At 34.9% G+C, this 72,089-nt stretch overlaps 3 protein-coding genes, 1 long non-coding RNA gene and 1 pseudogene across 22 annotated transcripts; 4 read left to right on the plus strand and 1 right to left on the minus strand.

Annotated features, from left to right (window-relative positions):
* Nucleotides 1-770, plus strand: part of LOC111889363 (8-hydroxygeraniol dehydrogenase-like) — a 1,437-nt pseudogene extending 667 nt beyond the window's left edge.
* Nucleotides 771-33,207: 32,437 nt separating this feature from the next.
* Nucleotides 33,208-45,248, plus strand: LOC111889338 (uncharacterized). Of its 18 annotated transcripts, none has more exons than XR_008225645.1 (11): nt 33,208-34,172; nt 34,705-34,769; nt 34,974-35,034; nt 35,589-35,666; nt 35,809-36,325; nt 42,284-42,336; nt 42,641-42,836; nt 43,434-43,634; nt 43,932-44,063; nt 44,708-44,758; nt 44,873-45,070. It is a non-coding gene; the product is annotated as an uncharacterized LOC111889338 (long non-coding RNA). The 18 variants fall into 18 exon arrangements; XR_006185919.2 differs by lacking the exons at nt 44,708-44,758; nt 44,873-45,070 and adding exons at nt 34,481-34,540; nt 45,077-45,248 and having other exon boundaries at nt 33,213-34,172; XR_006185922.2 differs by lacking the exons at nt 44,708-44,758; nt 44,873-45,070 and adding exons at nt 34,481-34,540; nt 45,077-45,248 and having other exon boundaries at nt 33,215-34,172; nt 34,974-35,020.
* On the minus strand, nt 36,575-39,358 carry LOC111889337 (G-type lectin S-receptor-like serine/threonine-protein kinase SD2-5). The gene has a single exon (XM_023885471.2). The coding sequence runs from the start codon at nt 39,233-39,235 to the stop codon at nt 36,815-36,817; it is 2,421 nt and encodes an 806-aa protein (XP_023741239.1). The 5' UTR covers nt 39,236-39,358; the 3' UTR covers nt 36,575-36,814.
* Nucleotides 45,249-59,777: 14,529 nt separating the features above from the next.
* On the plus strand, nt 59,778-62,427 carry LOC111889336 (uncharacterized). Of its 2 annotated transcripts, none has more exons than XM_042897394.2 (5): nt 59,778-59,931; nt 60,333-60,833; nt 60,911-61,054; nt 61,128-61,618; nt 61,723-62,427. In XM_042897394.2, exons 1-5 carry the CDS (start codon nt 59,850-59,852, stop codon nt 61,756-61,758), a joined length of 1,254 nt encoding a protein of 417 aa, XP_042753328.1. In that variant the 5' UTR covers nt 59,778-59,849; the 3' UTR covers nt 61,759-62,427. The 2 variants fall into 2 exon arrangements, with proteins under 2 accessions (XP_042753328.1, XP_042753329.1); XM_042897395.2 differs by having other exon boundaries at nt 61,137-61,618.
* On the plus strand, nt 61,805-62,296 carry LOC111889362 (uncharacterized). Its single transcript, XM_023885507.2, has one exon. The coding sequence runs from the start codon at nt 61,805-61,807 to the stop codon at nt 62,294-62,296; it is 492 nt and encodes a 163-aa protein (XP_023741275.2).
* Nucleotides 62,428-72,089: the final 9,662 nt, after the last annotated feature.

Here is a 72,089-nt window from a genome sequence, read left to right on the forward strand (position 1 = left end):
AGCTTAAAAAAACTCTACATAGAGCCGCCCTGCTCCAGGGTAGAAGTTCTATCATTCTTTTTCATTTACAGTGTTAGAACTTAGAACTACAATTTGAATTTCAAATTAAGGCATAAGATTGTGGGTGTCATCACAGACGTAGGAAGCAAAGTAGAGACATTCAAAGTTGGAGAAACAGTCGGTGTTGGATGCTTGGTGGGATCATGTAGATCATGTCAAAGTTGTTCTAACAATCTTGAACAATACCGCCCTAAGATGACCTTCACCTATGCTTTTCCTTATTCCGATGGCATAATCACATACGGTGGCTACTCTGGTCACATGGTTGCTGATGAGCACTTTGTGTTGCATTAGCCAGACAATTTGCCACTTGATTCCGGTGCTCCATTGCTATGTGTTGGGATCACAACTTACAACCCCCTCAAACACTATGGACTAGACAAGCCTGATATGAAGATCAGCATAGTTGGTCTTGGTGGACTCGGTCATGTTGCAGTGAAGATAGCCAAGGCTTTTGGGGCAGAAGTTATGGTTTTTAGTACGACCCAGAGAAGAAGGAGGAAGCACTTGACAGACTTAAAGCTAACCATTTCATTGTTAGCAAAGACTTGGACCAAATGCAGGTCAACAACACCCCTTCTACTCGGAACAAATTATTTGTTTTCTTTGGATTAATGGTTAATGTTTTGAATGTCCTCCAATGTGGATTGGGACCATTTATGAGCACTTTGCTCTCATACAATCACACAGGCCTATACTCGGAGTCTTAGCCAAGCCGAACCACGAAACCTTCAATCGCTTTGAATGTCGGCAACCACCAGACCAAAAACTCACTGATGTGCTTCCCTTTATGGCCCCTTCTATTCTCCACTTTCACTGTTCTTGATGCAGACGAAATCGCTTGCACCGACATGTTTAGCCTGAAATCTCTTTATTTATAAAAATGATATCTTCTTCTTTACTATTTATAAAAATGAACAATTCAAAGGGCAAACACAACCTCTACTTTCACTGGAAAAGGTTTTGTCCTAAACAAACAAATCTGCTTTTCACCAAACAACCTTAGAATATTGTACAAGCTTGGTTTATTATAACAATAACTAAAAATTGTTTGTTAGAATGCATTACTAACTACATTTTCTTTATAGGGATTCCTGTGTTCTGGTGCAAGGTGCAATTAAGAGGCTGTTGGAGGTAAAATATTTATTGAAGGCATCAAATAAGTTGGGATATGGATCACAGATTCTTCATTCTTTTCGTTAATTGTTACCTGCAATCTTATGGATCAGGAATATTTCATTCACAGTAATTGATGAAAACGTCTTCCCAAGATAACATATAACACATATTATCTTTTTTCTATTTTGCACTCATGTTTCTAAAGATACACTTCGACTTGCTGACCTCACACTTTTTCTTCTTATTAGTGTCTCAATTTACTTTCATTTATGCGGCTTGATTGCCAACTATGTTCAACTGCTATTATTATTATTATTATTATTATTATTATTATTATTATTATTAGGGCAAAGGAGAATTAGATATGGACACTCACTACAAGAATAGAGTCCTATGCAGACGACACTTATCCAGACGACATATGTCGTCGGCAAAAGTCAACCTATACCGATGACATGTCGTCGGTACAACGTTTTCAAACATTGACCATATGTCTTTGACCAGAAGAACTATGCTGACGACAAGTCGTCGGTATAGACTCGACGGGAAACATTAAAATATTGGCAGTATATCGAATATCTTTACAGACGACATGTCGTCTGGAAAAGGAACTAAAAAAATATTTTCGATTTATTTTAATTCGTTGTCGTAGAAAATCAAGACACCGTCGTTTTTGTCATTCTAGGCCGATGACATGTTGTTGGTATAGGGTGATTAAAAATTAATTTCATTTTATTTTTTTATTCGTGTTGTAGAAATTGAAAACGATGTTGTTTTGCTAGGCTATGCCGACGACATGTCGTCTGGAAAAGGTAGGACCGATCCGCGTGAAATCCTTTTTTTATTTTATTTTATTTTTTAATGACATGAAGTAAAACGACGCCGTTTTCATTTACCTATAACGACAACATGTCGTCGGTATAGGTTTCCCTGTAACAAAACACCCTTTCAACGTTCATTTTGCAGTCGGGCCAACACCATTTCTCTCTCAAGTTCGTCGGCGATTGCAAGGCTTTTCCGGCAATCGAGTTCATCGGCGAGCTAAAGGTAAGGGTTTTGGTCCTTGATTGCTTCTTAATTTGTAATAGCTTGGTCCTTGATTTCTTCCGGTTTTGGAGCCCTAAATCACAACCCCTTATCACTGTTGGCCGGCAAGAAGGTTCACCACCGCCATAGAAAAGGACTTACGGCGATTGACTTATCTTCAATACTGATTTTGAGGTTAGTTTATTGAGTTTTTTTTTCTGCTTAAGCGACCGACGATCCAGTTTATGATTTTTTTTTGTTCTTTTCAATACACCATGATATGTATATGTATTTGTTTATGCACCATGATATTGACCTTTCTCAAATTTTTTTGGTTGATTGCTTATATATATATATATATATATATATATATATATATATATATATATATATATATATATATATATATATATATAGTGAGGTATGAAAGTGTGTTTTCGCATGAAAAATAAAAATGAAGTTAGGCATGATTTGTTTATGCTCATTGTGGTGTATTGGCAAGAAAATGAAATTAAGAATGATGTTTCATTTTGTATTTAGATTTATACATTTGTATGAAATTGGAATTGGATGATTGTATGAAATTGGATGAAAATTGGAATTGTATGTTTGATTTTGATTTTGTATGATGTTTGATTTTGTATTTAGATATATACATTTGTATTGTATGTCTAAAATAAAATGAAAATTGGAATTGAATGTGTTGTGTACATGTATGCTTATGTGATATTTAGGTTTAATAGTTTAAGATGAAATGATAAAGTTCTTAATTGATAAGTTATAGTTTTTGTATTTGGATGCTATTGTTTGTATTGTAAAGTGCTTAACATGGGTTCAAAGTGCTTAATTTTGTTAGTGACTTAATGTCGGTCATTACGACTTTAGCTTAATTAGGTTATTAATAGCAATGTACTTTTAATAATTTTAAAATAATTATAAAGTAAAGGTGAATTAATTTAAAAAAAAATCAATAAAAATAAAATATTAAATTAATTGTAAAATCAAATTAAATTAGTTTTAAAATCAAATTAATAATAATTTTAAAATAAAATCATATTAATTATAAAATCAAATTAAATTAGTTTTAAAATCAAATTAATATTAATATTAAAATAAAATAAAATTAATTATAAAATCAAATTAAACAGTATATTTTTTAAACCAAAATATTATGTAATATAATATTAAAAGTACGATGCTATAATAGAAAATAAACAAAAGTATGATGTTATAATTAACAAAATTATGATACTTTTGTTAATTGATAAGTTATAGTTTTTGTATTTAGATGCTATTGTTTGTATTGTAAAGTGTTTAATATGGTTTCAAAGTGCTTAATTTTGTTAGTGGCTTAATGTTGGTCATTACGACTTTAGCTTAATTAGGTTATTAATAGCAACGTACTTTTAATAATTTTAGATTAATTATAAATTAAAGTTGAATTAATATTTTAAAAAATCAATAAAAATAAAATATTAAATTAATTTTAAAATCAAATTAAATTAGTTTTAAAATCAAATTAATATTAATTTTAAAATAAAATCAAATTAATTATAAAATCAAATTAAACTAGTTTTAAAATCAAATTAATATTAATATTAAAATAAAATAAAATTAATTATAAAATCAAATTAATATGATTTTCTTATTAAAACACGTTGAATCGTTGATTTTTAGTTTAAGTTTCTTCTTTATAACCATTGTGAATACTCAATCCAATCCGTTTAATCTTTACTTCTCGAGTATATATATTTTATATAATTGTGAATACTCTATCCATTCTCGGGTATATATTTATTTATATAGCCCAAATACAATCTAACTTTCGATAACTATATATAATATAATTTTTAATTATGAAACAACAAGATCGATAAGAGTTAGATTAGAGAGAACCGAATGTCTTCAAAATACTTGGAAGGTCTTAAAAACTTTACGAAGATTGATGAGAAACATGTCAACTCTAAAGGCAAAGTGCGTTGCCCATGCAAAACATGTGTGAATTCGTATCGACAAGTTTTGCCTATGGTTTATGCCCACTTACATGACATTGGGATTCTAGAAACATATACTACGTGGATTCATCACGGTGAGAAACATGTCAATTCTTTGGATTTAAGCTACAATTCGACTCCAAGAATAAACATGCCCACAAGTAATGAGATGTTTGATGTAATTGATGATGTTATGGCGGAACAAAATACAAATGAAGAAAATATAGATGAGGAGGGGCGAGGTATAAACCCGAAATTTGATGATTTGTTTGAGGAGCTCAATACTAAGTTATACCCTGAATGTAGCGATATGTCTGTCTTAAACTTTTTGGCAAAGTTATTGCATATTAAAGCGATCAATAGATGGACAAATAATTCGTTTGACCAACTTATAGAGTTACTAAGAGCTGTTTTCCCGAAGAGCAAGATTCCAACTTCACACTATGAAGCTAAAAAGAAGTTGAGAAAGATAGGGTTAGGATACCAATTGATCCACGCTTGCAAAAATGATTGTGCTTTGTTTTGGAAGGAGAATAAGGAGAGTAGATGGGTGGACATAACTACAAAGGGGAAGAAAATACCACAAAAAGTGTTGCGGTACTTTCCTTTGACTCCAAGACTTCAACGAATGTATAGCTCCAGATTCACAGCTAAAGATATCAGTTGGCATAATACTGGACGCTCAATGGATGGTATGATGTATCATCCGGTTTGTACTAAACAACTGTGATGAGGATGAGCTGAAAGGCTACATATCGTAAGTTTTGTGATCTATTAACTACTTTTTCAATAGTGTTATCATATCTTCAAACTATTCTAATTGTTTTGTCTCACATCCAGCGAATTCAAATCAGAATCACCAAAGTGATTTGAAAACAGAATTTCCTCATGGTTTAAAAGAAAGGTAAATACCTTATATTCTAATTTATAATATAAAAATAATTTATATTATTACTTAAATGTACAATATTATATTTCCTTATAGATTTATCGCCTCGAAAGAGAATCGCCTTCGGACTATACTAACGAATTAAAGGCGTTGGCACATGGTCCGTTAGATGCCACTTCTTACACTGCCTGCATAGTAGATGGTGTTCGATTTGTTGTGCTTAACCGTGATCTCCAACGTACTATTCAAAATAGTGGCATTCTTACATTAGGAGTAGACGGTACACCATCTTTATTTCTTCCTCTTGCCAATCATGACAAGCTTCTTCCAGGTATTTTTTTTTTTTGTTATGTACTTATGTTACCTTAAAGCATCGGTGACTTTTGAATCTTTTGACATAAATAGTGTGCTAGAATCCAAATTTGCAACAGAAAAAAAAAAAAGAAAAAAAAAACTGTAACATCAACTCAACTTATATTTAGATAATAAAGCTATTATTTTAATGCTATAATAAAATCTAATAAATTTGTAAATGTATATAAATGCTTTTACATTATTGAATTGTCTGTAACTAAAAGTTATGTAGTATAATACAACATTGATCATTTAGTCCCCTAATAATTAAGAAAATATCATTAATACGAATGAAATGAAACTTTCAAGCATTTTACATAATTCATGTCACATATTGCTATTATTTGTAGAGATAGTAAGTACAATGCTACTATTGATAAAAAAGACTTAAGTACGTTTTTTTTATTCTTTTTTTTTTTTTGTGATTTGCCTGGTTGTCAATATTTTGTAAAACCTTTATTAAGATTTTCTTATTTTGTGTTTTGACAGATTGTGCAAAAGGGGAGAGCTTCTAAATCGGATATTATCCAGGTTAAGTAATTGAACGAATTAATTCTTAATTTGCACATGCGTTCTAACTTTTACACATTTATTGTTGTAGAGGTAGAAGATATATAGAACAGGATGCTAAATCAATTGTTATGCAAATACTAAATGCAACTTAATCTATTCATCTACAAGGAGTTGTACACCATGATTTAAAGTCAGAGGTATCCGTTGTATATACAATTACTTCTTTTTAATTTAATCTCATTTGGAACAATTAAATGATGGTTTTTAGTTTCATTTTAACACGAATGATGCTTGGGTAGAACTTTCTTTTTAGTACAAAAGACCGAAGATTCTCCAATGAAGGTTATAGATTTCGGTTTAGCCGATTTTGTTAGACCAAGTAAGTTACCTTTTTAATAAACTTCCTTTTTTTTAGATTATATTTATATATAACAAAAACATAAAAATATTTTTCCACTTTCCATGTGGCATTCTCTTATTGGTCATTTTATATGAATCATATAGTGGTGTGAATGCGAAAACAAATGCAGGTGAAGGAGGTTGCAAAGATTGTAACAGATTGTAGATATAGGAGTTATTCGAGCAAACCTATAAAGGAGGCCACTTGTATTCAGGTGGATGTGCAACTTTTGATCTTCCATTACATGTTTCCAAGGACATCCTTGGTGCTTTTGTTCACTCAGGTATACGTGTCATCATTTATGCAAAATTGAAGTATTGTGTTTATCAAACAAATAGATGTTTTTTTTCTTTATATTATGGATGTAGGGATATGTACAGATATATGTGTATTGGATTTTGTTTGTTCTACACTCTCTACTAGAAATCGTACTCATCTTACAACCGTAAAGAATGTGATTGTGTAGTCTAGTGGATGTCTATGCATTTTTTAGATTAAGTGTTATTCAATTTGACTTTTGTATATGATCTTGTGTATGCAAACTGTATGTTGCTAGGTGTTTGCTGTAATGTATGTCTGTTTGTAATCATCTATGTATGTGACTATGTTTGATCGGTTTTATCTATATGATTGTCTGATTCAAATCCGACCCTCGAAAAGTAGTGATACTTCACTAGTTATAGGGGGTGTTTGGATAGGAAAAAAAATAGGCTGCTTATTGCTTATTGCTTAATTCCACCGCAATATGCAAATTTAAATGTTTGGATAAAAGTCTTTAAAAATCAGGTTATTGCGGTAAAAATAAGCTAAATAAGCTGATTTTAATAAGCAAATGAGGGATGTTTATTGCTTATTGATCATTTTACTCATATAAGCTGTTTTATAAACACTTCAAATGTTTATTGCTTATTGCTTATTCTCACCATAATAAGCTAATCCAAACACATTTTAAAAAAGTGTTTATTCCGACTACAATAAGCTAATAAGCTAAAAACTATTTATCCAAACACCCTCATAATTACAATTATGATGGCAATAAAAATAGTTATTATATATATATATATATATATATATATATATATATATATATATATATATATATATATATATATATATATATATATATATATATATATACCCGTCTAAAAGGTTAATTTATATATACATTATGTATAAAAATGCTTTTTAATCTTAATGAATATGTTTTTATATTTAAATACGTATTAAAACGTTTGTTAAATGCATATAATAGTAATATTAATAATATTATTTATAAAAAAAATAATAATAGTAACAATAATAAAAGATTTCTGAAATGTTATATTATATATCTACTTTTACCATTGTTGTCATAAAAGCTTATATACCTCAGTGGAAAAGTTGCCTTTCTTTTTTCTTGTAGACCAAGGTTCGAGTCTTGCTAGATACATTTTCCCTCTATACTCGATATCAATTTTTTCTCTTAAATAAAGAGGCTTGCGCTTATGTCGCTTGCCACGTCATATGCACGTCATCGAGATGAGCTACTCGGTGCCATATAAGCTTAGGGAGGGTGACCGGTTAAATGGCAAAAATAACAAGAAATGTGTAAATGTTTGGCATAAATTAACCAAAAATCGTCATAGATATAAAACCGAAAATAAATACAAAACTTAAGGACTTTTATATATCTGACAATTTGATACGCGACACGATTAACACAACACGAACACGATACGAGTTTTCCATGTACGCGTTTTCTAAATTCGTATTTCGTGTCAAACACGAATTTACCTGTTTAGACACGTATAAGACACGATACAAATTCGTGTTGACACGTGACACGTATATATACATATATACTTTAGGGTTAAATTTTATATTTATAATATATTAGGGACCAATTTCGTAAAAATCAATAATTAATTTATAGCACTAGCTTAAAAAAAGCCATTAGAAACGTATTTATTCGTGTTTTCGTGTAACACGGATAAAAAACGTGTCTATTCGTGTCGTCTCATGTGTCACACAAATTTTTTTACGTGTCGTGTTCGTGTTTGATATCCCAAACACGTTTTATAATTCGTGTCGTATTCGTGTTTAACAAATTCGTGTCGTGTAAATTCGTGTATGACACAAATACACGACACGCAACACGGATTGCCAGGTCTAGACTTTTATATCAAAAGGCCTTTGTAACTATATTGACTTCATACCTTCTTCTAAAAAATTTAGAGTAAATTACAAATTTGGTCCATGTAGAATACCCTTTACTATGGATTTTATGTATTGCTATTTTGGTACTTGTGGTTTAATTTTCTGTTGAATTTCGCTTTTAAAACCATTTAAAAAAGGCAATTTTAAGGCTCCTCTGATATCTTTATGTTTTGTGTATTATTAATGGGCTCCACCGCCCTACTACCAATAGTTCACACAATCAATATATTGTTACCGGTGTAAATGGAAATGTTGTTGATCTTGTGTTAGACGATGAAATCGTGATGGAAGAGAACAATGGCGGAGCCAATAGGGGCTGTCGGATGCTCTGCCCCTAACCTCTTTTAAACCTTTAGTCATATTATAAATAAAAATGTGTCCGTAAGTAACTTTTATCCCAAATCATTTAGATAATACTATTGAGCCCTAAATTGCAAAAATGGTCCTGTGGTTTGTCGATTTCTATGGGTAAGGTCCAAAAAAAAAAGTTTGCTAGCAAAAAACGTCCTTATTTGATGTTTGAGCTGTGGATTTGGTCTCTTCCTTTAACTGTCGTTAGAGACATTCCGTTTTCTTCCCCACGTGTCATGCACACGAGGGTATTTTTGTCTTTTCATTTATGCACACGTGCCATGCTCATCTATTACTGTACATTTAACGATGCCCAAAAACATCATACACTCCAGCTTCTTCCTCGTTCAATTTCTATTGAAGTTCGAACCCTAAGTCAACGATTTCGAACGTCAATAGAAATTGAACGAGGAAGAAGCTGGAGTGTCTGATGTTTTTGGGCATCATTAAATGCATAGGAATAGATGAGCATTCCCCCCCATAAATGAAAAGACAAAAATACCCTCGTGTGCATGGCACGTGGGGAAGAAAACGGAATACCTCTAACGACAGTTAGATGCAGGGACCAAATCTGCAGCTTAAACATCAAATAAGGACATTTTTTCTAGCAAACTTTTTTTTGGATCTTATCCACAGAAATCGGCAAACCACAGAGACCATTTTTTTCAAATTTATCCCCTTCCAACTTCCATGTAGTTCAAGTAAAACAATTATTAGACAAAATTGCAAAAATGGGCCCTATGATATGCATTTTTTGGGGATTTTAGTCCAAACCTCAACTTTTTTGGATTGCGGTCCTTATGAGCTGGTTTGCTTATAGTTTTGGTCCCTCGAAAAACTCAAAAGACTAAAATACCCTTGAGGTATTTCTTTTTCATTTTTCCTTCATTTTTTTTATCTATTTTATAATTAAAAAAATTAGACAAAATTGCAAGAATGGTCCTTGTGGTATGTCAAAACTAGCAACTTTGGTCCAAAATGGGTTTGGCTCACAAGGATGGTCCAATAGTTTCATTTTGTTGCGAGTTTAGTCCAAATATTATAAAACTTCTTATAATGACGGATTTGCCCTTGGTATTTTCCCTTTTTTTAATTTTTTATTACAAAAATAAAAAAAAAGAAAAAAAAAAGAAAATCTCTTTCTCTCTCTCTCTCTCTCTCTCTCTCTCTCTCTCTCTCTCTCGCTCTCACTCACTCACTCTCTCTCTCTCTCTCTCACTCACTCTCTCTCTCTCTCTCTCTCTCTCTCTCTCTCTCTCTCTCTCTCTCTCTCTCTCTCTCTCTCTACAAAAAACACATCTTATTCATTCTGAGAAGAGGGTTTCGGTAAAGAGGGCGAATGAGGCTTCTCGTGAACATGGTATTTTTAGCATTAAAAAAATATAACCATGAGGACCATTTTTGCAATTTTATCAAAAAAATATAACCGGCTAATCTATGGTTGCCTACAATACCGATAACATGGTATTTTTAGCATTAAAAAAAATAAAAATGGTCTTTTTTTTTAATATTTTTGAAACTTTGTTACTTTTTAGATCATTTCCCAAATATAAATTTTTAGAAATATCATATTATTTTGAAAAAATTAATTTTGAAGTCCTAAATTTATTTATTTTAATAGACAAGCCCAGACAAATTTTTTCATTTTAGTTATTTTTAATATTTTCTGCAGGTCATACACCAAACCTTTAATTTCCCCACAATAATGAGATTTTTATAGAAATTTCTTCAAAACAATTATATAATGTCTAAACGTATTTTTATGTATTTTTTTAAGTACTTTTATATAGTTTTTGTATGTTTATGTAATTTTTTTTTAGTTTTTTTAGTTTTTTATATAATTTTTTTATGTATTTTAAATATATAAACGTATTTTTTTACATATTTATATAAAATTTTAAGCATTTTTATGTACTTTTATGTATTTTGGTATATTTTTTTTTATGTAGTTACTTATATTTTTAATCTTTTTATAAAGTGTTTTACATATTTTTATGTATATTAAATGTATACATGTATTTTTTTACATATTTATATGTATTCTTGTAAGTATTTTTATATATTTTGGTATTTTTTATGTATTTATGTATTTTTTTTTTTACTCGAAGTTTCATTGTAAGCGCTAGCTGTTAGACATTGTAAATTAAAAAAAAAAAAAAAAAAAAAAAAAAAAAGAAGCAAACTTCAATACAAACATTAACAATCAACCACATTTTTGCATGTAAATCTAACCCAACAGTATCCGGCTTTGTCATCATTCCTTGAGGTTGAGGATTCAAATCTCGTCGTAGACATAAATAGATTTAAGGAGTAGTTTAGGAGTATGTTAAATATGCTTTAAATTTTTTTTCTTAAATTCGGTTTGTAGATAAACAAATTTTGCGAATATCTTTATTAACGACAATGATATTCTTAAAATTTGTTCATCTACAAACTGAATTCAAGACAAAAGGGAAAATTTTACAAGCAAAACGGACGTTGATTGCTAATGATCTTCTTTGAAAAATGTTGGTTCTGAAGTACTTTAGTGCTTTTTTTTCTTCATTTATAAGGTCTAATTGTTAACTTATAATGAAATTTGAAATAAAAAATACATAAATACGTAAAAAAAATATACCAAAAAAAATATAAAAACACTTTATATATGTGTGTATATATATATATATATATATATATATATATATATATATATACACACACACACACACATACACACATACACACACTTAGGTTCAAATGAGAACAATTATATAATTGAGAACACGAGATTATTTATTTTTGCCACAAAACTTTTCCGCATTTCGGCGCGACGGAGGAATGTAATATTCATATGTGAATATATGAATATAAATGTAAGTATATTCTCATGTTTTCCACCACCGGTACCCATGTCACCATTACCACCTTCACCACCAACCGTCATATTCTTATATGAATAACCACTTGAGAATAGACATATACTTATTCATATATGAATATATTTATATATATTCATACGTGAATATAAAAGTAAATATATTCTCACATTTACCACCCTCACACCACCGCCACCGTAACAACCACTGCCACAACCACTGTTATCCCCTAGCATCACCATTAACCGTCATATTCATATATGAATAATCACTTGAGAACAACCTCATACTTATTCATATATGAATATACTTATATACTCATACATTCATATACTTATATATTCATATATCAACATATTTATTCATATATGAATAAGTATATAGTTATTCATATATAAATATATGTTATCGTTACCAACACCTCTACCACCCAACTCTACCACCATCACCTTCGCCACCAACCATCATATTCATATATGAATTATCATGTGTGAATAAACACTGACTTATTCATATATATATATATATATATATATATATATATATACACTAAATCATATATGAATCTTATATATTATGTCATCCCGCACTGTTTTGGTCAAAAATCAATCTAAGAGATATTAACCAAATTGTATGAGAGGTTGTGTTGTTATTGTTGGATTAGGTGTGTAAGCCCATAACTATAATTGGTATATACTTGAATTGATAGTAGCACAATCCTTTTGGGTTGCCTTCAAACCTGACAATTGAATATGATAGCTTTTAGAGAGAGCAGACTGATTTATTAATTTATTACTTGGTTAATAAATTAATTAGGAATCAAAATAAATGATCTACTAATGTATTATGGGTATAATATATTAATTATAAATCATATTTTTTAATCAAAAATTAATTTGGAATTAATTTTGGGATTAAATTATTTAATTAAAACCGCAGGGACTAAAGGTGATAATGTTCAATTGTAACGCCCGTGTTTCTTGGTTAGGCATTAATGATGATGTAACAGTCTAGGTTAACCTTTGTAGCCCATTTTGAAATAATAAAAATGTATTATTTGAGTATTATGTGTTTTATGCTTAATTGTGTGACTTAAATGAATTAAGAATAAATATGAGCGTTAAAATAAAATGTTAGATAAACCAGATATCTTTACATAAAGAGGTAGTGGTCGTGACAAGGATTCCAAATATATAAAGAATGCCGAAATCCGAGTTATAACGAAAAAATTATGACATGTCGAAGTTTCGCGACAGAACCGGTACGACACTGCGTGACGTAAATAGTGAATTTACGATAGAGCGATTTTAGCCTTAGCGATCTAAACGAAAGTCGTAGAGTTTGTTAAACCGAGAGCGTGCATGAAGAGAACGTCCAAATTTGACTTCGTATGAGGAAGTTGTAATTTTTCGAAGTTTCAGCTTAGCAGTATACAACCCAAAGTTCGAATACGAGATCGAATGATTTCTAGCTGAAACAATCTAAACGAGAATTGAATATCTCGTCGATAGTAGTGCAACGGTGAAAAAACAGATGAAAACAGACGTCGGATGAAGAAGTTATGAATTTCTAACGGAGTTTTCCTTTCCCGACTTACTAAAAATAATATAATAAAAATAAAGTCAAAAATAGCTGACGGAGTCTAAACGAGAGTTGTAGAGCATAATCTCACCTACGCGTGGATATAAAGAACGTCAAAAAACGGAGCTCGTATGCAAAATATATGAAGTTTTTAAATAAAAATAAATAAAAATTCGAAGCTTATCCGAAGGGGGAACGCCCCACGTTCAGAAGGGGAACGCCTCGCGTTCATATTGCTTAGCCTCGGATGGGCCACGTCTCTGCTAACTCGAGTTGGCATCGGATAAGACTTCACCCTGCTCCTATGCGCAACGTTCGGAGGAACGCCCGACGTTCAGGGAACGCGCTGCGTACCTCGCTGGAACGCATTGCGTACCGAAGGCCAGCCTCACCCTATAAATAGAATGCGAGGCCAACCGTTTGTGGTTGCCAAATTTCCACTCTTAACCTAATTAAAATTTCTTCTACTTTGCAAGAAATACCACCGAAGTCCCGGTATCATCCCGACACCCGAAGCACGTCCCGAAGCCCTGAAGATCCCGAGAAAAATAGTTTTCGAGCCAAAACTCTACCCGCGTGAAGCCCGATTTTTGAGAGAACATCTCGGTTTCATCGAAGATTACTATTTTAAGATTGGTTACAATAACAGTCTTGGATACATCTGCCTTATCCAATACCTTCCTAACACCTATATAAACCCTCCATAGGGTTAAATTTCGACAATGACTCCTCTAAGAGCCTAAGGGCCGAAATTTCTCTTCTATTACTCTCACTCTCAATAGTTTTCCTTGGTTATTTGAGTTTGTTTGTGAACCATTAGAGGCGCGACACTTATGGCGTTTGCTACCAAAGGTCTTTCAAACAAGGTTTCAAGATTGGTTATGATAACAATCTTAAAGGTATGCATTATAACCCTATTATGTGATTTTCGATTATTGTCCACAGATCTAAGGTTTATACTTTGTTGTTCATCATTGTATGTTCAATTAGAGAAAACGTACATTTCATTTAGGGTTGCATGCACACAAAGGATTGTATGTTTTGCTCAAAACCCATCAGTAATATCAGAGCCTAGGTTTAGTTTTCTATTGAATTGATACTAATATTAACTTGAACAAGGAGGAGAAAACAAAATTGTCATTCTGTTCTTCAAACTCATCGTGTTGTTCTTTGAACTCAACGTATTGGACTACAACATGGCGTGTTTATCTGTCATATCCTGATTTTGGATTTTCTTGTCTAACTTGATTTATTTGGTAATTATCTTTTATTAAATCTGTCATAATCCGATTTTTTTGTAATATTAGATAATTAAATAAGACCTAAATGTTAGGAGATAATTATGAATTGGATAATGTTGATTTTATTTGATTATAATTATCCTTATGGATATGATTAATAATTTAATTAATTGTTTAATTAAAGGATAATTAATATATCCATAATTGGTTACTAAATAATTAATTTGATTATTAATCGGACTTAATAATTAATGTCAATTATTATTAGGTTATTTTAGATTTGAATTAAAATGTTTAATTTTTGAAATTTAAAATGTAAACCCTAAAATTACATCCTTATGAATTTTATTGATAATTTAATTAAATGGTTAATAGAAGGATAATTACACTACAAATAAAATGACATTTAGTGGCATAGAAAAAGTGCCACTAAAAACTGAAAAAGTGTCACTAAAGACCCTTTGGAAAATCAGCGACACAAAAAAAAGTGCCACTAAAAGCACTACCACTAAAGGCCTATAGTGGCACTTTTTGGTTGTGTTGCTGCAGCCTAGTTGGTTTTAGTGGCACTTTTCTACTATGTCACTACAAAACTTGTAGGTTTTAGTGACACTATTTATGCCACTATTAAACTGTAAAATAAATGTTATTTTCATACTTTTAGTAATTCATTTTTAATAAAAAAGTTATTTTATTAATCTAGATTCGTTTTTTTCTTTTTAATTTTAAATGGAATGTAGAAAATAAAATTAAGACGATTAAGACACAAAATGGAACACACAATATCATTATTTCAATTAAAACTTGTCTAACAATAATATTTTTAATATCTAGAACACAACTGTCTATAAAAAATTTGATAATTCCAAATGTTGTGCTAATACACAAAACACAATACTATCGACCTAAATACAAACACGAAACTTGAGGGGAACAAACACGAAACTTGATCGACCCTGAAACAAATAAAGAGTAATATTGTCACAAATATATAATATACCACTAAAAGAATCATTAATTTTATATGTAATTACATCAAAGTTCAAATTATTCAAAAAATAAAATATATTTTATTTAACCTTTCACATACCTCGTTGATGGTGGATTGGCAAGTCTCATTTTGTCACCAACTCTCATACCTGCAAAACACATGTAATGTAAAATGTAACATCATTAACTAATATTTTTAATATAATGTTTCCAAAAGTCATAATAAATGATACATACCATCGTGACCATCATTCTGCCCCTAAACAGCTTGTTTATTACATAGTCAAAATTTATAAAAAGATTCCCCATTTCAATAAATTTATAAAACACATGTAAGGATAGAATAAATATACAAACCTAAACTCTTGAAAAGTTTAAAAGGACGCTTAGCTTAAATGAAATGATTGTACCTTCTGTTTGAGTTAAGAGCTTAAAGTGTAGATTGAAGAAGGGACACAACGAGTAGGTATACTTACTCGCCGAGTCGGAGCTGGATCCGGGTTATAGAATAAGTGACCAACTCGGCGAGTCGGCGAATGGACTCGGCAAGTCTGGTATGGATGAGAAAAGCCCTAATCTTAGGGTTTTCACCCTATTTAAAGGACCTTATGTCCTCTCCTCAGCCCCTTTGTCGGCCAGAAACTTCTTTAAGCGATTCCAAACCCTAATTTAAGTAAGAGGAGGAGGAAAGTGAGCTTGGGGCTTTTACAAGAGAAAGAGTTGGAGGATTTGACCACTAAGGAGCTGGAGGATTCAACTCTTTGGTTGTGAGCATCAGTTTGAAGGTAACAATCTGTCACTTTGCCTTTGTTGCTTCTAGATCTTTTCTTGGATGATGATTTGGGCCATTTTGGCATGTTAAGGAGCCATTTCGAGTTAGAAGTCCAGATCTGAGGTTGCTACTTCAGATCTAGGCTTGCCTTGGTCCAAAAACCCGTAAAGTATTAGCCCTTGGTGTGTTGGTGAAGCATGTTTGTCTTAAACCCTATCCCTAGAGTGTTTTAAGCCTATAGCTCCTGGGTTTCACGTAAAGTTTGCAACTTTACGTGAAGGGTGGGCCTTAGAAGAGTGGATATATAGTTTTGGGCCCCTGCATAGCTCGAAAAGCCACTGTATAGATTAAGATCTGAAGTGACTCGGCGAGTCACATGGGTGGACTCGGCGAGTTGTATGAAGATAGGCAAGAACTCGACGAGTTGGAAGAACAACTCAACGAGTCTGTTGAAGATTGCCTTGGACTCGGCGAGTCTGTTCTTGAACTCAGCGAGTCAGGTCGCAGAACCCCAACCTCTTTTGGTTAAACTTCAGATTTGTGAGTCGATTGGCGACTCAGTGAGTTGGTCAAGACAGAATTCTGAGATCGTTCAACTCGACGAGTCCTGGGGCGACTCGGCGAGTTGAGTCGTGTTATGGGAATTTTCTGAATATAAGAATCGACGAGTCGACGGGTTGACTCGACGAGTAGGGTCAATCAGGAAGGTTGACTTTGACCAAAGTTGACTTAATTGACCCTGGGAAGACAGTTTAGTCTAAGTGTTGTTATTGGTATTGGTTGCTCAGGAAGCTAGAGGAGCAACATTTTGGAGAGTTGTCGGTTAGCAGCCAGAAGGTTATCGGCTGAGTTCAGCAGTTCAGGTGAGTTTCCTTCCAGTAGGAACGGGTCTACGGCCACAATGCCGGCCCGTCTAGTTAGCAGGAGTTTCCGGACTTTGGTCCGATGCAGTAGTTCAGTGTGCTTGATGTCTTTGTGATTCAAGCATGTTTTTGTGTTATGTGTTCTGGACTTCGGTCCGATGCAGTATGCAGTATATGTGTTTATGCTAGTAGTTATGATTATGCTATGCCATGTTCAGCCAGTTAGTCCGGACTTCGGTCCGATACAGTTAGCCGGACTTCGGTCCGATGCAGGGGGCAAGTCCCCAGTTAGTCCGGACTTTGGTCCGATGCAATTTCCGGACTTCGGTCCGATGTAGGGGCAAGGCCCTGGTTAGTCCGGACTTTGGTCTGATGCAGTGGGCAAGGCCCAGTATGTGGTTTATATGTTATTGTATGGTATGTGGTAGTTTGGGGGAGCTCACTAAGCTTCGTGCTTACAATTTTCAGTTTTGGTTTCAGGTACTTCCGCTAGCAAAGGGAAGAGCTCGGGATGATGGCATCGCACACACCACGGCTTCAGCTTTTATCCTGGGAGTTTATTTCAGATGCTATGATATATTGATACAGTTTTTTTGTCATGACACATCTATTATAAATTTTTGAGATTTGTGACGTACGGTTTCATTATATATTATGGATGATTGTTAGCTTTTAGTACTATTTAAACAAAAAAAATTTGGGTCGTATTTTGGTTCGTTTCACTTACCTGCAAGAAACATACAGACAGTTGCAATTGTGTGTAGTGCAATGTAACTGTGTACGTTGTCAAGCTTTGTTTGAGAACTTCCCTACCTTCATCCCACTTATATTCATGTTACATACCCTTCCGACCTTTTGATATCCAAAATAACTCAAAGCCAAGGGCAAATCAATGCAGAGTGAAAAGGAGTCAATGGACCCACCCTTGTTATCTATAAAGAAATTTCAACATACTCCACTTCATTCTTCATTTTGATATTTGGCCATTCTGGTGTAGTTGAAGTTTTCCAATGGACAATATGTCGAACACCTGGTGTGCCTAATACAAACCCACATAAACATCACCTTGAAAAGTACAAATGTAAAGCACAAAGTATAAATTATGAAATCGTATTCACCTTGATTCATCTTTTGGAATATAACTCTTTCATCAGTGGTCGTAGGTGACCATTAGTGCGTTGGACAAAATCCATAAACATATACCCTCGCCCCCTTGACAATCTAAAGTTCTTAGAATGAAAAATCCCAAATTACCCAATAATTACATGTTTGACTATTATATTAAAATCAAGTCAACAAAATAACAAATTCAAAACTAATAAATCGACGATATTGTTTCAAAATGAAATGGACGTGATGTGACATCCCCATTTTCACAGCCATAAAAGACCGATTTTGTTTATGTTTTGTAAAAATCAGAGTACTTCTTTTCATAAAAATGTTGTGAAATTTGTTCCCAGAAAAACATGTTAAATACGTTATCAAAACATTTTCGAAGAAACGTATTTTATTTATTTTAAAACGTTTGGGATGTCATCGTCAATACAGGAACATAAGCATAAACGGAACTTACCTTTATTTACACTAGTGATCTATATCTCTTTAATCTCTCAATGTAATGTCACTTCATATCGACACCTGTGATATAAATAAACTGAGTGGGTCAGGTTGGGAAACCTGGTGAGTACATAGGGTTTTCAACCCACAATAATATAATTATTATGTTCAATCATCAAACAATTAGCCCAATTACCCATCCCCATTATCTTCTTTATTCCTAAGTACCCTCCCTAAGGATTTATCCTAAGGGTCGTCTCCTACATCATATTTTACCTCTCATCTTCTTACATCGCATCTCCTTATATGTTTGTTCCTAAGGACTTTCCCTAAGGATCATCGCCTACATCGCCTAGACAGTATTGATTCAGGGATTACTCCATCAATACGTGCCCACCAAGGGTTAGGGTGTCATCGCATGAATACGTAGTTACAACATTGCCTGAACTCGTAATTCATAGTAAGGGGGTTAGAGTATCATCGCATGAATATGTAGTTACAACATCTCCTGAACTTGTAATTCATAGTAAGGGGGTTAGAGTATCATCGCTTGAATACGTAGTTACAACATCGCTTGAACTCGTAATTCATCACCTACAGGTTATGAGCCTGCTGGTGTTTCCACAGGGTTGTCTACAATAGTCCGTGGTCGTCATCTATACTCTGGTAGATGACTACATCTCCAAATTGTCGGACAAGGTTGTAGTATCCTACATCACCGATTCATCATCATCTATCTATCCTCACCTAATTATGATCACCCATCTCTCATTATTTTATTTCATCATACACCAAATATTTCATCTACCCATGTTTTATCCCAACATATTAGTAGATATAAATATATAGTTTAAATCATTTAAAACATGTATAAAATCATTCATCCAGCATAGACAACAAGTATTCAAATAATATGCACACATAGCACGTAATTTATGTAAAATACTTCATATCTATGTGTAAGATGAAAGGGACCATGCACTCACTTGATAAGGTGGTGAGTCGGCACTCGGACAGCACTTCGTTACTCTTAAAACAATTATCCCTTGACGAAACCTAGTATCATTACCACTAGAGTTTAGTCTAACGCTTGACGAGACTAATTTAATAGTCTAGCTATTATTACTATTATATAAGTGTGAAGTAATTATATAACCCATAATAATAGCTCAAATACTCCTTATAAGTGTTGGAATAGTGTCTAAGGCTGCAACTATATTTGGCAAGTATTTGATCCGGTTGTGCATGGTCCTTTTGGGTTGCCTTCACCATAGCAACTTGATAGGATGATTTATAATGAGAGAAGAAATACTATTAATATATTATGAGAATAATATAAGGAATAATAATTTTGTTATTTGATTAATATAAGTCATAAATTAATTAGGAATTAATTTGGTGACTTAAAGAGATTAATTGAATAAAGGGGCATAAACTGTCAATTGTATGATAGTTGTACTTTGGGCTATGTTTCCTTATGAATAAGGGAGTGGACGATTTTAGGGTTAGGAAAGGCCTAGAAATTGTCCAAAGGCTTATCAATAAGGAGATTGGATTGCTTAGGGCCTAAGTTATCCAATTAGGGTTTTAAGGGTGAAACCCTAGAAGGCTCACTAGTATAAATAGACCCATGGGGTTAAGAAAATCGGCACCCTTGGTATTGGAGAAACCCTGGCTGACTTTTCTTACCCTCCTCTCTCTCTCTCTAATCATCCTCTTGCTAAGTTGGTGTTTGTAAGCCATTAGAGGAGTGACATTTGTGACTCTAAGCTCCAAGGACAAGAAGATTCAAGCAAGTAATTCAAGGTAATCTTTCAGATCTGATTTCTTATGTTATCATATTAGATTTATCAATCAAAGTCTTGGAATTATTGCATGTTCAATTAGAGAAACTTAGATCCAAGCATTAGGGTTTGTATGTGCACATAGGAATGTTCTTATGGCTCAAACCCATCAGTGGTATCAGAGCCTTGATTGGTTTCTATTGAATTGATGCATTGGTTGCTTGATTGTTAATTCCAAAATTCGATTTTGTCTTTCTGCCTGATGAACTCGGCGAGTCCCATAGTGGTACTCGGCGAGTCCATTGTGGTACTCGGCGAGTTCGAGCGTCAGAAGGATCTGTTTCGGGATTTCTGGCTGTTTATCTTATGGAAACTTGTCTTTATCTTTATGGGTCAATATAAATCTGATTTTTATATATATTTGAGTATATCTTTGACCTAATTCAAGATATTTGCCAATTAATTGAATAATAATTTCCTTATGTGATAATTGATTAATTATTTTAATTAAATTGGTAAATTGTTGTGCAAGAAATTTTTAAATAAATCAAATATGGATAATTATGAAATTAAATGATTAATTTGAATTATTTGTTATTTGATCCTTATGTTTTGAAAAGTTTAAAACTTGTCCTCAAGTTTTGAAATTTAAGTTTTGCGATTAAAAGTTTAATTTAGACAATTTAAATTTCAAACCCTAGAATTTTACAAGTTTAAAATTCAACCATATACTATATATGATTACAAGCTTAATATATATATGTATAATTAAAATGCTAGTCTTACCGTTAGTAGGCCTCATTCACGAAGCCGGTCTATAAGGTGGGTATAAGGTTGTTGCCTATAAAATGGCGCTTAATGGGTGTACACTCACACCCACCGCTTGCTTGATCGGTGGAGGGTCGTTAGCCGAATGGGTAAGATAAGGCAATTCCATCTCCTCTTTAAAAGTATAATATTAAATACAAAGTAACTACATGTTTTTTAAAAATTCCCAACCCTAGTTACTTTAGGAAAAGTGAATTGATGCAATCCCATGAAATTACACTTTGCACCCTTGCTAAGAAGTTAGTGGAGCGTGTGTGGTTTACCGGCACACTAATTGGTTCTAAGCATAGGTGGCAAAGGGTGATTCATTGTTAATCATAGTTCGGTGGAGCGTGTGTGGTTTACCGGCACATCGAATAGGTGATTGTTACAATGAAGGCACCATGTAGATTTGCATGGTTATTCACACCCACTTTGTGATCCTCGACATCCCAGTCACAAACGAGAGGGGCATATCGAGATTTAAACATGTCATTGAAAAGTTCAATGAATCTCATCGAAAACTAGGAATTCTCAATACATTTAGAACTTAAGGTTATGTTTTCATGGTGGAGAATTAGTGAATCGTCATTCACTTACCTTCAAATTGTTTGCATGTTGGATTACGGCATCCCTTTTCTAATATGTAAATGATGTTGTTGGATCCTAGCCCAAATTCTAATCAATCTTTGTCCTTTCTATTTGTAGATGTCTAACGCGAATAACGCTACTGCTAGTTCATTCACATTGATGAGCCTTTGCCAAAAGTTGACTTTTGATGGAACAAACTTTAGCGAATGGATAAGATACATTCGCACGATTGCTCGCTACGAGGACAAGGAGTATGTCCTCGACGAAAAGCTCGAGAAGATCAATCCAGAAATCGCTACTCCGGTTGAAATGGCTGCTTTTGAAACTCATGAGCGTGATGCAATGAAGGTTCATTGCATCATGATAGCCACAATGAACGCCGAATTCCAAAAGTCCTATGAGGACATGTACCCGTACGAGATGCATCAAGACTTATTGGAGAGATACCATCAAAACGCGAGGCAGGAACGTTACGAGATTTTCACTAACATGATCTCTGCTAAAATGGGACATGGAGAATCTCTAACCGTACACTTGCAAAAGATGCAAAGGTATGTCGATCATCTTCGCAAATTGAATGTCGACTTTGGGGAAGATTTGGCTATCGACATGGTACTCCATTCCTTGCCTCCGTGTTACAATCAATTTAGGATGACCTACCACATGAACAAGGAAGAGGTCACCCTAAGTAAGCTCAAAGGTCTCCTAAGGGTTGCTGAGAGCAACCTCAAGGACAAGTCTGTTGCACCAACTCCCAATCCACCCGTTGCTCCTGTTTTGGCTATTGGGCAGGGAAGGGGCAAGAAGAGGAAGGCTCCGTCTAAGAGCCACCTCAAGGGAAAGTCCCGAGATGGTTCCTCTTTTAGTGGGACCAAAGTTGATCCTGCTAAGCCCAATCCTAACCCAAAGGAGGCAGAGTGCCACCATTGCCAAAAAATAGGGCATTGGAAGAGAAGCTGCCCAGAATACCTGCAAGCTATCAGGGAAGGAAAGATCAAGCCGTCTTTCGCAGGTATTTACACAAGTAAATTTAATGATTCATCTCATGCTATTTCTTGGGTCCTCGATACAGGGTGTGGTTACCACATTTGTTCTGAATTGCAGGGACTAAGAAGAAATAGGGATGTGGAGCGTGGAAGAATAAATCTAATCATGGGGAACAGAAGATCGTCGCTTGTGACCAAGATTGGAGTGTATTCTCTAGTGCTTAGGAATTGATTATGTTTAGATTTGAATAATTGTTGCTACTCACCAGAAATGGCAAGAAACATCATTTCGTTTCATGGTTTGTTTAGACAAGGATTTATATTTTCTTTTAATAATGAGAATGGTTCTATTTATGCTTATCTAAATGGTGTCTTATATTTTGAAGCAATGCCATGTAATGGAATTTATGAAACTGTTATGATTGTAGATAACCTAGGAAATGATGTTTTATACATGGATTCTTCCAATAGTATGGATAGAGCATCCTTGTGGCATTGTCGTCTTGGACATGTCAACAAGAAGCGCATAGCCCAACTCCAAAAGGGTGGAGTGTTGGAGTCATTCGACCTTAGGGAAGATGACACATGCGAATCTTGTTTACTTGGAAAGATGACCAAGTCACCCTTCACTAGCACATGTGAAAGGGGTGAGGGTTTATTGGACCTCATACATACCGATGTATGTGGACCCTTTAGATCAACCACAAAGGATGGGAACCGCTTCTATGTGACTTTTACCGATGACTATAGTAGATATGGGTATATTTACTTAATCAAGCAAAAGTCAGAAACGTTTGAAAAGTTCAAAGAGTTCAAAAATGAAGTGGAGAATCAATTGGGCAGGAAAATCAAGATGCTTCGATCCGATCGAGGAGGAGAGTACCTAAGTCTTGAATTCCACGACTATCTCAAAGAATGCGGAATAGTTTCACAATTGACGCCACCTAGGACACCGCAGTTAAATGGTGTGGCAGAAAGGCGTAATCGAACCTTGTTAGACATGGTTTGTTCTATGATGAGTCGTGCTTCACTATCTATCTCATTCTGGGGGTATGCCTTAGAGACTGCCGCCCACATCCTTAACATAGTCCTTACTAAGAAGGTTACCAAAACACCTCACGAAATGTGGACAGGGAAAACTCCCTCGTTAGCACATATCAAGGTTTGGGGTTGCGAGGCTTTTGTAAGACGAGATACTCACGACAAGCTCGAACCTCATAGTGAGCGATGTATTTTCATCAGCTACCCGCAGAAATCCTTTGGATATCTCTTCTATAGACCGAGTGACAATGTTGTCTTCGTTGCGAGGAGAGGGGTTTTCCGAGAGCGAGAACTCATAAGCCAAGGAGACAGTGGGAGGCAAATCGAGCTTGAAGAGATTCAAGAATCGATTGATGAAGGAACCTCTACCGCTGGCGCTCAACCCGAGGAAGAAACTCCGGTTGGACCTATTGACCAGTCCTTACCTCTTAGACGTTCCGAAAGAGTTAGAGTTCAACCCCAGTTTTATGGTTTTCATATTACTACCGAAGGGGACACGTATATTAGTGATGGTACACTAATAAATCTAGATGAACCTAATAGCTTTAAGGAAGCCATGGCAGGCCCGAAATCTACAAAATGGAAAGAGGCAATGGACAGCGAGATCCAATCCATGTATGACAACCAAGTTTGGAGTTTGGTTGATAATGTGCCCGGACGTAAGACCGTTGGGTGCAAATGGATCTTCAAGAAGAAGACCGACGTGGATGGAAATGTACACACATATAAGGCGCGATTGGTTGCGAAGGGCTTTACTCAAACTCCCTGAGTTGACTATGATGAGACCTTCTCACCAGTTGCGAAGATAAAATCTATTAGAGTGATGCTAGCTATTGCGCATTTCATGATTATGAGATTTGGCAAATGGATGTCAAGACTGCCTTCCTTAACGGGAAGTTGGCTGAGGATGTTTACATGGCTCAGCCAGAGGGTTTTGTTGATCCGAAGCATCCAAATAGAGTGTGTAAGCTTGAGAAGTCCATTTATGGACTTAAGCAAGCATCTCGCAGATGGAATCTTTGCTTCGATGAGAAAGTCAAAGAGTTTGGATTTTTACGAAGCGAAGATGAATCATGTGTATATGTCAAAGCCAGTGGGAGCATAGTTAGCTTTCTCGTTTTGTATGTCGATGACATACTACTCATAGGAAACGACGTCCCGACTCTGCAGGAGGTTAAGTCCTGGCTCGGGAAGCGGGCGTTGCGTTTGGTTCGAAAGGCATGGTTTTCAGTATGTCTCCAGATAGGCCCCCCACTAGTCCGACTAGCTAGTGAGTGGTTCTTTCGGGCGGGAAGTAGGCCGGGCCCTACGGGCGGCTTCGCTATGAAGGACCTCGGAGAAGCTTCCTATATCTTGGGAATAAGGATAGTGAGAGAACGAAGTAAGAGACTAATAGGACTTAGTCAGAACACTTACTTAGATAAAGTACTGAAACGTTTTAGTATGGAAAATTCGAAGAAGGGAGAATTACCGATACAAAGTAATGCCAAGTTGAGTAAGACTCAAAGTCCGAGTATCGAAGCCGAAATAGCAAAAATGAGCCGAGTACCATACGCTTCCGCAGTTGGCTCAATCATGTATGCTATGACTTGTACTCGCCCTGATGTAGCCTTTGCTTTGAACATGGTTAGTAGATATCAGGGGAACCCTGGCAGAGCCCATTGGATTGCGGTCAAGAATATCCTTAAGTACCTTCAGAGGACCAAGGAATGGTTTTTAGTCCTCGGAGGGAGTGATGACTTGAAGGTGCGAGGGTATAGTGACGCCAGCTTTCAAACCGACAGGGACAACTACCGTTCGCAGTCGGGCTGGGTCTTTACCCTTAATGGAGGAGCAGTAACTTGGAAGAGTTCCAAGCAGGAAACCGTAGCTGATTCAACGTGCGAATCAAAGTACATTGCAGCAAGCGAAGCGTCGAAGGAGGCAATATGGTTAAAGAACTTCATTGGTGATCTTGGAGTTGTGCCTGCCATCAAGGAGCCTGTGGAGATTTTCTGTGATAATGAAGGAGCGGTTGCCTTGACCAAGGAACCGAGGGATCATAGTAGATCTCGTCGTATCGACAGAAAATATCATTTCATTAGACATCGAGTAGAAGAAAGACACCTCGTAGTGAGGAGGATATCATCAGAAGATAACCCAACAGATCCGCTTACGAAGGGACTGAGTAGGGTTAAGCATTTGCAGCATGCTAGGAGTATTAGGCTGAGAGATGATATTACATTAGACTAGATGATTTAGAAACTTGTAATAGATAAATGTAATTTAACATTTGATGAATAAATAAAGGAGTATTATTTATAAGTAAAGTTACTGTCTTATGTTAAATGTTTAACTATTGTTTCACTTTGCATGTTTTGACTTCCAGAATAATTGAGTTTATTTAGAATAATCGAATTATTCAAACAATCCACAATCGTTCATATGTTGGAAGTAGGTATGAATGAAGATTGTCATGAATTGGTGTGTAGATTGTCTAAATGGTATTAGACATAGCAAAAGTTTGCTGCAACGTTTATGAGTGCTTGTGAACTGGTTTTGAGCATTGGAACAAACCCGCGCTTGCTGGAATCACCTTATGGAATTTGACGAAAAAGGTTGATCGCAAGACGATAATATCATATGGTCTTAAAACCTAGATATATGGTTTGTTATTTGTTAATTGGTTGTACATTGATAATGCGAAACTGCATCAGTAAATTGATGTTATAAAACGCATTGTTGTGTATAATTGATTAATGAATAAGTAAATGCATTATAAGTCGAAGTTTATCTGTTACTTTTATCTTAAGAGGGTAAAAGCGATATCTCGGCCGCTCGATGATTTGATTTGACTTATGTGCCGGGCCCGGTCAGAACTAAATTGATGTGTTCGATTAAGTTCTATGTCAAATAAATCTGAAATCGAGAAACCAACTGCTAGACAATTGGTTCCATAGAATTGTCTGCATGATATCTAAACAGAGGACTGTACGATCCCTTATCTAAAGGACAAGATTGATAAGATCAGAGTTTGACAGCGTCTTTGAGAGCTACGATTGCTAATCGGATTATGCTTGTATATATAGTTACTAGACTTATCCAAGTGGGAGACTGTTGGAATAGTGTCTAAGGCTGCAACTATATTTGGCAAGTATTTGATCCGGTTGTGCATAGTCCTTTTGGGTTGCCTTCACCATAGCAACTTGATAGGATGATTTATAATGAAAGAAGAAATATTATTAATATATTATGAGAATAATATAAGGAATAATAATATTGTTATTTGATTAATATAAGTCATAAATTAATTAGGAATTAATTTGGTGACTTAAAGAGATTAATTGAATAAAGGGGCATAAACTGTCAATTGTATGATAGTTGTACTTTGGGCTATGTTTCCTTATGAATAAGGGAGTGGACGATTTTAGGGTTAGGAAAGGCCTATAAATCGTCCAAGGGCTTATCAATAAGGAGTTTGGATTGCTTAGGGCCTAAGTTATCCAATTAGGGTTTTAAGGGTGAAACCCTAGAAGGCTCACTAGTATAAATAGACCCATGGGTTTAAGAAAATCGGCACCCTTGGTATTGGAGAAACCCTGGCCGACTTTTCTTACCCTCCTCTCTCTCTCTAATCATCCTCTTGCTAAGTTGGTGTTTGTAAGCCATTAGAGGAGTGACATTTGTGACTCTAAGCTCCAATGACAAGAAGATTCAAGCAAGTAATTCAAGGTAATCTTTCAGATCTGATTTCTTATGTTATCATATTAGATTTATCAATCAAAGTCTTGGAATTATTGCATGTTCAATTAGAGAAACCTAGATCCAAACATTAGGGTTTGTATGTGCACATACGAATGTTCTTATGGCTCAAATCCATCAATAAGGTCCTAATAACAATACTATATTGAAACATAAGCTATACTAAAGATAGGATAGGTACAGCTCACTTACAGCAGGTTTTCTCGAAAACCAGGCTTCGCTGGAGCAGCGTTTCCGAGCCGAAAGGCTCTTTTCTCAGGACTCCGGGAGCCTCGGGGCTTTCTTCGGGTGCTAGGGGGTTTACCTAGACTTTAGGGGGCTTAAGGGGAGCTAGAGAGAGAGAGTTTAGAGAGAGAAAGTGGAAGAGGAAAGGTGTGAGAATGAATGGAACCCGACACATCTATTTATAGTGTGAAATCCTGATGGAATCGCCGAGTAGGAGGGCCTACTCGCTGAGTTGGGGCATGCGGTGGCCTTCTGGTGGTACCACGTCACCCCTATCGCGTATCAGCCTTCAAACTTAGAAAAATCATAACTCTCGCATACGAGCTCCATTTTCGATGTTATTTTTTTCAACGCGTAGGTAAAATCAAGATCTACAACTTTCATTTAGACTCTGTCGGCTAATTCTCGACGCATCTTGAATTTAACAGTACGAGGCGTTTAGACTGTTAAATGACCGCGAAGAATTCGTAACTCCTTCATACGGACTCCGTTTTCGTCTATCTTTTTACCGTTGAGTTCCTATTAATGAGATCTTCAAGTCTCATTTAGGTCGCGTAAGCCAAAAACTGCTCGAACTAAAATTCGAGTTTTGGGTCGTGCACTGCTAAGCCGAATTTTAGAAAAAATCATAACTTCCTCATACGAAGTCAGATTTGGGCGTTCTTTTTATGGATGTTTTCGGTTTAACATATACTACAACTTTAGTTTTGATCACTAAGGCTAAAAAGTCCTCTATCTTAAATTCACTGTTTACGTCTCCCGGTGTCGTGCCGGTTTTGCCGTAAAACTTCGACGAGCCATAACTTCTTCGTTATAACTCGGATTTCGGCATTCTTTATATGTACGAAAACCTTGTGACATATTCTACAACTTGGTTAAGATTATTTATTATAAATAATCTTTTATCAAAAAGTCGTTTTCGACCCCTATTGCCTCTAAATTGACTAGCCCGAATCTGCGGGCGTTACACGTGACTAGTTCAAACTTGAATGTTTTTAAAAGCAAAAGGAAATCAGTGAAATCGAAAGTCTATGTGGAAATCGTACTACCTCCATGGGAAGATTGTATCGGTTAGATGCGAGACTACATTGTCGCTCTGATATGGTGGTCACTAGTCTGATGTGGGGATGCGTTGGTAGTCACGTAGGAGCGGAGGAGTGGAAGCGCGAAAAGTGAGAAGTCCTCTTTGTTGCTTTGGCGTCTGATTAGGGCAAATATACAAAGTGTGATTCTTTTAAGTTTTGAGTGTTAGGAGGGAATTAGTAGAGCCAACTTAAAATTAGAAATTTCGATTAGATATGGTGGCATAAAACAAAATGTGCCACTAAAAACTAATTATAGTGGCACAAAACATAATATACCACTAAAATATGGTGCCACTAAATGTAATTTTATTTGTAGTGTTAATAAATTCATACAAATTTAATTAAATTGAAAGTTTAATTTATTAAAAGATTAAAATTCACCTTATACTATATATATATATATATATATATATATATATATATATATATATATATATATATATAATTAAGAGTTTAATTTATATTATATGTATAAGAAAAGTCAGTCGAACCGCTAGTACGCCTCATTCACGAAGTCATACTATAAGCGGAGTTTAAGGAAGCGATTTGTAAAATGTGGGTTTCCATTTTTACCCACCGCTCTCTTGTATGGTGGAGGGTCGTTAGCTGAACGGGGTCGATATGACAATAAATCATCATTAAAAGTATAATGATAAAGTAACTAATCCATTTTCTAAAATCTCATTCTTATTTACTTTAGGAAAATGTGAATTTGATGCCAACCCATGAAATTGCACATTGCACCTTATTGGTCGTTAGTGGAGCGTGTGTAGTTAACCGACAGACTAATATGGGACTAATATTGTTAGCAATGGGTCTCTCGAAAATTATCATTGAATTAAAGGAGCTTGTATGGTTAACCGACACGTTAATTTTAGATGATAAATGATATCGAGAGTACCAAACTAATTTGCATAGTTATTCACATCTCGTTTATAAAATTCTTTTTATAAAAGTTCTTTTAAAAAGTAAAAGTTGTTTTTAAAAAATGTTTGGATGATAATTCTTGACTTTTGAATGTCTTTTACCTTCTAAAAGGCCAAAAGTTAAAAAAAGATATAATTTCTTAACTTTTGAAAAACCATTTTCTTTCTTCTTAGCAAAAAGTTATTTTGAAAAATTCTTTTCTAATTCCCAAAAAAAAATTCCCAAACATTTTTAAAATTTTTAACTTTTTGATAAGGGTTAATGACTTAAAAGGGTAATATATTTTTCGATTTGTACACATTTGATCACTGAGTTTTTTTTTCGCCCACATTTACCCCTTCAGCTTGTTAAACTGTACATATTCAATCCTTATGATCGGTTATTCTAGGTTAGCCGGGAAAAATGACTTAATAGGGTAATATATTTCTCATTTTGTACATATTTAGTCATTTTGATATTTAAGTACACCTTTAGTCCTTAATATTTTTTTGTTTCAATTTTTTTTTTTGTTTTTGTATTCATTCAATACTTATGAATGATTTATTTAGGTTTTTCTCACGACATCTTACGTGGGACAATCATTGATGAGGTGTTTGGGTTTGTTGATGTTTATGTCCATCGCGATCTTGACTGCTTGATTGTGTAGGTCTTGTTGTTTGGCTTAGGTCTTGTGTTATGAACGTCGTAACTTCTTAATACAATATCACATTTTAACAATTTTTATATCCAAATGTTCGTTTTTTTAGTTTACTACAACTTTCGTTAAGATTATTATCGTTAAAGTGTAATATATTTTACTTATGATTTTATAAAAAACATCCATACATGCGTTTTCATAAAAAAAATATGGATATAAAGATATATTACTTTTTAACGGAAGTAATCTAAACGAAAGTTGTAGTAGAGTAAAATACGACCACATGGATATAAAGATCGTTAAAATCCAAGATCTAAAGAAGTTATGACGTTCTGAACACTTGACCTAAGAAACAAAGTAGTCGAGATCGCAATGGATATAAGCATCAAAAGCCTCAAACATCTCATTAATGATTGTCCCACGTAAGATGTCATGAGAAAAACCTGAAAAAACATTCATAAGTATTAAATGAGTACAAAAACAAAAATGTCTTATTTTGCAACAAAAAATATTAAGGACTAAATGTGTACAAAAATATTAATGATTAAATGTGTACAAAGTGAGAAATATATTACCCTATTAAATCATTTTTACCGTCTAACCTTGAGTAGCATGTCATAAAGACTGAATGCATACAATTTAACAAATTGAAGGGGGTAAATATGGGCGAAAAACACTCGGTTACCAAATATGTACAAATCAAAAAATATATTACCCTTTTGAAAAACATAAAAGTTAAAAAAAAAATATATATATTTTAAAAGCAATCTCTAAGGCCGAACGGAATAGAAGCGGGAAAGGGGAGAGTGAAGTTTCCCTCTCACTGGAACACCATCCCTTGGGTGAGGGAAGCAACCCGCAGGAAAGAGGTGGGGGGAGGGGGTGTCGTACTCTCTCTCTCTCTCTCTCTCTCTCTCTCTCTCTCTCCTCATGCTATTGGGCATTTTTTTATTATCTTTTATCTTTTTTAATATTTATAAAACTATATACCTACTAAAAATATATCAAAATTTATGGTTTTTAATTTCCTACAAAATTAATATAATATACGCTTCACACCTCTTCCTTGAATTATAAGCGAAGGAAAAATGATATGACCACAAAAAGTGTGCAACACCTGTTCCCGAGTTTCATTTAAAGGAAAGAAAAGAAAAGGAGAGAAATGTGGAGAGAAAAGAAGAGAATGGAAAGGAAAGTCAAGTGTATTTTTCTGTTCCCGAGTTCAATAGATAGGAAAAGAAAATTATTGTTCTTTGTGTTCCCGAGTTGGAAGGAAAAGAAATGAAAACTAAAAGTGGACAACTATACCCTTATCACTTTTATTTCCATAATATTAAATATATACTACACGATTCTTTTGAAAACAAAATTATACCTAAACTATTTTTTTTGCCAACTCTTGCCTACATCTCGACTTCTTTAATTAATTTTTTCACATGATTATTTATACAAAAATCATTAGTGCATAATTCATTATTAATCACAAATCCACCGAAAATGTTACCTATTTTATGAAAATCATGGAACTACCATCGTTGTTATACATATTTCTCAAATTTTATTTGCTGAAAGTATATACTCCCTCCGTCCACAAATTATAGTCAATCTTTCCTTTTTGGTTTGTCCCAAAATAATAGTCTATTTCTAAAAATAAATAACATTTTTACCAAAATACCCTCTCATTATTACTTAACCAACTAAGTATTTAATGGAACATTAAATGCAATGTAAGGACAAAACTATCATTTTATTATATAAAGTTAATGGTAATTAATGTTTTTTTTTAATCTGTGTGTTTTTTGTCTGTAGACAATAATATTGGAACGGAGGGAGTATATTTTAATCTAATTGTCTTATTTTATTATATACTATTTTAATAATAAAATACCTCTAAAGTTGTTGAATGATTTTGAATCAATAACCATGTACTAAAATTTATGAACATATTGGGTAATATTATGTCAAAAGTTATATTTTCAAGAAAGGGACCATAAATATATTGTCATAGGTATGTGACCATAAATATATTGTCATAGGTATGTGATGGTGTTCAATAGCGGATTCTTATAACTTAAAATATATTAGTTGTCAATGTGATATTTATTAACTTTTAGTTGAATCGATTTTCCGTAAAACAATAACACACAAAATACACATAAACATCGAAAGTACATTGCTATTAATTAATATACACATAACATAGTATAGAGTAATGCTTGTATAAAAATAATATATTCAAAAAGTAAATATTATGCCTAAAATGCCCCCTGTTAAATACCAGAGGAAAATCAATTTAATAAAAATAAATATTATGCTTAAATACCAGAGGAAAATCAATTTAATAAAAATAAATATTATGCTAAAAATGTCCCTGTTAAAACAATATTTTTTGATAGAATTGGAATTTCAATTATTGTTTACAGTAAATATGTGGATTAAATTAATGTCCACCACAAATTTGTGACCCCTAAAGTTGCAAATTGCTTTAGAAGTTTCAATGAAAAGATGATAGGTTGAAAATTGTTTACCAAACATTGCAAACGAAACTTACTTGATGATGTAAAAATCCCATGGACCCATAATTCTTTTTAATTTTATCAAATAAAAACGATGAACGACTGAACCCCACTCCGCAGTCAGCCAGTCAGCCCATGAGGATAAAAACATTCACAGGAGTATGTAAACATAACAGCAAAAAATTAAGGAAGAAGCAAACAGATAGACTGGTTCACAGATAAACTTGTTGAAGCAGAAAAAGAAAAAAACGTGAACATAATATACTCCACTAATGGCAGCAATGAAGCAAAAAAAAATGGAGAAAATTGTGGTGATAAGGAGAAGAAGGTGAAACCTGATAGCAGCAGAGACTTGCAGGCAGACGTTACTTGTGTATACAGAGGTGGAAGAGACTTCGCCTTATGCGTGTTGTATGTTTGAAGAAATCGCTATATAGGGTGTAAGGGTATATTGGGAATACTTTCGATTTATCTTCATCACTGATACTCTTCTCTCCAAATCACTCCAATTTGAGAGGAAGATTAGGAGAGAAGTTAATCCTCCGAAATCCTTTCCATTCTTTCCGAATCATTCGAAAAAATAACTCGGGAACACCATCCACATAAACTTTCTCTCCGGTTCCCTCCTTTTCTCTCCAATTCGCTCCTTAAATTAACATTTTTTTTATTTCGTTTTAGGGCATGTTGGTGTGTGAAGACTATGAGTTTCCACAGCTCTTCCACCGCATCATCTCTGCTTTCTTCTTCTCTATCTTCTATTCCACTTTACCAATGAAAGTCGGTTTATCTTTTTTACTTAGTCGTGCATGGAGACGAGGCAGAACGAAAACCTAGAGGGACGATGAAGGTCCTCTTTGCCGGTGTCGCCAGAACCGTCAGCAATGACCGCCCCTCTCTGAGAATCGTCGGCCTCCACCACTTCCTATCATCTCCGTCGTCCTTCTCTACACATCTCAGAGTTCGCAGTTCGGTAGGCTCATCTATTTCACACAAAATGGCAGATGAAACACACACACGCACACATATGTCAACAGTCGGCGTCTTCGCGTTGAAGGTACGCTTTGTTTTCAGGTATCATACTCCCAATCCTTCCTCCTCCACCTGAAACTCATGTGTGTTTCTCTGTACTTCTTTTTGTCTATATTTATGTCAGATATCATTTGGCCTATTTCGTATTTTTTAAAACCAAATCGATTTTCTGAATCAATATGATTTTGATTTTGGGAATTAGTTTTCATTTAATTTAGTTATGATGAATTGATCTTCTTAATCAATATGATTTTGAATTTGGGAATTGTTTTCCAATTACTTGAGTTATGATGGTGAATTATTGAAGTTTTCTCTGTAAACTATAGTGACAAAAATCCATATGTCAATAGGATTTTATGAGGGCTAAAAGAGACGCAGTTAGGCTTATGTCAAGTTTTGGCAAACATTAGGTTTGTGGTGATCTAATTAAAATTTCGATTTACATGAATGTTTATGATCTTACCTCCATGAATGAATATGTTTATTGGCTTGGCCTCGACGTCTATCATTATGGTGTTCAAGGTTTGATCTATTTCAGTTAATTTCATGAATTAATAAGGTTTTGACTATTTAGGATGCTCAAGGAGAATCTGATGAAACTGGTAAAAGAGGTTCTGTTGCATTGGGGGAGAGCGAGATGTGAGATTTTTACATACTTATAAGCTCTTATCATATGCCCATAACCTGTTTGTTGAAATGCTTCAAAGAAGTTTCATATTCAGGAGCCCGCTAATTGGTGGATATGCTCTTATTAGTTGCAATATATCTCCTATCTTCATATTCTTCTTTGAAATTTGGGCTCTTGGTTTAGTTTCTCATTTTTTTAATCTTTTTATTTCCCAGGCGAGTTTCACAGAGAATAGGTTGTACAGATGGATCCTTCTTTGCAGGTGTGCCTACTGTGGTATGCTTTTATACATTAAATTCTAATTTTACGTAAAAGAATTGAAATTTCCTTTCTATTTTTTCATCAATTTCGAAAAATCAAATACTATTTTTTGGATTTACATGATTTGAGGCTTGGCTGTACCATTTCCTTACAGGACTTGATTTCCTTTTGTTTCGATTTTTTTTCCACAGATCAATTCCAGATTAGTATGCTGAAAACCAAAATAAATCCATGACAATCATAAAACATAAAACTGTCTCCATAATAATTAGTAACCAACAATATCTCGACTTATCTTATAATAAATAATTTATGTACTTCTCTTTTACTTGCAAAGCTGATAAAAGAGGAAATTGCATGCAAATTTAGCACCAATGAATAGATAAGGAGAAAAGTAGCCAACTTTTATTTTATTGTTTCTGTGAAAGTGATAACATGTTTTCTTCTGGAAGATAATACTTTTGTGTTGTAGTTGTCAGTTTAAATCAACAATCATGCATGGTTATTCCTTTTTCTGATTTTTAACGTATTTTTTGCTGAGATGTGCAATTCTCATATGTTTCTCACAGGGATATGACTGAATAGAACTTTCATCTTCTACAATTTTAGGAAGTCTGAATGGACAAACTATTGTCAGTAATGGAGAGGTAATTTTTTTTACCTACACTTTATTCCAATTTTTTTATTCAATCTTATAAATTAATAATGTATTAATTACTACATATGACTAGCTAACTTCATATTTTTTACCTACACTTTATTCCAACACTGCATCTTATATCATTCCAGCTGCTCTAGGGCTTGCTCCCTCAAGTCAACTGATTTGATCATCTAACCTAAGACTATCTGGTTGGCCCCAGTTCAATATCGAATCTCACTGCAACTGGAGAATCGGGAAATGTTGCTTGTAGCTTACACGAATGTGAGTATGGAGACATCGAAACAAGCATGTCAAAACAACTCTATATTAGTATGGTTTCGATTTTTCGAGTGGGGAATGTCACATAACTTCAGAGGTATTGGAGTTATGATTGTTGATTGAAATTTATTCGCTTTCATAATGTAAGTCCACCTCCAATGTCTGCATTTCAAACTTCTAGTCCATCATAAAGGAAAAAAATCGAGTTTCAACTTGCAACAATTCCAAGTTCTGCGATTGGAAGTTTGGTCCATTACCAAGGGGAAAAATTAAGTTACAACAATTCTAGGTTCCATGATTGGAAGTTTTGAGCTTCTGCTTGTTGTAATTGTAGGTCTTATCGCAATCAAAAGAGTTATTAAGACGAAAGGATAATATTCAAATCAGGTATGTGGAATGTCCCCTCGTTTTTTTGTATGAAAAATTGAAATTTGACATAGAGAATTTTGGGAAAAAACCTTGGGAGGGAGGAGTAAGTTAAGATTTCTAAGGGACTGTTGAGGATGGATCAAACATTCACCATGTGAATATAGTTAAGCTTAAAGATTTTTGTGCTTGGAAATCACGGCTTGTTGTGTACGAATTCATAAGTAAAAAATATAAACTTATGAATATTTTAATAAATAAGAATAAAAGTAAATCACCAATATTTCCATGTTTTTTTATAAGTCGTAACAATGAGTTCCACAAGTTTCAGTTCTAGCTCTTAAACTCTTAAAGCAAGTGTCGTTTGGACATAGAGAAGTGGAATCCATTTTATTCGGTGGGATGAAACTACGTATGTTCATAACGAGCAGTTTAATTGTTCTTGATGAAAGAAAATACAGAAGCATTAAAAAGATCCATATAAATGATCCACAAGAATCTTATTCTAACTTACCTTGGCCCTGATAGAATAGAATCACACGCGGGTTTGGAGCTTTTGTCATGCTCAAAGGTTGTTTCCTGCAGTCTTGGACATGAGAAGTTGTAATCCAAGTTGGATTCAACACTTATTACTCCCTCTAACACCTTAATCACAGTTGACATCGAAGGCCTTCTAGTGAAATCAGTTTGCAAACACCATGAAACCACTTTCATCATCTCTGTGACTTCTGTAGCATGTAGCTGCATATCTTCACTGTACCTGTCAACTATATCTAACAATGTCCCTTGTTCCCAACATCTCTGAAAGACACCCAGTAAGTGCCAACTTTCCTCTGGCTGAGACCTGTCGAGATTTTTCCTTCCACATAAGATCTCCAAAAGAACGATCCCAAAGCTATACACATCCACCTTTTCAGTGATAACCGAGCTCAACCATTCTGGAGCCATATAGCCAAAGGTTCCTCTCATTGTAGTCATCACTTGGCGGCTTTGATTTCTATCAATGAGCTTAGACAACCCAAAATCGGATACTTTGGCATTGAAATTGCTGTCTAGGAGTATGTTTTGAGGTTTAATGTCGAGGTGGATGATTTTTTGGCTACGTTCTTCATGGAGATATGCTAAACCCTTAGCTATATCAAGAATAATTTTTTTTCTGCATTCCCATCCAAGTAGGTGCTTTTGGTGGTCTCCACCAGAGTAGTAGATCCACTGGTCTAATGATCCATTACTCATGAATTCATAGACGAGAAGTCGCTCTGATTTCCAAGCAGAAAATCCTTTAAGTTGAACTAGATTCACATGGTGAATGCTGCCGATGGACTCAACCTCAGCCATGAATGATTTTTTAACATGCACGTACACATCACCCTGAAGATGTTTTACTGCAATCTGCAAGCCATCTTCAAGAGTCCCTTTGAACACCGATGCGAATCCTCCTTCGCCAAGCTTTTTACTGAAATTCTGTGTGGCTGTTTTGAGTTGTTCATAGGAAAACCGAATGGGCATTCCTGGCACTTGATCTAAATGCTCTTCCTCCATTTCACTATTCGTTTTTTCCTTTCGGACAGCAAACATTATAAAACCTACGACCACAATAAGAAGCACAAAACTTCCAATTGTGTAACCTAGAACCGTTGCAACTAGATTTCTTGAAGAACTTGATGACGTTACATTCATACTTGATGATGTTACATTCTGGACTTTTATGTGGGTTAAAATATTGTATGGGAGTACACCTGCTTCAACACTCGGCATTGTAAAAAGCTCGGAAAGCAAATAGCAACGTCCACTTGTAGTATTGGAACCATACTCGAATACAGCTGCTTTGCATGAGCACTTTTTCAGACATGCTTGTTTGCAAATCTCTATATCCACATCCTCCATGTCGGCAATGTTGTTGATGTAGGCGATGTTGGTGAGTTCAATGAAATGTTGATCGTGGGTAGCATTACATGTGAGAGGAGTAACCGGAAAGCAACCCATGTTGGGTTTGCGATCATTGACTGCTCTAAAAGAGTCTATCCCTGGACAAGTACATTGTCGTTCAGCTGAACAAATGGAATTTCTCCCACAAGTTAAAGGATAAGAACACTCTCCAAGATCACCAGTTAGAAAATCGGCCCACACAGAATCTGGCACTGTAAATCCTTTCAAATGCCCATCTGGCATTAGTTTCACATACTGAAGTGAGTATTGCATACTATCAACGAAAGACAAACTCCCATTAAAGAACTTAAAATAACTATTTATCATATCTATATCTATGCCAAAGGAAGGGAAATAGACCTGAGGTGGGTTTGATCCAACATAAGCAAACAGACCTTCATGGGTAAGTTGAAGAGAGTAAGAATCTTTTTGAGCTGTCCAGTTGGTTGACGAAACACTAGGTATGAGCTTCTGCCCTTGAAATAATTTTTGCCCTGGTAACAAACAGTCTGTTGGGTGATCAAAAGATTGCCACACCATCGATTTAGTATTATCAAACAACATCAGATTTCCTTTATCAGTTAGGTTCATGAAAGCAACAGATTTCTCGGTTGTGTTTGTAGTCCAAACTGTGCTTCCATCGACATCCTGTAACACCAATTCTCCTGCTGCAGTGAAATTCAGGATTGCGCTTTCCCTGACTGGATTGTCTCGGTTGGCTGACCAAAGGATCACATGATCATTTGTATTGAAAAGAATGGCAAAGAGGAAAGATGTGCAGGTTCCATTACAGAAGAAGCCACAAGCGAATCTGTATTTTACACTGAGAATGATTCTGATCCTTGAGCCATCTGGGGAATTGGAGGAAGGGATAGAAGATTCATTGTTGGTCCATGTGCTTGAAAGATTTGCATTAGAAACGTAGTCTAATTGAGCAGCGATGGATGAGAAGATGAGAAAGAAGCCAAACAAAAAGCTACAGATACAAGGTGTCCTCATCATGCACTAATTAACCCACACCACAAGAACCTATGAAATGTAAGACATGATATAATAATCTAATCTAACGTATAAGAAGGTTTCAACAACTCAAGTCCATGCTATAGTTGACTCATTTCAGGCCAAGTTTCCTTCTCTCAAGTAATGACTTATTCATTTTTATTTCCAACACGGCTGCTATACATCTTCCACCATATACAAACTTTTTGAGTAAAGTACAAATCTTGTCTTCATGTGGTATACCATTTGTTATGAGCTAGGGGCCGGTGAGCCCTTGCGTGATGCTGTGAAAATTGTGTATGTAAAGTAGGCATGAATGCATATGATATATATATATATATATATATATATATATATATATATATATATATATATATATATATATATATATATATATATATATATATATATATATATATATATATATATACTAGGTGTAAAACTCGTGTATTACACGGGTTGATTAAAAAAAATATATCAATGTATTTTAATATATCTTATATATCTTTTAAGATTCTTTGCATTTATTATCACATTAAATGTATTTAATACTTTACATATATAAATTTAGTATTATGTGGCATATTAATTGATTTAATTTAAAAAAACCACAAAATGACACGTGGATTTAAATCTAATCAAAAGATTTAGAAAATTACATGTGTCAAATTTAATGAGAAGATGACATTTGGCAAAATGATCTTCATTTATTAGAATACTAGGTGTGAGACCCATCTATTATATGAGTTTAATTAAAAAAAATAAATATAAAATTTTAATAATTTGAAAAGTTTGAATTTATAAAAAAAATGAGAAAAAATTAAATTATTAAAATTAATGAGAATTTAATATATTAAATATATTATATATATAAACTCTTTCTAATAAATACTTTACATATATATTACCTTACACATTAAATGTGGAATTTTAATTTAATAAAATAAAAAATACAATAAAATGACAAGTGGAAAATAGAAATTTTAAAAAATCTAGAAAATGCCATGTGTCCAAATGAATGAGAAGAGGACATGTGGCTAATCTTATGAGAGAAGGACATGTGGCAAAGTCATTTTCATTTATTAGAGTATATATATATATATATATATATATATATATATATATATATATATATATATATATATATATATATATATATATATATATATATATATATAACATTAACAACTTGATCTTCATTTATTAGAATACTAGGTGTGAGACCCATCTATTATATGAGTTTAATTAAAAAAAATAAATATAAAATTTTAATAATTTGAAAAGTTTGAATTTATAAAAAAGATGAGAAAAAATTAAATTATTAAAATTAATGAGAATTTAATATATTAAATATATTATATATATAAACTCTTTCTAATAAATACTTTACATATATATTACCTTACACATTAAATGTGGAATTTTAATTTAATAAAATAAAAAATACAATAAAATGACAAGTGGAAAATAGAAATTTTAAAAAATCTAGAAAATGCCATGTGTCCAAATGAATGAGAAGAGGACATGTGGCTAATCTTATGAGAGAAGGACATGTGGCAAAGTCATTTTCATTTATTAGAGTATATATATATATATATATATATATATATATATATATATATATATATATATATATATATATATATATATATATATATATATATATATATATATATATATATATAACATTAACAACTTTAGAAAAGATTTAAGGCCAAGAAAAGAAAATGAATTTATAATCAGTAATTAAAGTACCTATATGCACAATCTAAGCAAGTGACTAATCTGTTTTATTTAAGGGGTCACATATTCATATAATTTTTTTTTAACATAATGTTAATTGTTGGTTGAAAAACACACAGTGGTATTTGATTTACCTGCATGCATGTCATAAGCTTTAGTGAATTCGTAAATTGATTTTAAAAAAATTAAACTAATTTCATGTGTCTACTCGATCCATTTTTATTTACAGTTTTGAATTGTTTCGTTATCTACTTATTATAAGAGATAGTTGCAAAAGGTTATGAGTAAAAATGGGTTGCTTTTAAAAAAAAACCTTACATATATGATAAAATTTACAATCTTTGTGTTGAGAAAAGCAAGTATGATCGTTTTTTTTAGTGGATATAAACAATAAACAATATGTATAAATATGTATAATAACAAGCTAAGTGACTTGTTTTAAACAAACAAATACAAATATTGACGGACATTTATTTTATATTTAGAAAATTGTATCATACCAAAAAAAAAAAAAAAAAAAAAAAATATAGAAAACGAAACTTACATCCTTATAAACCAAACAAATACAATATGTATAATCAATACTTGTACCCGGAATTTTATTCCAACTAAGCAACTTTTATAACATACATAGGTTACGAAATACAATATACGGATTTAATATAGAATTGATAGTGTTACATAATCAATACTTAAATAGTATACCGGTACTCATAAAATAGTGTCCGAAGAAACCTTACTACCTTAGAGAGTCAACATACAAATTACAACTCAAAGCTAACATCCTTAAAAACATTGTAACATACTTATAGATATATAATTTCAGCGTTCAAAAATATATGATAAAACATCGTATATTTAATATTTGTCAAATGTTATTTAATCATATTACAAAAAGAACCTTTATGAGCATTAAAAAAAAAAACAATAGTTGAAAAGGTTGATCGATCATAAAAAAGACACGCTTTAATGTGGACATTGAAAATCCTTCCGCTCCACAATTGTGTCGCTATGTTTTAGTGTTCTACGGTCTCATACGACGACTATTATCATTGACTTCAAAACAACCTTTGTATGAGTATTAAATTTTTTACAGAAGTTTCATTTTTGACTTTTGAATTTCTGTCATCTTTCAATTTGATCATTTGGGCACCTTCCTTCTCTTTTCTTTGGATTCGACGGAGAAATTGTCCGAAAAAAACCCCAAATTTCATCCGACACTAGCAAATTAAGAAATCCTCTCTTCATTCTCATATGTTATTTGTATTGTTGATAAAACCCTTTTTGCGTCAATAATTGATACCACAGGTCGAAGGATGAATTCACCTCTGCAGAAGTTCAATTGAGGTGCAGAGTACAAGGTAATTTTGCTTGTTTTTTCTATAAATTATGCGTAGGTGTTATTGTGATTATGATTTGCTGTGAGCTTCTGATCCAGAGTGGATACTGGACCAAATATGCGATTCTTCATTTTCAATTTGACTTGAGATTACTTTTATGCTTTTTATATATTGGGGTTTTGCATTGATTTTTGCCAATGGAAATTGACATCTCTAAGGCGTGTCAAATTATGAAGTGTGCTGAAATTCACACAAATTACTAAAGTTGCAACATTTTGACTCGGTTAATGAAGGTTTGATTATTAATCTATGGACAAAATTTCAGAAAAAGGAGGAGAGGAGATCGGCGGACAAGCCACGTCAAGACTTGCTTTTGTGGGAGGAAACTGTTGGTTGCGACGCGTTGTTCCTGTTAACCACGTCGGACCCCGTACACTTATCAGTGAATGTATAAAACGTAGCTTAAATGCCAGGCGGAAAGGCGGTAGAACCTCCAACGTTGTAGCACCTCTACATAAAAAGTATTTTTAAATTGGTGGACAAAATTGCAAAAGTGGTCCTTGTGGTTTGTGGATTATTTTTGATAAGGTCTAAAAAAAATGTTTATTAGCAAAAAATGTCTTTATTTGGTCCTATTTCGTTAACTTTAATATTTGGCTGTTTAACCTTTTTAAAATGATAATTTTACCCTTAGAAACCACTTCTACAGTTGTCTTCTTTTACCAAACTAGAAGGACAATTTTTGCAATTTTCTTTTTTATTTTATTGAAATATTATACATTAATTCTTGTTGTTTTTAATTTTATTAAATTATAATACATTAATTTTTTATTTAATTTCATTTTTATTGGATTATTTTTTAATTGATTATTATATATTAATTAATTTTATTTTTAATATATAATATTCATATATAAATAAATATTATAATATTATAGTATTAATTTCTTTTAATCAATTCTTTTTTTATTTATTTATTGGATTATTTTTTATTTTCTTTTTTATTAGATTAAATTTACCATAAAAATAAATAAAAAGACAATTTTTTTATTGGATTATACATTTAGTTTTAATGTGTAATATTAAATCTTTTTAATTTTATTGTTTCCACCACAAAGTCATTAAAATGCGTAAAAACGCTGCACCCATCGTTAAAAATCGTCAGGACCGTCGCCAATCACGTTCATCGAATTTCTGATGGAAATACTATCATCCTGTTCACATTTCGTCGGAATCCTCTGGATTTGCCACTAAGTCGGTCGTTTTTTGTTACGACTAATACTGTGTTAACCACCAGGAGTGTAACATCCCAAAATCAGGTATGCTTCATGGACCCTAACTTTTGGGCGATTGTCAACTTTGGTCCCTAATGGAAAATGAATGGATGACGAGTACACGGGGCGTACTGGGGTGTACGCTCGGCGTACTCGTGCGCATATTGATCGCAGAGGATTGCCCGGTACGCGGGGCGTACCAATGTGTACGCGGGGCGTATCTGGCCTAGACATGAAACCTTAATCTTTTAAGTGCCATCTATTTAAAGACCATTATGGCCTCTTTTCTGGCCACTATTTCCAGAGACTTAACCCCTAAAACCCTAAATCTCGTTCATATAGCAAGAGAGTGTCTTGGAGGGCTTGTTGGTGCATTCTTGGACTTTTGAGTGAAGAGAAAGCTTTGGGAAGAGGAGGAGTTAGAGCTCAAGCTTTTGGATCTGAGTTTAGCAGTGGGGAAGACATCTTTTGGAGGTAAAAAGCTCCAAGCTTTCTCTCTTTTATGTTTGTGTTTAGTATGGGGGTGTTTTAGGGTTTTTGTCTCCCAAGTTGATAACTTTATGTGTTGATGAGTTGCTAGAACCCGAGATCTGTCCCATGTTAGCTCATTAGGGGTTGTTATGCCACAAAAATCCAGTATTGGTCCCTAAGAGCTGACCATGCTTGAGTTATGAGCTTTAAAATGTAGGAAATGAAGTGATTTGGGTGTTGGTGACTTTTACAGCCATGCAAAGGCTTAAAGTCATCAACTTTATGGAATAAGAGGCTTAGGGATGGTCAGATCTGAAAGTTGGATGTGTGTCTTAACCGTTTAAGACCCAAAATCTAAAGGAGGATGAAACTGGGATTTACGCGGGGCGTAATCCCAGTACGCGCATCGTAGGGGGTCGCGTTCCCTATTTCTGTGAAGTCGCCGGGTACGCCCAATGTACAGATTTGGTACGCGCAACGTAACCCGGAGAGTTGACTTTTGTTGACTTTTAGGGTTTAGTCAATGATTGGATCTTTGAGCCATAAGAGGGGTAAAATGGTCTTTTACGCTTCTGAGAGAACTTAGAGAGGGATTAGTCTAGCCTTTGAGAGTTGTATTGATTAGAGTAATTATTTCTTGTGATTAGGCGGAGACTAGACAAGTATTACCGAGTTTGAGATTTACTGAGTTACCCGAGGTGAGTCTTCTCAGTATACTTTACCTAGAGTGGTAATTAGAGTTATGTGACAGAGTATCTTGTATGCTTACGTATGATATGATTTCTATGTGATTTGCGCTATGTATGATTCAGAGTTTACAGAGTTAGGGCCGGAAGGTCCACAGAGTTAGGACCAGAGGGTCCACGGAGTTATGGGACTGGAGGGTCCCACTGATACACATTGACCAGAGGGTCATACAGAGTTATAGCCTCGAGTGGCTAATATGTGTTGTATGTGGTATTTTGGAGAACTCGCTAAGCCTTTATGCTTACCGTGTTATGTGTTATGTGTTTCAGGTACCAGTGACGATCACGGGAAGGCACCGACATGATCCGTACACACAGACAGAGGATTTTATTTGTGATCCTGGGATATGTTTTGTTTGATAACAATTGTTGAACATGAGATTTGAGAATGTTTAAACTATAATTATATTGTTTTTAAAAGTGAAAAATTGTTTTGAAAATTTGCGTCGTTACAAGTTGGTATTAGAGCCTTGGTTTGAGGGATTCGGATGCACCTTCGGGCGTATCTGAACTCAAACTGAGGATTTGAGAAATTTCTCACAATAAAGCAAGTTTTTCTAAAAGAGTAAAAGGTTTTGAAACGAGCAGAACAGAACAGTGTGTACGATCAGCTAGCGCCCGAACGCTGATTTCCCAAAATAGCCTTTCATTATGTGTTATAAGATTCGATATGATATGTTATGCATGCTAGTGTAGGCTAGGTACTCATATTAGGACTAGAGTGGCCTGATTTGTGATGCATTAGCCTAGGAGATTACTGCTATTAGGAGATGCTTAAGAGTGAGTAGGTAGCAGCAAGGAGCTTGCGAGAGGTTTGTTGGAGAGTAGCTTATGCATAGCAAGATTAGAGTACTTGTGATCTGGGATCCTAGGAGGAGGACTTGTGGTGAATATTGATGCGTTGTGGACGGTAGTATAGGGCCCGTATTACTGAAGACACTGGATCAGTGTGCAATCCAAGTAAGAATCCTTAGGGTACTAAGGAACAAGTAGGGTTGAGTTATCGAGTGCGAGTACATTCAAGCGAGTCTCTGATATTTTTATGTTGTATTTCAGAGACATCATGGTGAATACGCGCCACACTCCAGAGAGTAGCGGTGTCAGCGATGAGGAAATCCGCATGATGATTCATGAGGAGGTGGTTACGGCCATACGAGCTGAGATACCGGAGATGTTTGGGTCTATCAAGACCACGTTGATCGAGACTTTTGATGAGCGGTACGCTGCTCTTACTGATGTTGTTGTTGCTGTGGCCACCGTAGCCGTCGCTGCTGCCAGGCCACAGGGAGGTGACCTGTTGCGGTACCGGGAGTTCAGCAACACGAAGCTACCAGAGTTTGATGGGACGCAGGATCCGATAGCCGCGATGAGGTGGATTTCTGACATTGAGGGATGTTTCTACACATGTCCATGTCCGGAGCATCTGAGGGTACGATTTGCGTTGAACCAGCTTCACTTGGGAGCGAAGGACTGGTGGAAGTTTGTGACAGCGCACTTCACTTTTGCAGAGCTTGCCGCGGTGACTTGGGAGAGGTTCACCGCCATGTTTCGTGATGAGTACGTTCCCCCGGTGGAAAGGGAACGGTTGACCCAGGAGTTCTTGTCCATCAATTAGGGAACTGAGTCTGTTACTGTGATCACCAGGATGTTTTACGAGAGGGCGATGTTTTGCCCTGAGCATGTGTAACGACCCAAATTTCACGTCCAGAAATTTTATTTTTAAATCAATACTTTAGAAAACGATTGTAATTAAAACAATGTCTGGTCAAACCATTTCATAACATACATCGTGTCTGAAAACCGAAACATGAAAACAATCAACTATCAGAGTACAAAATCCCAGAATGACTCATGGTGCGGAAAACAAGGTGCGTGTATGATGTGCCGCTACCGTGCCAGCTCCTTCCCCCTTGAAGAAGAGGTACCTGAAAACAAAACTATAGACCGTAAGCATGAAGCTTAGCGAGTTCCCCCATAACACCTAATACCATAAATACAATGAACAGCTAGGAGATACGGGCCTCGCCCACACTCATGAAGATACGGGCCTCGCCCACCCTCCGCTAGCTGGGAGATACGAGCCTCGCCCACACTCCGCTATCTGAGAGATATGGGCCTCGCCCACACTCCGCTATCTGAGAGATACGGGCCTCGCCCACACTCCACTATCAGAGAGATACGAGCCTCGCCCACACTCCGCTATCTGAGAGATACGGGCCTTGCCCACACTCAGCTGCTAAACCATAACATACAAGTATCACACAGACAACGAGTATAAACAATTCTATCATATTGGCATATATCATAATCAAACTCAACCATGAGATACGGGCTCTGCCCACACTCCGAAACTAACATATCGTCTATACGGGCCGACCTTGGTGCCTTAGACCCGTTACTACTGTAAGGAAACTCACCTCGAAAAGTAGTTACCGAAAGTCTGACTGCTAGACGTCTGGCTGCTGCACCGGTAATCCTCCGACAACAAATCCATAACATAGATTAGCCACTCATAAATACCCTTAGGTCAATTGACTGACCCACCCATGGTCCAAGGTCAACTCCATGGTCAAAGTCAACTTCCAGTTGACTGGACTCGCCGAGTCCTTCTCCTACTAACCCGGTCCTACTCGCCAAGTCCCTCTTCCCACTCACTGAGTCACCCTTAACTCACTACTCGGGACTATAGAACCGACTCGTGATCCGACTCGCCGAGTCCAAGAACAACTCGCCGAGTCCCCACGAGCAGATCTCCTACTCGCTTCCAAATCCTCAACAGAGCATCCCTTAAGAGGATTTGGGGTTCTGGGACTATTGTTACACGTTAAATTGCTAATTCCGCATGCAGATACGAAGGGTTGGACCTTCAACACTTAAGCCCCTCTTACTCAGTGACAGTTCATATGACTCGCCGAGTTTGAAGAACAACTCGTCGAGTTCCAGGCAATCTTCATAGGACTCGCCGAGTCTAAGACCATCTTCATAGAACTCGCCGAGTCCCTTTGACCCTCTTCCCATACATACCAAATCTGAGACATGCAATGCTTCTAAACCGTAGATCTGTGCTCCTAGGGCATGCTTATCACGTAAAGTTGCAAACTTTACGTGCATGCATGGCCTTATAAGCTCAAGAAGGCAAATCCAAGCTCTTTAAGAGGTTATACACTCAATAGGGACCTCAATAACTCCAACCACAGAGACTTTACACTTCTAAGATGTCCATAAGGTCCCAATCTGAAGTCCTTTCAGGACATAGAGCATAAATACATGGAGTTTGAGGTTTTAGGGCTTGAAAACCACTAATTTGGGACAAAAAGGGGATCTAATGAACTAGTGATCAAGGTAAGAACTTTTCTACCTGAATGGAAGCTTCTCACAGTGTAGATTCCGGATCTACCTCCCCTCCTTGCACACTTCAACCTCTTCCTTATTCTTCTAAGCTCCAAACCTTCTTCACAAAGCCAAAATCACTCTCAAGAACAATATGGGGGCTAGGGTTTCTCTCTACAGCTCTCTGGAAGTGTTAGGGACAAAGGAGGCCAAGTTAGAGCGTTTAAATAGGGTGTAAACACTTGGATTAGGGTTTTTGCCCAAACAAGGTCTACTCGCCGAGTCCGGGGACCAACTCGTCGAGTCCAAAGTTCAGACCCCGCGTCTTATCCCGCTCCTACTCGGCGAGTTGGTCCTTCAATCGCCGAGTCCAAGGCAATAATGTACTAATTTAAAATATTAATCACAAGGAGTACGTACCATGAACCTGGTGCTACATCATGTGTCTACTAAGCAGACACACATGAGTCGATACCTGAGTATTCTGAGGAGAGACATTAGCGATTTCGTGGCGAACTCGACATACTAGACATTTTCCGAGCTCCAGGAAATTGCTTGGAAGAGGGAGATTAAGCTCGAGACGCATGCCAAGGAGGAGGCGGAGTCTCAGGGGAGGGATCGGCGACTGGCACAGTCCCAGCCGACAGCCAAGCGGGCGAAGCCCGCCGATTCGAGATCAGGGAACTAGAAGGGCCGCACTTGTGGCAAGTGCGGAAAGATCCATAAGGGGATTTGTCAATTAGGGTCTTGTTACAAGTGTTGCAAGGAGGGGCATATGGCTAAGGATTGTCCCAAGGGATTTGCAGTGTGCTTCCACTGCAACCAGATCGGCCATCGGAAGGCCGAGTGTCCACAACTGCGGGGGTCGGCACAGGGAGCATCTCAGGGATTTGCTCCTGCTGCCGTACGAGCTACCGAGATTTGGCAAGCAAAGGCCGAGGCACCGAAGGCTCGCGGGAGAGCCTTCTAGTTGATAGCGGAGGAGGTCTGCGCAGCGCCCGACGTCGTGGCTGGTATGTATTGTTTCATCTATTTATTTTGAGTTTGAGATATTGTGCTTATATTATGGTATGCGTAGGTACTTTTCTTGTGAATTTTGTACCTGCTCTGGTGTTATTTGACTCGGGTGCGAGTCGATCTTTCGTATCATTAGCGTTTAGTCAGCACATCAGTATCCGACGAAAGGCGTTGAGTCGACCTCTACGAGTTTCTATAGCCGACGAGTGAGCAATATATGCGACTGATGTGATTCGAGGATGTGTACTCGAGATCTTCGGTGTTGAGTTCCCGATAGATCTAGTACCGATTGCGATGGGAGATGTTTGTGTTATTGTGGGCATGGATTGGTTGAGCCGGTTCGGAGCTGTTATAGAATGCGAGCGTCAATTGGTGACTATACGAGACCCTAGTGGGGGAGTGCTCACAGTGTACGGAGAGGGTACTAGGACCGGATCAGCTTTCCGCTCTGCCGCTTGAGCGAGGCAGAGTTTACAGCAGGGTTTTATGGGTTTCTTGACGTATGTCATGGATACGCGGGTTGGTGGTGATAGACCGAGTTTTGCGTCAGAGGTGCCATTAGTGTGTGAGTTCACAGATGTTTTTTCCGAGGAGTTTCTGGGTGTGCCTCCACAGAGGCAAGTGGAGTTTCGGATTGACCTAATGCCGGGTGCGGCGCCGATAGCCAAGGCACCCTATCGCCTTGCGCCGCCAGAGATGCATGAGTTATCCTCGCAGCTTCAGGAGCTGTTGGGGAAGGGGTTTATTCGGCCGAGTAGCTTGCCGTGGGGAGCGTCGATCCTTTTTGTCAATAAAAAGGATGGATCACATCGGATGTGCATTGATTACCAGGAGTTGAACAAGTTAACGGTCAAGAACCGTTACCCCTTACCGAGGATCGATGATCTGTTCGATCAGTTGCAGGGAGCATCTTGGTTCTCCAAGATTGATTTGAGGTCTGGATATCATCAGATGAGAGTGCGTGATGAGGATATCCAGAAGACGGCGTTCAGGACTTGTTATGGGCATTACGAGTTCGTGGTGATGCCTTTTGGGCTCACCAACGCACCGGCAGCGTTCATGGATCTCATGAACAGGGTGTGCAGGCCGATGTCGGATCGTTCAGTGATCGTGTTTATCGATGATATATTGGTGTATTCGAGATCCAGATAGCAACATGAGGAGCATTTGAGGGAGATCCTCGGAGTTCTAAGATCGGAGAGGCTGCACGCCAAATTCTCCAAGTGCGATTTCTGGTTACGAGAGGTCTAATTCTTAGGGCATCTCGTCAACCAGAATGAGATATTGGTCGACCCGGCCATGATTGAGGGTATGATAAGATGGGAGGTGCCGAGACCCCCCACCGAGATCAGGAGTTTTTTGGGGTTGGCCGACTATTACCGAATATTTATCAGGGATTTCTCCAAATTTGTTGTTCCTCTCACCAGGTTGACCCGGAAGGGCGTGGCTTTTAGTTGGGGTCCTGAGCAGCAAGCCTCATTCGCGACACTTTGCCAGAGATTATGCGAAGCCCCGGTGTTAGCCCTTCCGGAGGGGATGGAAGATTTTGTGGTATATTGTGACGCATCTATATGAGGGTTGGGTGCGGTGCTGATGCAGAGAGGGCACGTGATAATATATGCATCGAGGCAGCTGAAGCCTCATGAGACGAGGTATCCCACCCACGATCTGGAGTTGGGGGTAGTGGTGTTTGCCCTCAAGATCTGGCGTCACTATTTGTATGGGGTTCGGTGTACTATATACACGGACCACAAGAGCTTGAAGTATTTGTTGAATCAGCCCAACCTGAATATGCGCCAAAGGAGATGGTTGGATGTGGTAAAGGATTATGATTGTGAGATCCTATACCATCCGGGCAAGGGTAACGTTGTAGTCGATGCCCTAAGCCGGAGGGCGGAGAGTGCCCCCGATACGAGACATTTGTATGAGGATAACGGTAATGACTCCAGTGTTGGATACCATACGAGAGGCCCAGGTAGAGGCTGCGAGACCGGAGAATCGAAAGAGAGAGCGGGTCATCAGGCAGATATTTGAGTTCGTTACTGATAGTCGAGGGCTTATGACCTTTCAAGGTCGGATTTGGGTGCCGTTTGCAGGCGGGGCATGTACTATCCTGATGGAGGAGGCGCACAGATCGAGGTTTTCGATCCATCCCGGGGCCACTAAGATGTATTTGGATACTAAGAGAGAGTATTGGTGGCCCTGCATGAAGAGGGATGTGGTGTGGTTTGTTGAGAGGTGCTGGACCTGTCGCAGGGTTAAGGCCGAGCAGTAGCGTCCGCATGGCAAGTTGCAGCCACTTGAGGTTCCCCAGTGGAAGTGGGAACAAATTTCTATGGATTTCATCACCAAATTGCCTAAGACCACGAGGCGTGTCAATGCAAATTGGGTGATCATCGACCGGCTGACGAAGAGCGCTCACTTCCTTGTTATCAGTGAGAGCTCTTCTGCAGAGAGACTGGCAGAGACGTATGTAAGAGAGGTGGTATCGCGGCATGGAGTACCGATCTTGATTGTGTCAGATCGAGATGTACATTTCACTTCCATATTTTGGAAGAAATTCCATGAGGAGTTGGGTACGACATTGCATTTCAGCACCGCTTACCACCCACAGACGGACGGACAGAGGGAACGGATGATTCAGATGCTCGAGGACAGGCTCCGAGCATGTGTATTGGACTTCAAAGGGAGTTGGGACACTTACCATTGACTGAGTTTTCCTATAAAAACAGCTACCATTCGAGTATTGGTATGCCTCCCTTCGAGTTGTTGTATGGGAGGAGGTGCCGGACTCCCTTATGCTGGGGAGAGGTAGGGCAGCAAGTGATGGGTAGCACTGAGATAGTGCTTCAGAAGACCGAGCAGATTCAGCAGGTCAGGCAGAGATTGCTGACAGCCTAGAGTCGCCAGAAGAGTTATGCGGATAGGCGACGATCTGAGCTTGAGTTTCAGGTTGGAGACTTCGTACTCCTGAAGGTATCTCCTTGGAAAAGAGTGATACCATTCCGGAAGAGGGGCAAGTTGGGCCCCGGTACATTGGACCATTCAGGGTGACCACGAGAGTGGGCCAGGTAGCATATCGTTTAGAGCTACCCGCGGAGTTAAGCCATATACATGATGCCTTCCACGTGTCTCAGTTAAGAAAGTGCATTGCCGATGAGATGGCAGTAGTGCCGCTGGAGGATATTCAGATAGATGCGAACCTGAATACGTTGAGAGGCCAGTCGCAATTATAGATCGGAGGATCAAGGTTCTGAGGAACAGGGAAGTGCCCCTGGTTCAGGTACAGTGGCAACATCGAAGAGGGTCCGAGCTGACTTGGGAGCCGGAGTCGGAGATGCGGGAGCAGCATCCGGAGCTATTCGCGGCATGAGACTTCGAGGACGAAGTCTGGTTCTAGTGGGGGAGAATTGTAACATCCCAAAATCAGGTATGCTTTATGGACCCTAACTTTTGGGCGATTGTCAACTTTGGTCCCTAAAGGAAAATGAATGGATGACGAGTACGCGGGGCGTACTTGGGTGTACGCTCGGCGTACTCGTGCGCATATTGATCACAGAGGATTGTCCGGTACGTGGGGCGTACCCGACCCAGACATGAAACCCTAATCTTTTAAGTGTCATCTATTTAAAGACCATTATGGCCTCTTTTCTGGCCACTATTTCCAGAGACTTAACCCCTAAAACCCTAAATCTCGTTCATATAGCAAGAAAGTGTCTTGGAGGGCTTGTTGGTGCATTCTTGGACTTTTGAGTGAAGAGAAAGCTTTGGGAAGAGGAGGAGTTAGAGCTCAAGCTTTTGGATCTGGGTTTAGCAGTAGGGAAGACATCTTTTGGAGGTAAAAAGCTCCAAGCTTTTCTCTCTTTTATGTTTGTGTTTAGTATGGGGGTGTTTTAGGGTTTTTGTCTCCCAAGTTGATAACTTTATGTGTTGATGAGCTGCTAGAACCCGAGATCTGTCCCATGTTAGCTCATTAGGGGTTGCTATGCCACAAAAATCCAGTATTGGTCCCTAAGAGCCAACCATGCTTGAGTTATGAGCTTTAAAATGTAGGAAATGAAGTGATTTGGGTGTTGGTGACTTTTACAGCCATGCAAAGGCTTAAAGTCATCAACTTTATGGAATAAGAGGCTTAGGGATGGTCAGATCTGAAAGTTGGATGTGTGTCTTAACCGTTTAAGACCCAAAATCTAAAGGAGGATGAAACTGGGATTTACGCGGGGCGTTATCCCAATACGCGCAACGTAGTGGGTCGCGTTCCCTATTTCTGTGAAGTCGCCGGGTACGCCCAACGTACAGATTTGGTACGCGCAACGTAACCCGGAGAGTTGACTTTTGTTGACTTTTAGGGTTTAGTCAATGATTGGATCTTTGAGCCATAAGAGGGGTAAAATGGTCTTTTACGCTTCTGAGAGAACTTAGAGAGGGATTAGTCTAGCCTTTGAGAGTTGTATTGATTAGAGTAATTATTTCTTGTGATTAGGCGGAGGCTAGACAAATATTACCGAGTTCGAGATTTACCGAGTTACCTGAGGTGAGTCTTCTCACTATTCTTTACATAGAGCGATAATTAGAGTTATGTGACAGAGTATCTTGTATGCTTACATATGATATGATCTATATGTGATTTGTGCTATGTATGATTCAGAGTTTACAGAGTTAGGGCCGGAAGGTCCACAGAGTTAGTACCAGAGGGTCCATAGAGTTATGAGACTGGAGGGTCCCACTGATACACATTGACCAGAGGGTCATACAGAGTTATAGCCTCGAGTGGCTAATATATGTTGTTTGTGGTATTTTGGGGAACTCACTAAGCATTTATGCTTACCGTGTTATGCGTTATGTGTTTCAGGTACCAATGATGATCACGGGAAAGCGCCGACATGATCCGTACACACAGACAGAGGATTTTATTTGTGATCTGAGGATATGTTTTGTTTGATAACAATTGTTGAACATGAGATTTGAGAATGTTTAAACTATAAGTATATTGTTTTAAAAGTCAAAAATTGTTTTGAAAATTTACGTCGTTACAAGGAGGTCCGGTCCAAACACCCCTGGCCAGTTCCTCTATTCGTTGCTTTCTACCACCTTGCACCGCCACATCATCTTGTCCTAAATCGTCGATCGTTGCCTATAATCTATCATTCTCAACCGCCACTACAAGAATTGACTACCCACACTGCCATCAATGGCGGCAATGTTAGATATAGGGTTTTCAAACCACCAGATCCACTGCTAGATCTTTTCAAGTAGTACATGCTTGAAGCTTCGATGTTATAAGGTTGTGTGTAACATCCATAAAATTTCAATAAAATTTAAACTTTTTCAAAACAATCCTTTCTCTAAAAAGTGTTTACGAAACCATTGTGTCCAAAACATTATTCAAAATCAAAGTCATTTACAACATAGTTTTCAAAACATTTTTATTATCAGAGTATCCCAGAAATCATAAGTCCCTAAAACATGAGGATGTGTACGATCTCGCCTTTACTTTGCCACAATCTACTGAAGTACCTGAAACCATAAACCAAAAATATAAGCACGAAGCTTAGTGAGTTCCCCCAAAGTACCCACACACAAACAATAACGCATATATAAAACAACATACTATGGGTCCAATCAACCATCGGGTTGGAATACCCCAGGTCCTCAACTTCAAAAGAGCAGCTAAACTCAAGGAGTAGCTAAAATCAAGGAGATTCTGGATTTATAGCATTCCCTTCAAGCTAGGCACCACCAACTTCAATCTCTTTAAAAAAAAAGAGAACAAAGAAGCAACTTTTAAGATCATACACTCAACTTGGGGTTAGATACACGAATTGTAGGGTTTTTGGACAGAGGAGACAATTAGGGAGGCCATCAATGGGACTTAAGGCCTTTAAATAGGGTGCAACACCCTAAAATTAAGGTTTTCATATTCAGCCACCAACTCGTCGGGTTTTCCTCTCCAACTCGTCGAGTTGGTCCAAAAATATCCGCGGCCCAAAAACTTTCAACACGTCGAGTTGAGGCCATCAAATCGACGAGTTCCATGGAAAATTTGCCCTTTTTCATAAAAAATCTCATACTTGGGAATCGGGATATTACATTATGCCTGGGTTGTGGAAGCCAACGAATGCAACAACTGACCAGGTAGTATGATTTTGTGGCGTAAGCTAGTCAAAGGCAACAAATGGAGGAACTGTCAAGGGTGTTTGGGTTGGACTTCTTGGTGGTTCAAATAGTGATGGTTCTAGTGGAAAACGATCGGCTTGGTGGCAAATATAAAGGATTCTGACGAATTGTGAAGAGGTTGTCGCAGGTGGCTAATTGATAGTGGTGTTGGGTGAAACATGTTGGTAGTGTTTCTGTCGGACCTCCGATGAAGGTGATTAGCGGTGGTCTCGACGATTTTCAACAGTGAGATACGATGCTTTTGCGTATTCCTAAGACTTTATGGTAGAACCAATAAATTAAAAAGAATTAATATTATACATTTAAAATAAATTAACAACCCACTAAAATATTATTTATTATATGTAGAATATGATAAATTAAATGTAATACTCCAATAAAAAAAACTAATAATTTTTTTAAATAATCCAGTAAGTTTTTTTAAAAAATAGTTAAAAGAAATTAGTAATATAATAATATAATATTTATTAATATATAAATATTATATATTAAAAATAGAATTAACTGATATATAATAATCAGATAAAAATATAATCCAATAAAATTAAAATTAAAAAAGGAATCAATGTACAATAGTTCAATAAAATTAAAAAGAAAGAAGAATTAATATATAATAATTCAATAGATTTAAAAACGAGAATTGCAGAAATGGTCCTTGTAATTTGGTAAAAAGAGATAACTGCAAAAATAGTCATTGAGGGTAAAATTGTCATTTTAAAAAAGTTAATAGCCAAATGTTAAATTTAACGAAATAGGGACCAAAACCACAATTAAATCACCAAATAAAGACCTTTTTTGCTAGTAATTTTTTTAGACCTTACCCAAAGAAATCGGCAAACCACAGGGACCATTTTTGCAATTTTGTCAAATTGGTGTAATGGTGTTAGTAGATGTATTTATGGCAATAGTTTGTGTTTTATCCTCATCCTCCCTAATAAATGAAAATAATTTTGCCACATATCATTCTCTCGTTAACTTGAACACATGTCATTTTTTGGTATTTTTTATTAATGTTTTTTTTCCATTTGTCATTTTCTTATTTATTTATTTTTTATATTTTCTTAATTAACGCATCATATTTACATCTCAATTAAAAATTGCTTTAATTGAAAATAACCAATAAATTACAGTATTAGTACTCATATAGTATTACTGTAATATGTTTCTTTTTCATTCAAATTTTAAAATTTAAATTTCAAATCTATACTTTCAAATTTAAATAAATTTTTGTTTAAACTTTCATATTTAGTTTTTCGCTTTATCAATCCCGTATAACATACGAATCTCACACCTAGTTGAATCATATATGATAAAATGATTGGTTTTGATAGTTGTGCTTGGCACACACCAAACTAGCTTATAATTTAGCTTAGAGCATCAAAATCATGACAAATTTTAGAGGATTTTTTTTCATAAAAAATCTCAATGGAAAAAAGCTTATTGAACCTCCCATAATAGGACAGTTTCATTCATGAAATAATATTGCAACAAAATAATCATAACATAAAATGGCTTAAATTCCTCATAATATACTTACATTACATTCCTTACACATGTGGTAGCTCTTTAACACAATCTGAAGCATTATGAAGAAGCGTTTAAGTGTAGTAAAATAGTGAACATTGGACCTTACCTAAAATTACTTCTATACTTAACAACCTAGCATAACTTCCTACTTACGCCTTGTACACCATCCACACCACCCCCTTCAATGACTATAAAAAACACAAGAAACCCAATCACAACACTAACACGAAATAATCGAGAACCAAACCAAATACCACTAACTAGTTTCAAGTAGTTCATGTTACAGTTCATTTTTTCGGTTAAAAGTGCATCCCTATGGAAGTATCTACACATATATTATCTTCTATCGAGAACCTTGTTACTCTATGATACTGAAAATCGAGCTGCTAGTCCACAGTAACACCTCCTAAAGGAACCTTCGTTGCTTTGTTTACCCCACTCTAGGATGATGAGAAGTTGTTACACAAGCTCGTGAAGCACTAAGAGAAGAAAAGATGAAGATCCAGGGAAAGTGAGAGCAAATGCATGTGGGGGTTCACTTATACATAATTGTTTGCAAGCTAGGACCTTAGTTGGATGCCACAAAACCTAGTCAGCAAGTACAAATCGTTTGGCCATAAGCAATCCAGTTAAATGTTCAAAACTAAGAAAATATAAAAAAAATCCAATTTAATATAAAAATACATTGTCAAAATCAAAATTTCGTATAAATTTAATGGTTTTTTTTGTAAAGTGTAAAATTTTGAACAGCTAATATTTATATTTATATCTATATCGATATAACACTTATAAAATAGGTCATTCAAATTAAGAAGGTTCAAGTATGTTTTTTATTTTCAACCATATCAATTTGAAACTCCTTGACCTTTCAACTTCTTTTACTTAATTGTATTAAACTATATTTTTTTGTAACTTCAAAACTCTTCAACTAATTCAACTTAATTGAATGATTAATTGCAATATTTTGCTTATATAAGAACATTATCGTCAATTATTGGTTACTCATATTTTCTTTTATTCTTTTTTCATTTTTGTTATATAGAATGCTTGAAAATGAAATATAAAATTGTAGTTGTTTGATGTCTAAAAAAAATAAATGATAAAATATGTTTAGGATACATGATATTTTTTGTAATTGAGATTATTTATTCAAAACGACTTTTCATTATAGTATATAAATCTCTACCATCCTAATGTTTCCTGGAAACTAATTTATCAAAAATATAAATTTCTTTACTAACTCTCTCTCTCTCTCTCATTTTATTTTATTTTTTTAGTTCGTTTCATGTAATATTTTTTTTAATATGATTGTTTATGTTTTTTTAATGTTTTTACGGTATTTATTTCGTAATTTAGTAAAGCACATCTATGAATTATCTTGATAGCAATTTAATTTAATTTGTATTTAAAAATATGGTTGTAGCTAATTATTTAATAAAAGTATACTCTAATACTTTAATTTCTATTTATTCATATTTTATGATTATAATCTATATAAGAGGAATATTAGCTTAAATCATTTTAAACACAAATCTATTGATATATTACACTTCCCTCGATAACACATCAAATACATCTTTATTTTTTTAGCTTCATAAATTACTTTTATTGAAGGAAGTAAAAGCAAAGTAAATTAGATCAATATATGTTATTGATAAGATGTTATATAAGGTGATATGAATAATATTTAATTAAATATGTTATATATGAATGTTTGTTTTTGTTTACCTCAAAGAAATAATTAACCAAAATTATGGATATGTCATATCTTTTCATGTTATGTTTAATATATATATATATATATATATATATATATATATATATATATATATATATATATATATATATATATATATATATCATTTTAATAATAATAATAATAATAATAAATGCTTCCTGAAAAGTTTATTTATTTATAATAATAATAAGTGATTTAAAAATTAATGAACAATAATTATAAAAAATATAACATCAAATTATAAATTAAAAAATATTACCTAAAATAAATTGTATTTTAATAAACATCATTACGGAAATTAAAATTTGGTCGTATAATAAAATTTTAAATTAATCGTTCATAATAATTGTTAAAAATAACACTTAATTGAAAAATATATTAGTTTATTTATATGCAACAATCAGATAAAACCATTAAATAATATTGTTTAAAATATTTGAGATTTTATATATAAAAATAGTACAGAAATTATTATATCAAAGTCCATTAACCTAAGTACCTAACCATTTTAAACGTGTATTTTTTAAATATTTAAAAAAAATTAACATGTGTTTTTTTTAATATTTAAAAAAAAAATTTAACATGTATTTTTTTAATATTTCAACAAAAAAAATATATAGTAAAGATAACATGCAACAAAATTCGCAAAGATACAATTATACAGGAAAGAAATGGAAACAACACCACCATACTTTACAAAGTGGGAAACTCTTCCCAGTGTTGAAGAAGATTAATCCGAAAGGAGATGCTCAGATGCTTAGCCCCTTAAAACAGCAATCCGAAAGGAGATGCTTAGGGTGCGTTTAGTTGTAGAAAACTGTTTTCAATTTCTAAGAAAATATTTTCCAAAAATAGGATTGAGTTTTTGCTTTCAATTTTCAATGAAAATTTTAGAAAACATTTCGTTGAAACCAGGGGAGTTTTCATTTTCTATTTTAGAAATTTGAAAAATTTTGGAAAACTATAAAAATCACTTTTCTAATCTACATACAATTTGGAAAACTGAAAAATTTCTTTTTCTTGTAAAATTTTGGAAAACCGAACGAACCAAACGCGTTTTCAAAATTTCCGTTTTTCTTAGAAAATTTTCATAGAAAATTGAAAAATTTTCCACAACCAAACGCACCTTAGCGTCTTAAAACACAGCAATCCCATTCATCCCATAAAGATAAATGCGTTAGTTGCTAAGTTCTTGTTCAATTTGGGTTGTTACTTAATCCCTATGAACAGTGCAGGAAGTAAGCAGCCAAGGAGATGAATCTTGAAACTGCAAGCTCAAGCTCAGGTCCTTCAGTGCCACAACAACCGAATCTACCTCGATCAGATCTACTCGCAGGTAGTTTCTTAGCTACCATGAAATTTCACAACTCCTTTGTTCAAGAGTACAAGTATAACTATAACACACTCGTTTTAGTGAAAATTTAATTCAAGTAATTAACGTAAAAACTGCAAAACGTTTGGAATTTGAGGATCGATTTTGGGCGTGGCTATGCTCGCATTCTGTTTGAACCTTTGGGGGTTTAGTGAAAATTTTACAAAGCTCGGGTGCATCAATTCATTCGTTGATGCCCTCAGCTTTAAACTCCGGATACAAATCGTTGTTGTTGAGGGGATTTTGATAGGACCTCACGAAATTCTAATGGTTTTGAACCAAAGGGAAGGATAAAATTACAGTGCTATTTATGGATTTTCTGCAAAAAGAGTTACTCTAACTTACTTTTGCAATTGCTTAAACAGACGAAAGTAGAGAAGACTACTTGGAGATTTGTTGTGGATTTCAAACAGCATCAGACAAAGGAGACTGGAAAGCCGCTGAAGCCATCCTTGAGCAAAAGCCAGAGCTGATACGTTATGCTTTCACCCATAATTTTGACACACCACTTCACATTGCAGCAATGGCAAATAGCACCAAGTCCATGGAAAAGTTTGTGGAAAAGCTAGTGAATTTGATGGATGTGGAGGATTTAGAACTACATAACAAAAATTACCAGACAGCCCTCAGTATTGCTGCATCAACGGGAAATATCAAAATCGCAAAGATTATGTTGAAAAAGAACAAATCCTTGCTGGAAATTCCCAATAGTGAAGGAATGATGCCACTCCATGTGGCTGCTATGTATACAAACACCAATATGGTGAGGTATCTCTACGATAAATCCAAGAAAATGACTACTGATTCATGGAGACTCGAAAATCGGGGGTGGGTTCTTCAGACTTGTGTTGAAGCTAATCATTTTGGTATGAAAATCTACATGCTTTATGTTAATTTATTATCAACACATTTTCTGACATGAATATGACATGACATTTTGTAGATGTTGCTTTACAAATAGTGAACGACCACCCTGAACTCATCTCCAACAAGAGATTACTTGGAGATTTACTCTTATGTTTGGCTAGGAATACTAATGCATTGAAAGGAAACAAACCAAATATTATCTCGAGGATCGTTAAGTCAAGTAAGTATATTTAATTAATGCTTTGTCAATTTTGGTTACGATGATATACATATACTTTGGTTGTTACTTTCAGTTTTTGCAGTGTCTCATGCTGAATGTGAAAGTGATCATGATGCCCTGAAGTTATTAAGAATACTTAAAGAAAAGATGGTCAGAATGCGCGAGAATGACTTTAATGAGATACTCAAAGAGCCACCTTTCGAAATTGAGAAGGGGCAACAAAAGAAGACAACGTACCCTTCCCGATTACTTTTTGTTGCTCTTGAACATGGTAACACAAGATTTATACTCGAGCTCATTCGGTTATATCCATTACATCCAGAACTAATCCTCATGGTGGATGACAAAGGGCGTAGTATATTTCACATAGCTGTCAAATATCGTAAAGCAGATATCTATAATTTGTTATATCAGATAGGCTCGATGAAAGAATCAATAATCTGTATGAAAGATGTGAAAGGCAATAATTTGTTGCACTTTTCTGCAAAGCTTGGTAAGCTAAAAGAGTTTGTTTACATGCCAGGAGCGCCTATACAAATGCAACAGGAGTTATTGTGGTTCAAGGTAAGTCTTTCCCTTTGAGCTTAAGAATATTAGTATTATTATTTTTTTTTATTCACATCACGTTTTAAATTTAATAATGATGACTGGATATGTATGTGTTGCAGGATGTATGTAGAGCAGATGATGCCTCATGCTTATAGACAGGAAACAAGCAAGTATGGTGAAACACCACATGACCTGTTCAACATGAAGCAGCATCATCTAGCTATCAAATGTGAGAAGTGGGCGAAGGAGAATACTAAAAGAGATCTTGTGGTTGCGACAATCTTAGCATTTGCATCTGCTTTTACACTTGGATATTATAACCGTTACCAAAACATTCATCTTCCTATGTTCAACCAGAGACCAACCCACAATCTTATTGTGATTGCAAGTTTCACTTCATTACAATCCTCTTCAACCTTAGCCCTCATATCTCTTAATTATACCAGACCTCATTTCTTGGAATCATTACCCAAAAAGCGGATGTTGGTTCTTGCCGCAATGTTTCTATCCTTTGTGACATTGATGGTTGCTGTGAATGCTTTCCTTTTCTTATTTTACAGTGAAAGACAGAAATGGATACCAATCATGTTTTCTGGTTTTGCTGGTATCATCATTCTACTTTGTGGAGTGTTATTGTACTTGGCCCTTGGATCCGGGTATCTCTTGAAGCCCAAGAAACGTAGTATGTCTTAATATTAAAATAGTTGAAATGTTTGTTAATTTCTAAGATGTATTGTTGTTGGTTATAATGCACATGGATGACGCTGACTATGTATTTGTTTGAAGTTGTTGAAATATATAGATATAAATTTAGTCTTGGTGTAGGATGGCGTGTATAAGTATAAACATGTTGATTGGATATTATAATGTTGGATTTGGAGACAAATATGATTTTTATTAATTGAGGTGAGTAAATCACATGTAAATGTAATGCTACCCAAGATCAACATTTCATTGAACTCATCAACATCACGTACTTCACAAACACTGCCAACATGGAGGATGTAGATATAGAGATTTGCAAACAAGCTTGTCTGAAAAAGTGCTCATGCAAAATAAATTTTTTTATTTAACTTGTTGATTCATATTTATTTTGACTACTTTCTCATATTTTATCATTCGGAGTATGGTTCCAATACTACAAGTGGGGATTATTGCTCCTAACCTTATGAGCTTTTTACTATGGCAAATTTCGATGCATGTGTACTCCCATACAATACTTTTTCATAAAAGTCCAGAATGTAACAACAACTACTTCTTTCAGAAATTTTAGTTGCAAGTTGCAACTAGATTTTGGTACCTTGCTCACCCAAGGGTTCCAGATTCCACAATTGGAAGTTTTGTGCTTCTTCATTTTGGTCGTAGGTTTTGATATGTTCACTATACAAAAAAAATGGTGAAATGGAAGAGGAGCATTTAGATCGAGTGTCAGGAATGCCCACTTGGTTTTTCTATGAAGAACTGAAAACAGCCACAGACAATAGAGTTTATTGCAACTCAAGAATATAATCCCTTAAAAGTTTGTACTGTCTTTTATAGTCACCCTCTACATGTTTCATGTTTGGTCGTGTAAACCTTGGCCTCGAATACCTATTCCCTAAATACACATATATGATACGTCTTTTGAATTTGATTTTGAAGTGCTCCTGATGGTACTTCAAGCGGCTGAATTTTAACGGAAGTTAAATTGCAAGGACCAAAAACCACAACCAAACATGCCCATAAGGATAATCTATGTAAAGTTTAAATTACATGGACTTAACCCCATTTTTTTGGCAAACACAAGGACCAAATTTACGGTTTCTTGAAAATATAAATACAAATATTACATAATAATAGTAATAATAATAAAACATTACTTGGAATTACATAATAAACATCACTAAAAACATAAGTTTTAAAAATATCCTAAGCTGCTTCATGGGAAAATATCCCTTGTTATTTTTAAATTGGGAAATCTTCGGAAAAGTCCTAATATTTCACCTTAATTTACGAAAAAGACCCAAACTAAAATTTGTTTATGAAAAAGTCCCAATTACCGGTAAAAATGACGTTTTGCTCATTTTTTCCCAGTTTACCGGTTTCATTACTTATCCGGTTAAAGTCTCATTATTCTACCATAATTTGCGAATAAGTCTCAAACTAAAATTAAGTGATGATTTAGCTATTTTCTCCCTGTAACATACATACTACCGGTGTCATTACTGACATAGACACATAGTCATTAAATGAGCTGATGATATGAATATGTTCGTTTATATAATGTTACGTTTATTATAAAAAATGGTATCATGATCAATTGTATATTCTTTTGAAATTTAAAATGCATCCAACGAAAACTGTAATAATTATATAAACAAGCAACAAATTCGTCATTTTAAGTTTATAAGAAATTTCAATTTGTCTATCTAATATTATATAACCCAGTATATCTATCTCATCAGCTTATTGATGGGTTTGAGCCATAAGAACTTTCCTATGTGCACATGCAAACCCTAAAGCTTGGATCTAGGTTTCTCTAATTGAACATGCAATATATCCAAGACTTTCATGGCTAGATCTAATGTAAACAAACAATCAAAACTTATGAAATCAGATCTAGAATAATACCTTGAGTTACTTGCTTGAAAACTTCTTCTTCTTGAGCTTAGAGTCACAATTGTCACTCCTCTAATAGCTTACAAACACCTACTAGCAAGAAGATGATTTGAGAGAGGGGAGGAGATGAAAAATCGGCTCTAGGGTGTTCTCAATCATCGAGTGGCCGATTTCTCCAACCCTAAGGGCCTATTTATACTGTGAGCTCCTAGGGTTTCACCTTGAACCCTAATTGGATAACTTAGCCTCAAAGCAATCCAAAGATCCTTCTAGATAAGCTTTAGACAATTTCTAGGAGATCTATATTCCTAAAATCGTCCACCCTTATATCCATAAGGATTCTTAGCCCAAAACACAACTATCACATATTTGACAGTTTATGCCCCTTTATTCAATTAATCTCTTTAAGTCACCAAATTAATTCCTAATTAATTTATGACTTATATTAATCAAATAATATTATTATTCCTTTAACATATTATTCTTATAATACATTAATAATAATAATATCTCTTCTCTCTATATAAATCACCTTGTCAAGTTGCTATGGTGAAGGCAACCCAAAAGAACCATGCACAACCGGGTCAAGTACTTACCAAATATAGTTATAGCCTTAGACACTAATCCAACACTTATTTCTCACCCTTTTTCCAAAAAAAAAAACATTTTACTTGTTTCATTGCTGATCTGGATACATAGTCATAAATGAGTAGATGAGATGGATATCAAATTTTACGGTAAACGAAGCATTATATAACTCATTATATCCATCTTATCAGCAATGAACCCAGTAAAATGTAAGTTAAATTGAGAAAAGGGTAAAATCATTACATAATTTTATTTTGAGACTTATTCGTAAATTATGGTAAAATAACTAAACTTTAATGAAACCGGTAAACCAGGAAAAATGGGTCAAATCGTCATTTTTACCGGTAATTGAGACTTTTTCATAAACAAATTTTAGTTTGGGGCTTTTTCGTAAATTAGGGTAAAATAATAGGACTTTTCTGGAGATTTTTCTTTTTAAATTTGTACTAGATTATGACCCGCGTTAAACGCGGGGAGCGCATAAAGAAAATATAATTGTATATAGATATTGCAAAATAATTATAAGAAAATCAGGGTTATTGGTATTATTGAAATGTGTAGAAAGTATACTGAAGTTGGTAAATATATATAGTCGTTGAATGATCTTTTCGTAGACAATATTTTTTGTTTTATTAGTTGAATGACATTGCTCGTCACAAAGTACCTTCAAACCTTTTTAACTTGTGGCATGGGAAACAACTATATATAGCTAACCATGCGCGAAAATGGGTCTACGCAAGTATAATCCAACATTGACAATGTACTTTCAAAATACATTGTTATTTCATGGTTATATTGCAAAATAGAATTGTTTATTTCAAAAAAATATCAATTTATTTATGTTTATTCGAAAGGAACCACATAAACCCCTTACAATATTAAATATAAAAAAACTCTAACAAATAAATATAAAAATAGTTATGTTTGCTCGATTTAGATATTGTCCGTGACTCATTGAAAATGTCAAAATACATAATTGGCATACAACTTACTTGTTATTATGAGACAAATTAAACAATTTAAACACATGATGATGTCTTTTTTTTTTATGATAATGATAAAATAATAGACAAATGAATGCTTACTTCAATACGTATGCGGACGTTTGACTAAGGTCGATGGTCTTAACTGTTGAGTATTTATATCTTTTACGTATAGTTATTAAATGGTTATTCAAGATGAATCAAAAGTTCATAATTGCTATTTCTTACCGATTTAGAAGTATATTTCGACCATTTTTGCATCAGATAAAAAAACATATAAGTTCTTTTAGTATTACTATAATGTTGCTTTCATATAAAATTACTTTTTTCACATGAGACCAAACTCGGTGTTTTTCTAGCATTATTATCATCCTATATTATACATTCTTGATGGTTTTGAAAAGTTCGTTGCAATTTCTCATTTCTTTTTGAAATCGTTGTTATTTCTTGTTGCTTTTAGAAATAAGTTTTAGACTACTTTTTTGTATCAAACCAAATTTGAAGGTCATTTTTGCATTATTACCATTGTATATGTTCCATTTCATTTTTATTATTTGAATATAGTTTTTGTAGTTCAAACACGATACGAATATAAAAATATTGACTCTATATTAACCGACTCTCTATAATGTATAATTAAAAATCAAGACACTATAATCATAATTTATTGATGTTAGTTAAAATGTAATTTATTTGGGGATGAGAATATTTTTTGGTTATTTATTTGGGAAATATAATATGTATGCTGCATTACAAATACTTATCTATTAAATTTAACATTTGTTACTTTAGAATTTTATTTTGGATTGACATAGTCATGATCATCCCATATTTAATACCTTGCACCTTTACTACCTGCTTACTTGCATTCATTAATCAAGATTTAACAATTTTTTAAAAACAAATATAGACAAAAAACTATTGAGTTACTATTAAACTCAATGGATATGCTAAAAGTTACATGATACTTGCCTTTAGTGAGATCAATAATACCAAATTGGACCACTTTCTATAAAATAATTTAAAAACCAAAAAAAACCCGATTGCCCAAATATATAATATCATTATTTAAGTCATAATCTGTTATATGCCGACACAATTGAAAATTTTAGCCAAAACTCTGTTACATGCCATCAGATATGAAAAAAAGATACTTTAAAGTTAGATGAGGGTAATCATTTAAAAAATCGTCTTTCACTTTTCGTTGGATGTATTTTTTGATGACAAGAACAATTATCAGTCCAAACATAATCTGCAAAAACCATCATAGCCAAATCATAGATTGCTTAATCAACAAAATAGAATACCACAGTAGTAGATGATAATCTAGTTAGAACATATTTTTCTAAAAGATCAAGAAATTGACAATTTATTAGAATCTTATCACACTGATAAAAGTCATAACAAAGTGCAATAGATTGAATTGATAGTTTACAATAATAATAATAATAATAATAATAATAATAATAATAATAATAATAATAATAATAATAACAACAATAATAAAATGAAGCCCTATCAGAGATAGAAAAACCTAAGGACGAGACAAAAAAACACGTAACACTACAAAGTTGCAAACATCAAAAACACATGATGCTAAAAATCTAGAAAAAAAAATCAAAAACATGTATTTAGAATGTAACATGACAAAAAGTCCAATATTACAGGAAAGTATATGAAATGAACTAAATTAACATGTATTTAGATTATCCAAATTATTTTGACCAATGTTTCTTCAAAAATATACTTATTGTTGTTTCATACCTACATAGAAAGTTTATTAAAAACATGTTAATTGTAATTATTATAACGACCATAAATTTTCAACCAATTTTAACTTTTCAAAAACAACCCACTTTCATAATGTTTTTACAAAAAGGTTCTCAATACAATTATTATCAGAGTCTTCCCAGAATCACATCATAAAATATAAACATGAGGAGCGGTACGATCACGCATTTGCCTTGCCACGTTCTCCTTAAGAACCTGAAAACATTAAACCACAACTGTAAGCCCGAAAGCTTAGTGAGATACCCCCAAAATACCAACCACATATACCATACACGCATAACATGCCATATCATATCCGATCACAGAACAGCCATGCACTTCGGGTCTACTGTGTGACTGGTCTGCCGCTCCGGCCAACAGTCCACCTGGTCCACCCTCCGAGTCTAGCCATATACATCAAGTCTGCAGTGTGACTGGTCCGCCCGCACTGGGCCTTCAATCCACCTGGTCCACTCTCTGAGTCTACAGTATGACTGGTCCGCCCGCATCGGGCCTTCAGTCGGCCTGGTCCACTCTCCGAGCCTCGGCACATCTGGTCCACCCTCTTGGGGCCTACAGCCTATCCGAACCGCTCGCTGGGCCTTCGGGACAACCGGTCCGCCCTGGGTATGTTGGCCTACAGCACAAAGCAGGACCCACCTCAACCCAACCCCAATCCAACAACCATGTGCACATAAACATTCAAGCATATAAAAATTTACATTCAATCAACCGATCTAACAGATCACATAACATATCATCCTCCTAACCTGGATACCGACCTAACCGGTCACTAGCATAGCATCATCCTATATACCAGGATACCGACCTTAACCACGTCTCTAACATAACACCATCCTAACTACCAGGATGCAAACATAGCAAAACAATAACATAACAACGATACCCGGATCTCAGTTCGATAAAAAGGCTGGCCTTGGTGCCTTAGACCCTGTTGATATAGTGAGGATAACTCACCTCGCAACTGCCGACTAAACAGATAAACCCAAGCTGCTCCGACCACTGATACGATCTCCAACACTGGCCAACACCAAAACTCCCTGGAATGAGCCCAATCAAATGTAGATTCCTTATCTCCCCAAGCTCCCTGATACAAGCCTCCAATCTTCAAGCTTAAAGCACCAAAGATCCTTCTTCAAGCTCTAATTCACTCAACAATGGGGTCTCCTCACGAATTTAGGGTTTCTGGAACTCAAGGAATGGTAAGGAGGTTAGGGAGAAGATATAATGTTCTTTATATAGGGCTCAACCCTCGAAATTAGGGTTTTCTCCACTCAGCACCTACTTGCCGACTCCAGCCGCCGACTCGCCGAGTTGGCCACTTAACACGCGACTAGAGTCGTGACCCTACTCGTCGAGTCCACCCATGGACTCGCCGAGTTGCCCTTCCACAATTACACTTTTAGCCCTTCAACTCTATTCTTGATATTCTAGGATGTTACAATTATGCAATTTGATTCTACCATATAAAAATGACCACATAGAAAATTTAAGAATCAAATAAAAAATTTGTCTATAATACTGTAAATCTTATATTTAAGGAAATGAGATCATTCTTAATTTAGATTCTAAATTCTTAGCCTACTTTTGATGTAGTTCATGTAGTAATATGTAGGCAAGAATGTTGATATTCAGTGTTGTATATTGTTGTTACTGATAAAAAACTAAGTTGTAGTTTAAATTAAAAGTTCTATTTTCATTGTAAGTATGTTGCTATAAGTTGTACAAAAATAACATAGCTATTGCAGTTTATAGAGGTTGCTGAGGATCGAGTACAAGTTATTAGGTTTAACATTTAATATGAAAAATTATACATTGTTGTTTTGTTTGACTTAATGATGTAATATGTTAAGCCAAAATAACCTTACGCGATGTTTTATGAGATTTCAAAAATAGAAACATAACTTTGTTAGTCATAGAAAACAATATTTGAAAGGTTGTATATACTATACAGAAACATATATAAATTAGATTAATTATAGTTTAACCCTTTTTGGATTATATTGGTTATAAAATCCATCACCTTAATAGTGAATAAAAAATAAATTAAAAGACATTTACAACACGAAAAAATCACAACGGGTCACTGTTAAAAATGTTATAACAATGTACTTTACACGTACATTCCTAAAAATGGTTTAATATGAAGTTATTATATTCGACAATAAAGTCAGAAACAGTAACCAAGTTGAGATAGTCAAACAAACATAAATAGTAACAACAGCCAGTTTGATCCATTTTTAAATTAAATTACCGATTTATCCTTCTGATGAACATAGTCCATGCTAAATTAATGATTTAGCATTTAAATAAAAAATGGAGGTATCATGCTAAAAAATCATTTTAGTATACGTGTCATATCAATATCTATTGTTAAATTTCTTTTCCGGCCCAATATTTTTCTAGTTTCCTAAGTCAAATTACTCTTTTGCCCTTATGTGTCCTTACTTAAAGGTTTCCTGCATCTAATTTGCAATCAAATTAAAATAAATCACATAAATTTAGGAGTTTATTGATACTTTCAAAAGGTAAATTTGAATCTTTCTTCTTTATTCTATCACAAATAAAATTATCTTTTTTCCCTAAACTTTAAAATCGTACTTAACATTTCAAAAAAATTCATCTAACAATATCAATAACCTTTGGTTATGATTTCAATTTAAAGTTAGATGTTGTAATTCAACCATCATATTAGGATATTAATTTACATTCAAACACTAAAATATATCTCTTTATTCCTATTATACCCTTATCCTCTATTTTCTATTCGGTATTACCACATATTTATCTTAACAAATTTTGTAAGTTCTATATAAAGATTGCAATCCCTGTAATTCACCCAACAATTTAAGATATTATATAAAATCAAAATCAGTAACCAGGTTGAGATAATCAAACAAACATAAATAGTAGCGGCTTAGGATTTAATCAATGTTTAAATTAAATTACTGATTTACACTTCTAATGAACATTATACATATTAAATTAATGATTTACCATTCGGTTAAAAAAAATGGAAGTATCATGCTAAATGAATACACAAAAAATTGATTACCATGAATAGGAAAATGGGCAGGGTGCATTTGTCATTCTATCAAAATACTTTGCTATATTATATTTTAATTGGTTTCCATCAAAGCACATTATTTTTTTGAATTAAAGGTACGTAATAGTTTTTCCTATTTATTTGAAAAGTTTCAGAAAAGTTGTTAATCGATTTCATGTAAGTTGTGACAAAGAAAATCGAAATATATGAATACATATATTTGATACAGGAACAAAAAAATAATCGAAAAAAATATAAAAAAGCTAAAGAAGGTACCGACCTTCTAGTGCACGACAACGAAGGTTTGAAGCAGAGAATAATGATCAAATTTATAAGCAATAAGAATGATGTTGTAGGAGAATGTTTGAAGAAAAACAATGATTGAAAATAAATGTGAGCCGCGGATTCAAGGATGAATCGTATATGTATGTGATAATTTGAATTTGATTTTTTGATATTAATGGTTTCCTAATAAAAATTGATTTTATATTAATGATTTGCTAATATAAATGGATTTATATTAATGGTTGATATTTAATGCCTTAATTGAAATGGTTTTAGTAATATGTTTTTAAAGTTGACCATTTTAAAATCTTTATAACTGGAAATTCAAGATTTAAAATATGAGAAGTTTTTATTAGAATTAGATACATTCCATTTCAATGGATTTAAGTTAATTTTGTTTGACAATTGGAAAGTTTTTATTGGAATTAAATACATTCCATTTGGGAAGATGATGTCAGCAATTTGATCTAATGGTGGAAAACGTAGGATTGAAATACAATCAATGGCCCAGATTGTTTAAGATGATGTCATAAGATTTTTGTTTTAATATATATTAAAGATAACATGATTATTGATATGCTTATTTAATGAGCTTTTTAAAAAGAAAAAAACTAAACAAGTTTGACTTTTGAAGCCAAAAACTATAAATAAAGGAGTTAAATTATGAACAATATTAATTAGGGTTAATGATGACATATTTTCAAAAGATGTCTTGAAGGAGATGTTTGCTTCATTTTGTAGAGATTTATGTGAAGCCAAAACAGAGGTGTGATAATTGGAGATGCAAGGAAGAGGCAACATGCACATTCTAAGAATACATGACCAAAAAATCACCTTATGGTGTTACATTTTGTTATTAAAACACAAAACATCAATTGAAGCACAACCATTGGCATGTAGACGAAGAGGATTAGGGAATTATCGTTTAAGAGAAAAAAAAAATAGAGGAGAAAAATAGGCGGCTATTCATGTTTCTGGCCAGATTTATGGAGAAACTGATACTTCATATATAAATAGAATAATATGCTTCAATTGATAACATAATTGCTGATTTTAAAGATTCTATAATTAAATGTAATTATGCTCGAATTGTGAAATATATTTTAGAAAGTATGAATAGATTCTATAATTAAATATTCTATAATTAAATGTAATTGTGTTTGAAATATAATTGCTAAATTTAAAGATTCTATAA

The sequence above is a fragment of the Lactuca sativa genome, chromosome 8 (genome assembly GCF_002870075.4).
Source record: "Lactuca sativa cultivar Salinas chromosome 8, Lsat_Salinas_v11, whole genome shotgun sequence".
In the NCBI taxonomy this organism is placed as follows: Eukaryota; Viridiplantae; Streptophyta; class Magnoliopsida; order Asterales; family Asteraceae; genus Lactuca; species Lactuca sativa.

Excerpts from the sequence above, each read along its gene's own strand:
- LOC111889337 (XM_023885471.2), bottom strand. The coding sequence starts at position 39,235 with ATGATGAGGACACCTTGTATCTGTAGCTTTTTGTTTGGCTTCTTTCTC.
- LOC111889336 (XM_042897394.2), top strand. The coding sequence starts at position 59,850 with ATGAATCTTGAAACTGCAAGCTCAAGCTCAGGTCCTTCAGTGCCACAA. Across the intron at positions 59,932-60,332 it reads TCGATCAGATCTACTCGCAG|ACGAAAGTAGAGAAGACTAC; the intron begins GTAGTTTCTTAG and ends TTGCTTAAACAG. Across the intron at positions 61,619-61,722 it reads AGGAGTTATTGTGGTTCAAG|GATGTATGTAGAGCAGATGA; the intron begins GTAAGTCTTTCC and ends TATGTGTTGCAG.
- LOC111889362 (XM_023885507.2), top strand. The coding sequence starts at position 61,805 with ATGAAGCAGCATCATCTAGCTATCAAATGTGAGAAGTGGGCGAAGGAG.